At 39.5% G+C, this 72,089-nt stretch overlaps 1 pseudogene; it reads left to right on the top strand.

Annotated features, from left to right (window-relative positions):
* The first annotated feature begins 32,801 nt into the window (after positions 1–32,801).
* Positions 32,802–43,717, top strand: LOC119002047 (developmental pluripotency-associated protein 2-like; annotated as a pseudogene).
* The last annotated feature ends 28,372 nt before the right edge of the window (positions 43,718–72,089 follow it).

Raw genomic sequence — 72,089 nt, 5'->3', positions numbered from 1 at the left:
TGGTGCTTGAGTTTCATTTTTTTTTTTGCATGTAGCTGTCCAGTTTTCCCAACACCATTTGTTGAAGAGGCTATTTTTACTCCATTTTATGTTACTACCCACTTTGCTGAATATTAATTCGCCATAGAGATTTGAGTTTATTTCTGGGCTCTCTGTTCTTTTCCATTGGTCTATGTGCCTGTTTTTGTGCCAGTACCAGGCTGTTTTGATTACAGTGGCCTTGTAACACAGTTTGATATCAGGTATTGTGATCTCTCCTACTTGTTCATCTTTCTCAAAATTGCAGCTGCTATTTTGGGTTGTGTATGGTTCCACATAAATTTTTGAAGTGTTTTTTTTTTATGTCTGTGAACTATGTTATTGGTACTTTAATACGTATTGCATTGAATCTGTAAATTGCTTTGGGTAGTATGGACATTTTGATGATGTTAATTCTTGCAATCCATGAACATGGTATATGTTTCCATTTGTTTGTGTCTTCCTTGATTGTTTTCTTCAGTATTGTGTAGTTTTCTGCATACAGGTATTTTACCTCCTTGCTTAAGTTTATTCCTAGGTATTTTATTTTTCTTTTTGCTATATTGAATGGAATTTTTTTCTTGATGTATGCTTCTGCTTTTTCATTGTTGGTATACAAAAATGCCTTTGATTTCTGGATATTGACTTTGTACCCTGCTGTTTTGCCAAATTCATATATTAGGTTGAGCAGTTTTGGGGTAGAGTCTATAGGATTTTCCACGTACACTATCATGTCATCTGCAAACAATGCCAGTTTTGTTTCTTCCTTTCCAATTTGGATGTCATTTATTTCCTTTTCTTGTCTGATTGTTGTGGCTAAAACTTCCAATACTATATTGAATAGAAGTGGTGAAAGTGGACAACCTTGTCTTGTTCCTGATCTTAGTGGAAAAGATTTTAGTTTTTGCCCATTGAGTATGATGTTGGCTGTAGGTCTCTCATATACGGCCTTTATTATATTGAGGAATTCTCCCTCTATTCTTACTTTGCTGAGTGTTTTTATCATAAATGGGTGTTATACCTTATTAAAAGCTTATTTCCCATCTATTAATATGATCATGTGATTTTTGTCTTTGCTTTTGTTTACACGTTGTATTACATTTACTGATTTGTGAATATTGAACCATCCTTGCATCCCTGGGATGAATCCCACTTGGTCATGGTGTATGATCTTTTTAATGTATTGTTGGATGTGATTTGCCAATATTTTGTTGAATATTTTAGCATCTATGTTCATCAGCGATATTGGCTTGAAGTTTTTTTCTTTGTTGTATCTTTACCTGGTTTCGGAATTAGGATGATGCTGGATTCATAAAAAGAGTTTGGGAGTATTCCATCATTTTGGATTTTTTTGAATAGCCTGTGAGGAATAGGAGTTAGCTCTTCCCTAAATGCTTTGTAGAATTCTCCTTTGAAAGCACCTGGTCCAGGGCTTTTGCACTTCGGGAGATTTTTGATTATTGCTTCAATTTCATTTGGTGTTATTGGTCTGTTCAAATTTTCTGCTTCTTCTTCATTGAGTTTTGAAAGATTATATTTTTCTAGAAATGAGTCCATTTCACCTAAGTTTTCAAATTTCTTGGCATACAGGACTTCATAGTAATTTCTTATAATTCTTTGTATTTCTGTGGGGTCAGTGTAATCTCTACTCTTTCATTCTGATTGTGTTTATTTTGGTCTTCTCCCTTTTTTCTTGATGAGCCTGCTTACAGGCTTGTCTATTTTGCTTATCTTTAAAAAAACCAGCTCCTAGATTCATTGGTTTTTAGAATTGTCCTTTGGTCTCTATGTCATTTAATTCTGCTCTGATTTTGGTTATTTTTTCCTTCTACTTGCTCTATGCTGTCTTTGTTGTTGTTCCTCAAGTTCTTGCAGGCGTAGGGTTAGTTTGTTTGTTTAAAATGTTTCTATCTTCTTTAGGTAAGCCTGTATTGCTATGAACTTCTCTCTCAGGACTGTCTTCACTGTGTCCCATAAGTTTGGGGTTGTTGTGAGTTCATTTTTGTTTGTTTCCAGAAACTTTTTGATTTCTTCCCTAATTTCATTGTTGATCCATTCGCTGTTTAATAGCATGCTATTCAATCTCCATGATTTTGAGGGTTTTTGGTCTTTTCTCTTGGGGTTGGTTTCCAGTTTCAGTCCCTTGTGATCAGAGAAGATGTTTGGGATAATTTCAATTTTCTTCAATTTTTTGAGGCTTGTTTTGTGCCTTATCATGTGGTCTATCTTTGAAAATGTTCCATGCACATTTGAAAAGAATGTGTATTTAGCTTCTTTGGGATGAGGGCTCTCTATATATCTTTAAGTCCATTTCATCTAGGACGTTGTTGAATCCCCCAATATCTTTGTTGATATTTTGTTTGGAAGATCTGTCCATTTTTGCCAGTGGGGTATTAAAATCTCCTACTATAATTGGGTTGCTGTTAGTATCTTTCTTGATGTCCTCTAAGATTTTTTTTATATATTTGTGTGTTCCTACATTGTGTGTATTTATATTTACGATGTTAATGTCTTCTTGGTGGATTCTTTCCTTGAGTATTATGAAGTGAGCTTCTGGGTCTCTTTTTATGGCCCTTGTTTTTTGAAGTCTATTTTGTCTGATATGAGTATTGTTACCCCAGCTTTTTTTTCCAGGCCGTTTGCTTGGGAAATTTGTTTCCAGCCCCTCACTTTTAGTCTGTGTAGGTCTTTTGTCCTGAGGTGGTTTTCTTGTAGGCAGCAAATGTGTGGCTCCTGCTTTCTTATCCATTCAGCTATTCTATGTCTTTTGATTGGACCATTTAATCCATTTATGTTTAAGGTTATTATTGAGAGGTACTTATTCGTTGTCATTTTTATACCTGTGCTACTAATTGTCTCTCTTTTTTCCTTCTTTCCTTAAAGCAGAATTTTTAGTATTTCTTGCAGAGCTGGTTTGGTGGAGGCATGTTCTTTCAGACTTCTTTTGTCTTAGAAGCTCTTTATTTGGCCTCCTATCTTGATTGAGAGCCTTGCTGGATAAAGTAACCTTGGTTGAAGGCCTCTGGTTCTCATTACTTGAAATATTTCTTGCCATTCTCTTTTTGCTTGGAGTGTTCGTTCCATCAAGAAGTCAGAAGCTAACCTTATTGGGGCTCCCTTGTATGTTACTTCCTTTTCCTCCCTTGCTGCCTTTAAGATTCTCTCTTTGTCTTGATATTTTTCCATTTTAATGATAATGTTTCTTGAAGTGGGCCTCCCTGGGTTCCTCTTGATTGGGACTCTCTGTGACTCCTGGATTTGTGTGACTTTTTCTCTAATCAAATTAGGGAAATTTTCCCTCATTACTTTTTCAAATAGGTTTTCTATCCCTTGTTCTTCTTCTTCTCCCTCTGGTATTCCTACTATTTGGATATTATTACGTTTCATATTGTCTTGCATTTCTTTTAATCCATCCTCATTCTTTCTGAGCCTCTTTTCTTTTTCTTGCTCTTTCTGTGAGTTTTTTTCTACTTTGTCCTCCAACTCACTGATCTGATCTTCTGCTTCATCCATCCTGCTTTTCATTCCTTCCACTGTGTTCTTCAGTTCAGAAATTGTATTCTTCATTTCCTCTTGGCCCTTGCTGATAGTTCCTATTTCCTTTTCATGTTGATATAGTTTGTAGTGAGTTCATTGTAACTCCCCTGAAGATTCTGGTAGCTTATTGTGAGCTCTTTAAATTTCCTGATAACCAGTGCTTTGAATTCAATATCTGATAGCTGACTTGCCTCTATTTCATCTAGCATTCTTTCTGAGGTTTCCTCCTTTCCTTTCATTGGGTCTTTTTTCTTTGTCTTCCCATTGTTTGTGAGGCTCTTGTTGTTGGCTTCAGCTTTTTTAATTGATTTGTTCTGTCTTAATGGATTTATGGTGTGAACTTCTGTGGTACAATGCCTGTGAGATTCAGTGGTGTAGTCTCCTTGATTTCCCCAGCTGGCTGGTCTTGGGCTGTCCTTTACATTCGCTCTGAGTTTGTCTTTGTGTTTTTGTTTTTTCTGTTTTTTTTTGTGGGTCCTTCCCACCAGCTGAAGAACTGATGGTCCCTCTATCCACTTCTCATTTTAATTTGCTGTGCTGATGAGGGTGGGCTGCATAGAAGCTAGTTCTTTTGGGTGTACAGGGTTTTGAGAATTCTCTTTTGCTCTTGTTCAGTGGTTTGCCCTCAGTAGTTTCTCTGCTGTTTAGTTTTGTTTCCAGATAGGTCTTGGGTTGAGGTTTGTGTGGTTTCTATTCCCTCCTTCACATTCCTCTGTTGTTATCTGTTGGTGGTTTCTTTGTTGTTGGGTTTCCTCTTCTTTTGGGTATCCTGGTGTTCACCATTTCCACCTACTCTTTTGTGTGTGTGTGTGTGTGTGTGTGTGTGTGTGATCAGTTGGTGGGGAAGGCAAAGTCGTTTATGACAGCAGGAGAGTATTCTGTGATATTTACAGTAGCAGCCATTAGAGAAGATATAGGTGATCCCCTGACTATGTACAGGGATAACCATAATCTTCAACCCAACTAGCCACTTTTTAGAAAGGATGGAAGGAATATAAGGCTCTTGTTGGGGATGGAAGGTTTGTGATTTGGATCTAGAATGGAGTGAGGTTGAGGGAGGTCAGATTCTGAGGTAAGGTGAGAATAAAGGATGGTAAATAGGTGTAGTGTGAGAGAGAATAGAGTTAACCACTACCGTATTATAGTTCAGGCAACAACGAAGTGGGCTAAGATCCGGGGGGGGGGGGGGTGTTGTGTAGTATTTACAATAGTATGTAACAACTATTATTTACAATAATGTTAGAGCAACAATCATATGACAGAATCTATGATATACCAAGATTGGGAAGTACTGGACCTTCAATAGTGTGCTAACTGGGCAAGGGGAAGTAAAGGACAGTAAATTAGTAATATACTATGATTGAGGGGACAGAGGAAACCTGTCAAGTGATATGATATATCCAGGCAAGGTAAAAAAAATACTATACAGATAGAGGAGGAATACAGAGATAGTATTAAAATAAAAGATGTAAGAATAATGACAAAATAATGAAAAAATACAAATATGCAGTAACTTGTTGTTTTTCTGTTATAGCAAAGTGAATTTTGTCTCTCTGTCTCTACTGTTGGGATTCCCCCTTTTTGGGTCTAACTCTTGTCTTTTCGCTGTTCCAAGGTTTTTGTCTTACTTGCAGGGGAGGAGGGCAAAAAAAAAAAAGAAGCAGCAGATAGGAGAAAAAAGCGGTAGGTTTGGAAAGAAAGGAAGGAATAAAACAAGAAAGAAGAAGAGAGCGGGTTAAAGTATTGAAAGATATAACAATAATAAAGTTAAAGAAATAAAAGATTATTTAAAAAAAAAAAACACCTCTTGTTGGTTTCCAGCCGGTCGAACCTTTTCTTCTGATCACACTAGCTGCAGCAGTCTGAGAGGCAATTAGTGTGGCCTTCCTCCCTTCTCAGTTAACTCAGCCGGTCTCACCAGTGCCCTCTCAAGATCCAGACTGGTGCCTCTCCCCAGCGCCCCACTGAGAGCAGATTTTCCCCAGGATTTATAGTCCTGGCCTAGGGTGTGGGCAGGCGTTCCCGGCCAGGCTTCCCTGGTCTTGCAGGCTTGAGCAGGAACCTTTCTCAGTGCTATGGTGGAATGCACGGATGATTCTCAATTCTCCCCAGGTGACCACCGACTGATTCCATGGGTGATCAGAGCTCTCTGGTGTGCTTCCTAATGCCCACTCCTCTCTCTGACACTTCACGCAAACTGATCTCTCCTGGCGTTTTTCAGTCTGCACCCGGCCTGGCTCTCTCCCAAAGACCTTGCTGCCAGCCCTTGGCTCCCTGAGTCTGTGGCAGAGCCAGCATACCCAGTCCAGGCCCAGGCCCAGTGCAACGGGGAACACAGGGGCGTCTCTCAATTCTCCCAAGCGGGTCAGTGCAGACTGATTCCACAGGTGATCAGAGCTCTCTGGTTTGCTTCCTAATGCCCACTCCTCTGTCTGACTCTCCAAGCAAACAGATCTCTCCACCGGCCGGGTAGGGAGGAAGGTGGCGACTGGCTCTCTCCCAAGGTCCTTGCTTGCCAGTCCTTGGCTCCCAGAGACCAAGGCGGAGTGCCCAGCCCCTGGCATAGCCTGGTGGAGGGCCTGCATCTTCTGCGCTGTTCCCTCGGACCTTGTTGACCTGCAGTTGTCTCCTCTCCTCACCCTCTGGTCATTCAGTGTCCGCTACACTTTCTGGAGTCCTGCCTTCCTATATGCTGGGTCCCTGCTGGCTATCCTCTGTGCTCCTCTGCATATCAGTCCAGTTTTTCTCTGGCGTGTGGGGGGAAGTGAAATCCTTTGTCTTACTCTGCTGCCATCTTCTCCGCTCTTTTTGGTCTACATTTTATATTACTTATTCTGTGCCCCTTAATGGCACTTTGTTTCCAGTTGCTTTTGTTTTTATTATAAAAACAATGCAATGAATAACCTTGTGACAATGGCCAGTGCTGTCCTGGAGCACAGCAGAGATATGTCAGTAGAGGCTGAAAGAAGCACATACCAAATTTGTATACCTAGAAGTTACTCTCAATCTCTGAATGTGTAACCTGTGTGCCCAATGACACTGAGTGGGAGTTCATGAAACATTGAGCTTTAGTTGTTGATACTGTGGTGGACTGACCCACAACTGCTTCATGCATGGAATATGAAATAGGTCCCTGGTGGGGCCCTAATGACTATGCTGCTGCTGTTAATTAAGCCATCACAGCTTCCATTGTTGGGCAGGGTGAATCTCTCTGTGCTAGGTCTTAGCTAGGCAGACTTTTTTCAACTCCTCTAGGCAAAAGCCATACTCTCTTCTCCTTTTTTTTTTCTTCTAAGCCTGTAGTAGTTTACAAGCTAAGGTTCCTCTTTGGTGACCAGTAAGGAATATATAAGAGATACTAAGAAAAGCCAAAAGACACAGTGCACAGTGGTATCTTTCCTCACGTTTTCAGTCTCCTTGCCTGTTAATTTCTCCCTTCCACTTTCATATTCATTTTATAAGTGTCTGTTAAATCATTCCTATGGTATTTAGATAGGAGAAAAGAAAGTTAGTCTATGACATTTTATTCTATAACTGGAAAGCAGTTTATCTACTCTGGAATCATTTTTTCATACTGTTATTTTTTATTTTTACTTTTATTACTTATGCTGTTATAGTTTCTACTTTTTCTTTCTTTCCCCATGGATTACAATATGGCATAGTACTATTTTTATAAATAATTGTTGAAAAATTTACAGTGTCCTTAGCCCAAGCAGCTCCTCAGTGGCTGGTTTCCCTAATAGCGTATGTGAAAGGTTAATATTTACTACATTTTTCTCCCTATGTTGTTCCAAAAGTACCAAAAATTCTTGTATGACTTCAATATACTCCTGGGGACTGCTGTATCTGCATTATCAATAAGGATCTATGTGGAGAAAAAATCTTATTCTCACATATTGCTGAGGTTCTGCTTCCTCATTAGAATCACTTTGTTGTCCAGATTCAAACATTTTCTGCTCTGCTTCATCCATCCATTCATTGTAATTTTATTATTGTGAGTAGTAAGTGAACCACTGACCTGTCATGCAAGGCTATGATTTTTATGATAAAGTTATGGTGCAGTAAAAACAATGTGGTGTTCTTATAAACTAGGTCATTTATGCTGTTGAGTGTTTACACCATATTTGAAGCTATGTGGATTTTGAAACCCCTTTCAGCACAAGTAGCTGCTATTTCAGCTTTTAAAATGTACTTAAACAGACACTGAAACCATATTTGCTGTGTCTAACAGAAAACCCAGTATAGCTATCCATTCTTTTCTTCCATGTTAACATATTGCCTTAAAAAACTTTTTATTTTACTACAATGGTAAATTTAGGAAGAATTACTGAAATAAATAATATTTTATTCATTTATTCATTATTTTTATTGATTCTGATGAATTTGTCCTTGGCAGTTTCTTTGGAAAGCCATTCTGAAGCCGTTATGCTGATATTTTGGTTTCTATGACAATTGGAATATGCTGTCTAATGGTCAGTCATACAAACAGCTAGCAATGATATTAATGAGAAAAAAATGGCATACATGCATCTATAATAGGTTTAGCAGGGAGTCTACTATTGCTATGACACTTTTATGAATTTGAGTATTTCAAATATCTCATGTAAGTGGAATCATGCACCATTTATTCGTTTTCCTGTAAATGGCCTTGTTCATTTAGGATAATGTCTTCAAAGTTCATCTGTGTTGTACCACATGTCAGATTTCCTTTGTATTTTAGAAGCAGAATAATATTCCATTGTATGTATTTATCACATTTGTTCTATTCATTCATTTGTTGATGGACATTTAGGTTAATTCTATTCTACATCTTGGCTATTGTGAACAGTGCTGCAATGAATATGGAAGTGCTAACATCTCTTCAAGATATTGCTTGAATTATTTTGGATAAATACCCCAAATAAAATGACTGGAACTTATGGTATTTCTACACATATTTTTTGAGGCATATCACACTGTTTTCCATAGTGGCTGCACCATTTTGCATTCCCACAAAAAATGTGAAAGAGTTCCAGTGTCTCCTCATCTTCAACAATTGGTATCCTTTTACTAATTGCCAAGCTTACAGTTGTAAAATAATTGTGGTTTTTAATTTACATATCACTAAAGATTAAGAAAATTGAACATATTTTCTATATTTCTTATCATGCATGTCTTCTCTGGAGAAAAATTCTCATCCCATTTTTAAGTGTGTTATTAGGTTTTCATTGTTTTTTTTTCTATTGAGTTATAAGATATCCTCTCTGTTTTCCTCTAGGATTTTTACAGTTTCAGGCCTCATGTTTAAGACTTTAATCCATCTGAGTTGATTTTTTGTATATGCTGTAATATAGTGTCCAATTTATTCTTTTTTATGTGAGTATCCAGTTTTCAAATTATGATTTGTTGAAGAGACGATCCTGTCCTGATTGTGTATTCTTAGCAACATTGTCAGTTTATTTTTTAAATTTTATTTATTATTCTTCAAGTATAGTTGTTTACACTTTCATCCCTTTGCTCCATCCTGCCCCACCCTGCCCAGCCATCCACACCTCCCACCCTCAAACCTACTCTAATTGTCTTTGTAGGACCTACCTAGCTACATGTTTGCTTTACACATTTTTCTTGATGGCCCTTCCCTTATTTCTCCAAATTATCCCTTTCCCCCCACCTCTCTGGTTACTATTAGTTTGTTCTTTATTTCAATGTCTCTGGTTACATTTTGCTTGTTTGTTTGTTTTGTTGATTAGGTTCCACATATAGGTGAGATCATATGGTATTTGTCTTTCACTGCCAGGCTTATTTCACTTGGCATATGCTTTCCAGTTCCATCCATGCTGTCACCAGGGTAGGAGCTCCTTCTTTGATTCTGCTGTGTAGCATTCCATTGTGTAAATGTACGACAGTTTTTTTAATCCATGTATTTACTGATAGACACTTAGGTTGCTTCCAGCACTTGGCTATTATAAATTGTGCTGTTGTGATCATTGAGGCACATAGGTTATTTGAGTTGGTGTTTCAAGATTTTTTGGATATAATCACAACAGTGGTATTTCTGGGTAAAGAGGCAGTTCCATTTTTAGTTTCCTGAAGAAATTCCACATTGTTTTGCACACTGCCTGCACCAGTCAGCATTCCCATCAACAGTGCACTAGTGTTCCCATTTCTCCACAACCTCTTTAACACTTGGTGTTTCTTGATTTGTTTATAATGACCAGTCTCACTGGCATGAAGTAGAATGTCACTGTGGTTTTAATTTGCATCTCCATGATTGCTAGTGATGCTGAGTATTTTTTTCATGTCTCTGGGTTCTCTGTATTCCCCCCTTGGAGGACATATAGGTCCTGTTCATGTCCTTTGCCCATATTTTACTTCATGTTGTTTGTCACTATGGAGTGTAGTCCTGTGACTTCTTTATATAATTTAGGCATAAGAACATGCACACAGACCAATGGAAAAGAATAGAGAGCCCCGAAATAAACCTAAGTCTCTATGGTATTCAACAAAGGAGGAAGAAGCATAAGATGAAGTAAAAAGAGCATCTTCAAAAAATGGTGTTGGGAGAGCTGGATGGCTACATGCAAAAAAAATGAAACTCAGTCACCAACTTACACCACACACAAAAGTAAGTTCAAGGTGGATGAAATACTTAAATATAAGTAGTGACACCATAAAAGTCTTAGAGGAGAACATAGGCAGGAAAATCTCAGATACTTCATGCAACAGTATTTTCACCAATATGTCACCTAGAGCAAAGACATAAAGGAAGAATCAGCAAATGAGGCCTCATCAAAATAAAAAGCTTCTGCCTGGCTAAAGAAAACAACATTAAAATGAAAAAAAGAAGCAAATGTGTGGGAAAAGAAATTTGCAGATGATGCCTCAGACAAGGGTTTGATCTCCAAAATACATAAAGAGCTCACACAACTCCACTCTAGGAAGACAAATAACCCAATTAAAAATGAGAAAAGGACTTGAACAGATATACAAGTAAGACATACAGAGGGCCCAGAGACATATGAAAAGATGCTCAGCATCCCTAGTCATCAGAGAGATAGGTGCAAATTAAAACCACAGTGAGATACCACTTCACATCTGTCAGAATGGTCATCATGAACAAATCAACAAACAACAAGTGTTGAAGAGGTTGTGGAGAAAAAGGAACCCTAGTGTACTGTTGGTGGAAATGCTGACTGGTGCAGCCACAGTGCAAAACAATATGGAATTTTTTTAGAAAACTAAAAATAGAACTGCCTTTGACCTAGCAATACTACTTTTGGTATTATATGATGCAGACCCTGGCTCATAGGGTCCACAGCATTGTGGCTGAGATATGAGACATTCACATGGACTACCAAGTCCTGTGGAGAAAAAGAGATGGCACTGCCACTCTCTTAAGAGGAGATAATCCCTCAGAGTTTCTTGGCCACTCTCTCAAGAGGAGAGCATGCTGACCCTTGCCTTGACAAGCTCTTATTACTTCTCTGGGCACATTACATTGAGGGCAGTCCTCACTTACTATGCACAGGTTCACTTTAGGTGGTTACCACTTCACAGAGAACAAAGGAGAGGATGTTGCTAACCACACCACAGAAGAAGGATATTTGCAAATGCAAAGGGAAAAGTGGTTGAACTGGTTACACTCATCTCCCTGGAAGGTCTAGCACAGACTTCAGGAAGTTACTCCAAAGATACACAGTAAACATGTACTGCCTCAATTTAAGGTGAGAGGGATTTAGCAAAAAGCAAGTCTCAAAGTGGCCTAGGGACAATGTAGGCCTGATTCCCTACAGGAGAACGTATCCATGGGTGTGGGTCCTATGCATTGGACCTCACTTTCCACCAACCCCTTTGAGTGAGAGCTGGGCCCACACCATGCAGAATGGTCCCCTATATTTCCTTCCTTGTTTCTAGTTAGGATCACTATAGGTCTGACAAAGCTTGCTACTTGGTAGTCTCTCACATGACCCTCGGAAAATAATTTGCAAATGCATCAAAGTACACAAAGCATTATTATAATCAGTAAGCAGCCAGTGGCTCCAAAGACAAATGTTCTCAGACTAGGCCCATCAATTATTGTCAGGAAGTGATGATCAAATAATAGGTAACATTCAAAGAACTATGAGGACTTATTTAGAGTCAGGGTAAGATAGATAAGGACCATAAAATTTTGGAGAAACAAACTCATTTCAGGCTTAGACCCTTATCCTTTAAATTGAGGGTGTTAGCAAAGCAGGTTTCACAGGATTTTATGCATTCTTTCTTCGGCCTGACCACCCTGGGGGACCCACCCTTTCCAACACAGGGCTGCACCCACCTCTAGCATTGTTTCAGGCTTAAATCTAGCAGGGGAAGTAAGGCAGCTAAGAGATTAGGAGACTTCTTGCAGACAGAATGAGGATGCAGGTTATGTCAAAGACCAGGTGTGAGGGTCCATTACCCTCTTTTTTCTATAGTCCCCAAGGTCCTTCCCTGAGGGCTCCTCATGACTGTGTCCGTCTTAGGTCATCTCTCCCTTGAGGATTCTTACCCATCATTGGCAAACCAGTCATGCACTGGGGGCCAAGCTGGGTGAAGAGAAAGTGGGCATAAGCAATGTTCCTGCCAGAGAGATAAGCTTGATCTCCTCAGTGGCTTAGGGTCTAAAGGTCTCTCATTCAGACTTAGCCATGAGGGATTACAGCTTCTTTATTTGTTATTTTTTAATTAATTTATTTAATTGTAGTTCAAGTACAGTTTTCTGTCACTTACTCCCTTCCCAGCCCCCCTCCCAGTGCTCCCCACCTCCCTCCCATTTACACCCCCCTTAGTTTTTGTCCAAGTGTCTTTATATTAGTTCCTGTAAATCCTTCCCTATTTCCTCTGAAATTCCCTCCCCTCTCCCCTATGGTCACTGTCAGCCTGTTCTCTATTTCAGTGTCTTTGGTTATATTTTTGCTTCTTTGTTTGTTTTGTTGCTTAGGTTCCTGTTAAAGGTGAGATCATATAGTATATGTCTTTCACTGCCTGGTTTCTTTCACTCAGCATAATGCTTTCCAGTTTCATCCAGGCTGTTGCAAATGGTAGGAGCTTCTTTCTTTCTGCTGCATAGAATTCCATTGTGTAAATGTACCACAGTTTTTTATCCATTCATTTACTGATGGGCACCCAGGTTGCTTCCAAATTTAGGCTATTGTAAATTGTGCTTCTATGAACATTGGGGTGCAGAGGTTCTTTTGAATTAGTGTTTCAGGGCTCTTAGGATATAATCCTAGCAGTGGAATTGCTAGGTCAAAAGGCATATTTATTTTTAATTTTCATAGAAAATTCCATACTGTTTTCCATAGTGGTTGTACTAGTCTGCAGTCCCATCAACAGTGAACTAGGGTGACCTTTTCTCCACAACCTCTCCAACATTTGTTGTTCGTTGCTTTGTTTATGATGGCCATTCTGACTGGTGTGAAGTGGTATCTCATTGTGGTTTTAATTTTAATCTCTCTAATAGCTAGCGATATTGAGCATCTTTTCATGTGTCTCTGGATCCTCAGTACATCCTCCTTGGAAAAATGTGGTTCCAAGTCCTTTGCCCATTTTTTAATTGGGTTGCTTGTCTTCTTAGAGTAGAGTTGTGTGAGTTCTTTGTATATTTTGGAGATTAAATCCTTGTCAGGGTTATCATTGGCAACTATGTTTTCCCATACAGTTGGTTCTCTTTTTATTTTAATACTATTTTCTTTAGCCGTGCAGAAGCTTTTTATTTCAATGAGATCCAATTTGTTTATTCTTTCCTTTATATTCCTTGCTTTAGGGGGCATATCAGTAAAAATGTTGCTGTGTGAAATATCTGAGATTTTCTTGCCAGTATCCTCCTCTAGGATTTTAATAGTGTCATGGGTTATATGTAAGTCTTTTATCCACCTTGAATTTATTTTGGTGTATGGTGTAAGTTGGTGTTCAAGTTTCTTATTTTTTGCATGTAGCTGTCCAGTTCTCACAACACCATTTGTTGAAGAAGCTATTTTCACTCCATTTTATGTTACTGCCCCCTTTCTTGAATATTAATTGACTGTAGAGAGTTGGGTTTATATCTGGGCTCTCTGTTCTGTTCCATTGGTCTATGTGCCTGTTTTTGTGCCAGTACCAGGCTGTTTTGATTACAGTGGCCTTGTAATACAGTTTGATATCAGGTATTGTGATCCCTCCTACTTTGTTCTTCTTTCTCAAAATTGCAGCTGCTATTCGGGTCTTTTATGGTTCCATATAAATTTTTGAAGTGTTTGTTCTATGTCTGTGAAATATGCCATTGGTACTTTAATAGGTATTGCACTGAATCAGTAAATTGCTTTGGGTAGTATAGACATTTTGGTGATTTTTTAAAAGATTTTATTTATTTATCTTTAGAGAGGAAGGGAAGGAGAGAAGGAGAGAAATATCAATGTATGGTTGCCTCTCGTGAGTTCCCTGCTGGAAATTGGCCTGCAACCCAGGCATGTGCCCTGACTGGTAATCAAACAGCGATTGTGTGGTTCGCAGGCCTGTGCTCAGTCCAATGAGCTACACCAGCCAGGGCTGGTGATATTAATTATTCCAATCCATGAACTCAGTATATGCTTTCATCTGTTTGTGTATTCCATGATTTCTTTTTTCAGTGTTGTCCAATTTTCTGCATATAGGTCTTTTACCTCCTTGGTTAGGTTTATTCCTAGGTATTTTATTTTTCTTTTTGCTATATCGAATGATATTTTTCTTCTTGATTTCTGCTTCTGCTGCTTTACTGTTGCTATTCAAAAATGCCTTTGATTACTGGATATTAATTTTGTATCCCAGTTTCACCAAATTTATTTACTAGGTCGAGCAGTTTGGGGTAGAGTCTATAGGATTTTCCATGTACACTATCTTGTCATCTGCAAACAGTGACAGTTTTGTTTCCTCCTTTCCAATTTGGATGCCTCTTATTTCCTTTTCTTGTCTGATCATTGTGGCTAAAACTTCCAATACTATATTAAATAGAAGTGGTAAAAGTGGATAACCTTGTCTTGTTCCTCATCTTAGTGAAAAGTTTTTAGTTTTTGCCCATTGAGTATGATGTTGGCTGTAGGTCTCTCATATACAACCTTTATTATATTGAGAAATGTTTCCTCTACTCCTACTTTGCTGAGTGTTTTTATCATAAATGGATGCTGTACCTTACAAAATGCTTTTTCCACATCTACAGATATCATCATGTGATTTTGTCTTTGCTTTTGTTTATGTGATGTATTATATTTACTGATTTGTGAATATTGAACCATCCTTGCATCCCTGGGATGAATCCCACTTGGTCATGGTGGATGATCTTTTCAATGTATTGTTGGATGCGGTTTGCCAATGTTTTGTTGAGGATTTTATCATCTATGTTCATCAGCAATATTGGCCTGACATTCTCTTTCTTTGTTATATCTTTATCTGGTTTTGGGATTAGGCTGATGCTGGCTTCATAAAAAGAGTTTGGGACTGTTCCAACATTTTGGATTTTTTGAAATAGTCTGTGCAGAATAGGGGTTATCTTCTCCTTAAATGCTTCATAGAATTCTCCTGTGAAACCATCTGGTCCAGGGCTTTTGTGTGTCAGGAGTTTTTTGATTACTGCTTCAATTTCATCTACTGTTATTGGTCTGTTCAGACTTTCTCCTCCTTCTTCATTGAGTTTTGGGATATTATATTTTTCTAGAAATTTGTCCATTTCACCCAGGTTTTCAAATTTCTTGGCATATAGTTCTTCATACTAATTTCATACAATCCTTTGTATTTCTGTGAGGTCAGCTGTAATCTCTTCTATTTCATTTCTGATTGTGTTTATTTGGGTCTTCTCTCTTTTTTTTCTGGATGAGTCTTCTTAAAGGCTTATTGATTTTGTTTATCTTTTCAAAGAATCAGCTCCTGGATTCATTGATCCTTAGAATTGTGCTTTTAGAGTTTATGTCATTTAATTCTACCCTGATCTTGGTTATTTCCTTCCTTCCACTTGCTCTGGGCTATCTTTGTTGTTATTCCACTAGTTTTTATAGGCATAGGGATAGATTATTTGTTTGAAATGTGTTTTTTTAATCTTTTTTAGGTAGGCCTGTATTACTATGAACTTCCTTCTCAGGACTGCCTTTACTGTGTCCCATAAGTTTTCGGTTGTTTTGAGTTCATTTTCATTTGTTTCCAGAAACTTTTTGATTTCTTCCCTAATTTCATTCTTTATCCATTCCTTGTTTAACAGCATGCTATTCAATCTCCATGATTTTGAGTGTTTGGGTTTTTTTCCCCCTTAGGGTTGGTTTCTAGTTTTAGTCTCTTGTGGTTGGAGAAAATATTTGGTATAATTTCAATTTTCTTGAATTTGTTGAGGTTTGTTTTGTGTCCTATTGTTACAGAAAACAACTCAGACACTTTTGGGTGCACGGAGTGGAATTTTATTTATGCATGCGGACCCAGAAGAGGCAGTATCCAAATTCTGGGTCCCAAACTCGGGCAGGGGCTTGTTTATATAGTGTGGCATGTGGAATTGATTTACTAAGCCTACGTACGTGGCATAAGCAGGTTTACAGAAGCAAGAAAGCAGGGCTGCTGAGAAAGCAGGGCTGCTGAGAAAGCAGGGCTGCTGATAGGGTCATACAATGTTCTTTTGTTCTTACTTCTTAGTTACTTAGTTGCTCACCCCTTCTTATCTTAGTGGCTCAGAAATGGATAGTGTCCTTCTGACTTGTCTGGGCTTGTCTAAGCAGGTCTCCTGCTAAATCCCCCCCTTTGATGCTTGACAGTACCGTTAATTGGTCTAGCATCACTACAAGGCTGGCCTATGTATCTTGGGGTATCTTCTGATAATGATGGCACTGGAGGGACAGGATCTTGGCGGTTGTTCTGCAAGTTACTGTAGCTTCTAGATTCTGGACTATAGTCCATAGTACACAGGGGCCAAACCTGAAACTGAGGAAAAGTATGATTAGGGGTCAAAGGAAGGGTAGTATCTACTGGAGCCAGGCCTGGGGATTTAGTTGCTAATTTCTCTAATTCTAACTTTCTGTTTCTGATGCAGCGGTTTATATCCTCTCCTAGGAATGTACAAGTCCCCCCTTTCTCTGGATTCATAGCACTAATGAGGTTTCTTTCCTCATCATTTTTATCCTCCTGTGACTTGCTATCACGGAGGGGTTCTGAGACTCCTTTCTCCTTCTGGAATCATATAAAGGACAATGGATGAAGGTCTCATCTTCTTGTAACTACTTCCAGCTGGACATGGACATTGTCCTACCTACCCTTGCGGTCAGGGGTACCCTGAAATAGGAGGGGGGTGCAGCATGGAGGGAGTCCTTCCTGCAAGGGCAAGGACCTTACAGGGTCCTGGTCAGTTAGCTGTCACCAGGAAGTAGCAGGCTTGGTGTCCAAAGGCTGGCATTACTGGACCATTGGCCTTCTGGTCAGGTCATATGCTGGAGATGACAGAATGGGCAAGAAATCAGAAGCACAGTTAAATCATAACTATTAAATGACAAAGGCAGGGACTTTAGTAAAGAATTGCTTATCTAGTGAAAGGTGTATAAGGCATGCTACACCTATCCAAGACTCTTGTGGCCTGCTATGAGTCATTCAGGCTGAGGGGAATACATTAGGATTTCCCTCCTTTCAGATTTCTGAGCCCTTTCTGTCCAAGCTATCAAGACAGCAAAGGGAAAATCAGTTCTAAAGTGAAGCTCACAGACCACCCCAACCCTTTGTCAACCTAACTACTTAGTTCAATCAAATTGTTGAGTCTCAGGGGTGGGGGGAACGATGATGAAGATGGGCTCCTTAAGTGAGGCCTATATTGCAACCAATCACTCATAGGCATAGGCAGGTCATAGGCATATGCCCTATGAAAACAAAACACACAGATTAATTCACAGAACAATCCCCAAACCAGTCTCTGCGCCTGTGAGACTGTCTTTTGGGAAGACATTCCATTGCAAGGTCCTTCCTGCAACGACATTTAACAGTGGCAATTTGACAGGTCCTTTGCACCTGTAAATTGTGCATCTTCAGTGACATCACAAACCTGGTTTCAACTCTTAAATGAAAATAAACTTTCAAGACAGTTAGCTGCACCATTCTGATGTCCAATACTGAGCACTGTGATTTTCCTTGAACCACAATTTTTCTCCTTAAATCACTCCTACTGTTATTACAGGGACTACTTTGGGTCCCGCTTTTGATTTTGACTGTTCATTTGCATAAACACACCAAGAGCAGCCTGGATCACTTACAATCCTTAAGTCTGCTTTGCTGGAACTCACACAGGGAACCCTTAGATTGACTTCTCAGTCCATCCCTTGGGGCACAGAAACAGAGCCACACACTTGCCATCTGGCTTCCTCTGTACCAGTCATTTCACTCAAATCCTTGAGCCTCTATTGTGCCTACAGGTTCCTTTTTAGCCATCTTTCAGGAAAGCAACCTTTGTTCCTTCCCTGGAAAGACTGGCTCAAACCGCACAACCAACCAAAGTATCAGGCTTTTCTTATGGGCTTTCGCTAGCTTCACAGGTCAATCCCAGTTCCTCTGAGCTCTCTGGTAATGACCAGAATCCATACATGCCTCCTTCAGGCGTGACATTCCAGTCAAAGTCCTGGTTAACAAAACCACTATTAATGACTGCTCTTATTGGTTTCATGCAAAGAAACCTTACACCATCATTCATTCCTCCAGAATGCCAAATTCTGGAGGGATCAGGTAGGGAGAAAAACACAAAGCTTGAAGGAAAGTTTTTCTCCTTCTAATACCCATCAAGATGCATCTCCATGCCTTATACCTTCTATTACTAACACCACATAATTTCTTTCCAAAACTTTCACATTTCCATTTATTTATAAACATAAATAAAGCTTCCCACAGATTTTCTGCAATATTTACAAACCTTCTATAGCCTTTTTACCTGTCCAGATTTATCCATAATTCACTTTTAATCCCTGTTCCTTTCCCACACTGGGAAGGACTGCACTTGAACTCATTACCTGGCAGCTAAAAGTCCCTAGCACTACAGGCATCTTCTACTAAAAGTCCCTAGATTCACAGGGACATTTTGCACCTTTCTGAAGCTTAGACCTTGCAAACACCCTATAAATCAGATGGTCAGCCTTGGACCTCAGTTCATGACCTTCAAAACCAGAGCCGTTCCTATCAGAACTAGTTACACAGAGAACCTGACTGCTGCAGTGTCCACACAGCAGCAGCATACAGCTCATAATCTGAAGAGAAGCCTTATCCAATTCCAAGATGGCGATGCCCATGAATGCTCTGTCCTCCATGGTGGAGCACTCACATGGCTCATCCATTTTACACAAAATGGCAGCACCCTGACTCTGGTTCCGCCCACCTGTGTTGGCAGCCCCGAGGCTCTGGCTCCAGTCTCCAGAGCTAAGGAGGCCCCAGAGGCCCTCAAGGCCCCTGGTGCAGCAGGTGAGCAGAGCCCACTCGCAGAGGCTGCAAATCCATGGTGGAGACTTCTCCCACTTGCAGGGCAGGAGAAGCCATAGTGGGCCTCACCTCCCCAGAAGGCAGCATCACCACTGGAGTTCCTGCTCTCTGGGGTCCCCTTTATCTATTCTGAGGATGGGAGGAAGTCCCCCAAAGACTAACTCATATAGCCTGAAGGGTTAGGGCCATTCCTAACCCTAAATAGTGCCAGCAGTAGCAAATCAGTCCAAGGTAGTCCAGTCTCCTGGTGGAACTTAGCTAGAGTTTCCTTGAAAGTCCAGTTCATGCACTCTACTTCTCCTGAGCTCTGGGGTCAGTATGCAATGTGCAATTTCCATGTGATATGGAGGAGCCTTGTTACCTCCTGTATGATGTTTGAGACAAAAGCCGGATCATTGTCACTCCTAATAGTCAGGGGAAATTCGTACCTTGGGATGATTTCCCTCATCAGGGCTCGGGTGACTTCTCGGCTTTTCTGTCCTGGTGGGGAAGGCTTCTATCCACTCAGAAAAGGTGTAGACGAAGACTAAGAGGTAGTTATACCCTTGGCTGGGTCTGACTTCAGTGAAGTCCACTTGCAAGTCCTTAAACGGCTGCCTCCCTGAGTGCTGTATTCCTGGCTTTATCCCTGGGTGACCTGCTGCATTGTTCCCGGCACATGTAACATACTGTACTGCTGCAGAGCTGCAGAGAGCAGCCAGGTTGGGGAAGTAAAGGTACGTTTTTAACAGGTTTTCTAGGGATGTCTTGCCCGTGTGAGTGAGACTGTGACGCTGCCTAACTAGATTGCTGGCTCGCCCCTGGGGGACATATATTTTCCCATCTGGAAACTTGCAATTCTCCTCAGCAGTTTCCTGTCCTCATGGCAAACATAGCAGTTTGCCATGCCCACTCTGTTTTGATTTGTGCCCCTTCTTTAAGGTCAACCTGTACCCTGTCTTGGTTAGCAGTTCGAACAGCTGGCAAGGGCCCTCCCAGCACTGGTCTCAGGTTGGTGCGGCTGAAAGGAGGTCATCTACACACTGTAGTAACACTGAATCAGTCTCCTTCTCGGTAAATGATTTTAGATCTCTGGCCAGAGCCTCTCTGAGGGGAGTGGGAGAGTTTCTGAAGTCCTGTTGCAGTCTGGTCTGGGTCTAAGTCAGCTAGGCTGAGGACTGTAGGTGCCTGTAACCCTTTGTCGCCTGCCAGTGAGCTTTTTTTTTCTTGTTTACTTTCCTACAGAGTATGAAGTTTCAACTTTTTCTGGAATCCTCAATTTTCTTCTCAGAGCAGATACAGAGCAAAATCTGAAACATAGAGTTCTGAAACAATACACAAGTAGAGGCATAATCTTGCACCAATGTGTCCACTGGTGCTTTGCAGAGACATACTCCTTCAGGCCCAGTCTCATGGCAGAGACATGCTGCTTTGCCTCAGGCTGAAACACTCATCAGCCCCAATTTACCCTTCCTGGGTCCCAGGTGGCAAAGGCATCCTCCCCAACCGGCTACAGGCGACCTTTCCTAGGTCTTACAATACAGGTTTCTGATCAGAAACAGAACCACATGTGAGAAATTTGCTCTTTTCCCACGAGACCAGGAAATAAGTAGTTGAGGTTTCCTTTACTCCAGGTTTAAAACTTTTAGATCCTTTATACAGTCACTCACACACAAACACAAAGCAAACATCCGAGAGTTTATACAGTCTCACCCGAGTAGGACTGCCCAGGTGGGGATACATTTCCCCTTGCTGATGGCCAGTTGGCCTCCAGAGGACTTATGGCTAATTGCCTGCCTGAGAGGTGATCAGTCTCCCCTTCCACCACAAGGGGTGGGCCTGGTCTCGGGCTCTGTTCCCCCGGGCACTTACCAATTGGCACCTTCCCAGTTCCGGGTAGTTCCAGTCTTCACACCACTTGCCCAGGTCGAAGAGCAGTCTCTGGGACCCAAAATCACCAGGGTGCACACTTCCCTTCAGCCACTGGGCTCCCTCTAGGTTACTCCCCCTGCTGCCTTCACCGGAAGCAAAAAAAAGGCCTGCTTGCGTGAGTGGTTCCCAGTTAGGGAACCAAAATGTTACAGAAAACAACTCAGCCGCTTTCGGGTGTACAGAATGGAACTTTATTTACCCATGCGGACCCAGAAGAGGCAGTATCCAAATTCTGGGCCCCGAACTTGGGCAGAGGCCTGTTTATATAGTGTGGCATGTGGAAGTGATTTTACTAAGCCTACTTGGCAGAAGCAGGTTTATAGAAGCAAGAAAGTGAGGCTGTTGACAAAGCAGGGCTGCTGAGAAAGCAGGGCTGCTGATAGGGTCATACAATGTTCTTTTGTTCTTACTTCTTAGTTACTTAGTTGCTCACCTCTCCTTATCTTAGTGGCTCAGCAAATGGACAGTGTCCTTCTGACTTGTCTGGGCTTACCTAAGCAGGTCTCCTGCTACACTATCATATGGTTTATCTTTAAAAGTGATCTATGTGCATTTGAAAAAATACCTATTTAGCTTCTTTGAGATGAAGGGCTCTCTCTCTATATATATCAGTTAAGTCCATTTTATCTAGGGCATTGTTCAATACCACAATATCTTTGTTGATATTTTGTTTAGAAGACCTATTCATTTTGAAAAGTGGGGTGTTAAAATCCCCTACTGTAATTATGTTGTTGTCAATATCTTTCTTGGAGTCCTGTAAGATTTTCTTTATATATTTGGGTGCTGCTATGTTGGGTGCATATATATTTACAATGTTTATGTCTTCTTGGTGGATTCTTCCCTTGAATACTATGAAGTGACCTTCTGGGTCTCTTTTTATGGCCCTTGTTTTTTGAAGTCTATTTTGTCTGATATGAGTATTGCTACCCCAGCTTTTTTTCCCAGGCCGTTTGCTTGGAAAACTTGTTTCCAGCCCTTTACTTTTAGTCTGTGAAGGTCTTTTGTCCTGAGGTGGATTTCTTGTAGGCAGCATATGTTTGGGTCATGCTTTCTTATCCATTCAGGTATTCTATGTCTTTTGATTGGAAGCATTTAATTTATTAATATTTAAGGTTATTGCTGATAGGTACTTATTTATTGCTATTTTTGTACCTGTGTTCCTCTCTGTCTCTTTTTCTTTCTTTCCTTACTGCAGTCCCTTTAGCATCTCTTGCAGACCTGGTTTGGTGGAGGTGTATTCTTTTAGACTTCTTTTGTCTTGGAAGCTCTTTGTTTAGACTTCTACTTTGATTGACAGCCTTGCTGGGTAAAGTAGCCTTGATTGCAGGCTTCTGGTTGTCATTACTTGGAATATGTCTTGCCATTCTCTTCTTGCTTGGAGCATTTCCATTGAGAAGTCAGCAGCTAACCTTATTGGGGCTCCCTTTTATGTTACTTTCTTTTTCTCCCTTGTTGCTCTTAAGATTCTCTCCTTGTCTTGGAATTTTGCCATTTCAATGATGATGTGTCTTGAAGTGGGCCTCTTTGGGTTCCTCTTCATTGGCACTCCTTGTCTGTCCTAGATTGTGTGACTTTTACCTCATCAAATTTGGAAAGTTTTTTCTCATTACTTTTTCAAACAGGTTTTGTATTCCTCACTCTTCTTCCTCTCCTACTGGTATTACTATTATACAGATGTTATTACGTTTCATGTTGTCGTGCATTTGTCTTAATGCCTCTTCATTCTTTCTGAGCCTTTTTTCCTTTTCTTGCTCTTTCTGGATGTTTTTTCTTACCTTTTTCTCCAGCTCACTGATCCAATCTTCCATTTTATCTAGCCTTCTTTTGATTCCTTCCACTGTGTTCTTCAGTTCAGAAATTATATTCTTCATTTTTTATTGGCCCTTGCTGATAGTTTCTATTTCCTTTTTCATGTTGATATAGTTTGTAGTGAGTTCTTTGTAGTTTCCCTGTAGTTTCCGGTAGCTCATTGTGAGCTCTTTGAACTTCCTGATAACCAGTGCTTTGAATTCAATATCTGATAGCTGACTTGTCTATTTCATCCAGCATTCTTTCTGAGGCTTTCTTCTTTTGTTCACTTGGGGATTGTTTCTTTTTCTTCCCATTTTTTTGTGAGACTCTTCTTGTTAGCATTAGCTTCTTAAATTGGTTTGTTTTGTCTTCCTGGTTTTATGGTGTGAACTTTTGTGGTAGTATACCTGTGATATTCGGTGGTGTAGTCTCCTTGCTCTCCCAAGCTCACTTGTCTTGGTCTGTTCTTTAAGTTGTCTCTGTGTTTGTCTTTGGGTTTTGATTGTATTTGGGTCTTTGTTTTGTGGGTCCTTCCCACCAGCTGGTTAACTGATGGTCCCTCTCTCCACAACTTATTTTAATTTTTCGTGCTGGTGAGGGCAGTTTGTGTTGAAGCTAGTTCTTCTGTGTGTACAAGGTTTTGAGGATTGTCTTTTGCTCTTATTCAGTTGTTTGCACTGGGTAGTTCCTCCACTGTCTAGTTGTGTTTCCAGGTTTGTGGTTTGTGTGGTTTCCACTCCCTCCTTCACCTTCTTCTGTTTTTATCTCTTGGTGGTTCCTTTGTTGTTGGGTTTCCTTTCCTCTTTTTGTTGGCGATGCTGGTGTTCACTGCTTGCACCTACTCTTTTTTGTGTGATCAGTGGGAGGGAAAGGCAAAATGGGTTATGACAGTAGGAGAGTATTCTATGATATTTACAGTAGCAGTCAGTAGACAAGAGATAGCAGATCCTTTCGCTATGTGTAGTGTTAAACGTGATCTTCAATATATCGAGCCACTTTTTAGAAAGGATGGAAAGAAGATAAGATATTTTGGGGGAGAAATTGTGAGTTTGATCTAGAAAGCAGTGAGGTTGTGGGAGGTCAGATTCTGAGGTAAGGTGAGAGTAAAGGATAGTAAATAGGTGTAGTATGAGAGAGAATAAAGTTAAGCACTATAGTAATAGAGTTCAGGGAACCGTGAAGTAGGCTAAGATCTGGGAGGGGTGTTGTGAAACATTTACAATTGCATGGAACAGCTATAATATTGGAGCAACAATCATATGACAGAATCTATTTGATCTGGATAGCATAAATAGGGGGTGTAGAACCTTGAGTAGTGTGCTAAAGGAACACAAATGATGCGAAGGCTAGTAAATTAGCAATACCCTGTGGAAGAGAGAACAAGGAAAACCTGTCAAATGATACAATATAACCAGCCAAGGCAAAGAAGCCTATACAGAAAAAGGAGGAATACAATGATACTATTAAAATAAAAGATGTAAGAAATGTGAAAAAATAATAATATGAATATGCAGTAGCTTGTAGTTTCTCTGCTATAGCAAAGTGAGATTTGTCTCTCTGTCTTTACTGTTGGGATGCCCCCTCTTTGGGTCCAACTCCGGTCCTTTCACAGTACCAATTTCTTTATCTCACTTTTGGGTAAGAAAATGTAGCAGGAGGGAGAAAGAAGAGATAAGTTTAGAAAGAAAGGATAAAGGAATAAAACAAGAAGGAAGGAAAGAGAAGAAAAAGATATTGAAAAACAAAATAATAATAAAATTAAAAAAATAAAAGATTACTTAAACACACACACACACACACACACACACACACACACACAGACACACACACCTCTTGTTGGTTTTAAATGGTCCAGACCGGTTTTTCTGGTCTTGCTGGCTTCAGCAGGCTGAGGGTTGATTAGTGTGGCCTTTCTCCCTTCCTGATGCATACTCAGCCAGTTTTGCCAACACTCTCCCAAGAGCTAGTCTGGCACCTCTCCCCCGGGACCCACACAGGGGATGCAGGTCTTCTTCAGACCACTCTTTCCCTGGGAGTCATTGCCATAGGCCGGGGTGCAGGGGCATGCCCCAAGCCAGGCTGCCTGAGTCCCTAGGGTTTGGGCTGAAACCCTTCCCAGTGCTATGGGGGAATGCAGGGCTTTTTGCCTGGCTGGGTGGGGAGTACACCAAGCGGCTGTCGCAGGAGAATCCTCCAAACAGTTTTATTTTTTGAGAAATTCCACCTCCTCAAGTCTGATGCTCAATACAGCACAATTTTCCAGCCAGTCCAGTGACTACTGGGGTTAGAGGTCCACACTGCAACTCTCAACCTTCCCAAGCCAGTGACCACAGACTCCGAGGGTGATCAGGGCCCTTGTGTGTTTGCCTCTTTGTCCTTATATCCCTCTCTGCAACTTCAAGCAACAAAGTCTCTCCTGGTGCCACTCAAACCTTGCTTGTCTGGCAAGGGAGGGAGCAGTTGACTCGGCTATCTCCCAAGGATTCTTTGGCAGGTCCACTGCTCCCAAGGAGTCTGTGGCAGACCCAGCACTGGGGGCCAGGATCAGTGCCCAGGTTGTTACCATTCCCGACTCTGTGCTCGTCCCTGGGACCTTATTGTCCTGGAGCCATCTCCTTACCGTCTGGTTTTTCCGTGTCTACTACAACTTCTGGTCTCATATTTTCATATATGCTAGGGTACCATTGGCTGTTTGCTCTGTTCCTCCATAGATTGGTCAGGTTTTTCTTCCATGTGGAATGGAAATAGGGGGAAGTGGAATCTGCTCCATTCTACTCCATCCCCATCTTCCCAATGTGGATTACAGCTTCTGAAAACAGGAAGGCAATTGCCAACATCATCTCTCCCCTGTCGGGGCCTAAAGACGGTAGTAATCGTTAAGGCAATCCCCGACCCGATTCCATATTCGAGAGTCAATCGTGCCTCCCTGGGGGAACCATGGACACGTTTTAAAAATAAAAGCAAAAAAATGAATGTAAATCTTTTTTTCCGAACCCGAATTCTACGCACCTTGAGGTATTCTTTTAATTGGCTAATAAATATATCATTCTGTGAACATGCTTGTCCCATGATTGGGCCTTACCTGGCCAATGCCGCCGTCGTGGGGGGGGGGGGAGGGGGGCGGGTCACAATCCAGAAGTCGTCTCGCGGTCGGGCAGTCGCGGCGCTTCGAGCGGGTTTCTAACTGGGACGGCGGTCCACTCAAGCAGTCTCCGGGGGCCCCACGTTGGGCGCCAGTTGTTCCCTCCCGCGGAACAGTCAACTGGGGTCCCGAGTCTACCTGAAACGGATGTATAGGGATGGAAACAAGAGGTGCGGAGAAAGGCAGCAAGACAAAGGATTCTGATCAAGCTGCAAATTTTATTTTGGGCGGGGCTGTTATATATATAGGGGGCAGGGGAAAAGGGAGGTGGTCCTGATAGGTTGTCCTGTGCATGCTCACTGCATGCTCTTGGCGACGGTTGGTGGGTGGGCGCGTGATCAGCATCTTAATTGGTAGGTAGTACTCGTGATCAAGAGATGCCTACAAGGGTGGGGGCTACCTGGCTCGGCTGCAGCATCCTGTTTGGGGCTGCCTCAGACAAGCCCTCCTGGTGCGATTTTCTTGATGGATTGCATTCACCGTCTTTAGGCCCCGACACTCCCCATTTTTTGTTTGTGAACACAGTTGTAGTTGTTAAGCATGTGAAACCTACTATTTGCTGTTCCTGAATGTGATCTCAAGAAAACAACTTCTACATATATCATGAAGCACAAATAAGGATTAAGACAAACTGGGGGGCTTGTCTTAAGACAAAGAGGCATCCAAGGGCTTCCTTGACCCAAACTCACAAATTCATTCCATTGAACCAGTTTTTAGGGTTCAGCTATTGTAGATGATTGGGTTGGGTCTGGAACACTTTCTGTTCAGTAAGGCCTTTGCTCGAGCATTAAGAGCCTTGATATCCCCCCATGCAGTGGGGACATGCCTAAAGGGAACATTATGGAGCAATGAGGGGTTGTTGCCCTCTGCAGAAGGCGCTTGTGCTCCAACCCCTGTCATTGGGGCAGGCCCCACTCTTCTCTGTTGGTGGACCCAGATTCTTGTGTGACACTGGGTGTCTGTGTTCCTTCTGGTTGTTCAGTGTCAGCTGGGCCATCTGGCTTGCTAGTTGATCAGTTCTTGCCTCTAGATAGCAGAGCTTGACATCTATCCTGCTCATGATAAGGCTTAACTTGGCATTTATCCCACTTATGGTAAGGCTTTACTCTCTTCGCTGGCAGACAGACAGGACCTCTAGGGATAGAAACACATGCATACCCTCTTCCCCAAGTTAAGAGATCTACAGAGCCCTACCAAGAGCCATATTCCAGTGGATCTCTATATGAAACCTGAGGATAAGATGACTTTGGCTCTTTCTTCTGATAATGTTTCTCAGTTGGAGTACAAAATGATCCATCACAATTTAGAAAATTACATGTAAACGTGGTTAACATAATCAAATTTTGGGGGGAGGACTCATGACTCCACTTTTTTTGTTTTTTAAGAAGATTTTTAAAAGTGCGATGAGTCCATTCAACAATTGCCTGACTGGCTGGGTTGCAAGGCATTCCTGTTTTATGTTGGATATTCCAATGCTGAAGGAAGACGTGAGTAGAATATGTAAGGTATCCAGGGCCACTGTTAGTTTTAATTTACTGAGGCCATCCTAAATGACTAAAGGCCTTAAGCCAATGGGCTTGTATATTTTTAGCAGATTCTCCTTTTAAAGCAGATGCATGTAAGGCACCAGAGTAAGTATCAATAGGAATATGAACATATTTGAATTTTCCAAAGGGAGAAGAATGAGAGATAACTGTTTGCCAAATTATTTGAGAACTTAGACCTCAAGGATTAACTTCTGTAGATGGGGGTGACTTGCTTGTCAAGGGGGAACTGTAGGGTTAAGTTAAGAAAATAGGTTAAATAGATTGGGGCCAATAGAAGTCTTAATTAATGCCTGATCTAGATGCAGAATAGTATAAACAGTATATCCTGAGTCACAGACTACATTAAAATGTTCCTGGGGCCATTGCCACAGGACCATGATTGCAGTGAAAAGCTTGGCCCTTTGAGTAGAGGAATGTGCTGAGGATGCAAAATTTCTCCAGTTTTTGCCCTCTTGCCAGATAATAGCAACTCGTCCATTTTTTCCAGATCCGTCAAGAAAAACAGTTCTCGCCCCAGTTGGTTGCTCCCAGGAGTTGTTGGAGGCGATTAAGAGTTAAATCCTTAGCTCAGTGGATTGAGCGTAGACCTGCGAACCAGAATATCATGGTTCCATTCCCAGTCAGGGCACATGCCTGGGTTGCAGGCCAGTTCCCAGCAGGGGACGCACAAGAGGCAACCACACACTGATGTCTCTCTCCCTCTCTCCTTCCCTTCCCCTCTAAAGATAAATAAATAAAATATTTTAAAAAAGAGTTAAATCCTTGGGTGGATTAATTTGAAGGACTTAAGGCCAGAGTGTCCTATTAAAAAGAATATAGCCTATATATTTCCAAGGTTCTAAATGCTGGATTTTTTTCTGGAGCAATTATTAGCCCAGCAGAGACTACAGAATTTTTAAGAAAGGAAGCAGTTTTTGCTAAAATATCTTGTGAAGGAGCTGCAATCAGGATGTCATCCATGTAACAATAAATAACACTTTGGAGAAATAAGATTCTTGCTGGCTGAACAGCCTGATGAACAAAAATGTTGACAAATAGTTGGACTATTTAACAAACCTTGAGGTAAAACCTTCCGATGAAATCTCTCTAAAGGTTGTGAATTATTAAACAAAGGGACTGAAAAAGCAAATCTCTCAAGGTCCATGTTAGCTAAGAGAATGATAAACAGTCCTTTAACTTTTTCCTATTACTTTCACTGTTTAGCCCCAGGGGTCTGATTTTTGCCCTCCTGGGAGGGCTCCTCTTGGGTTTACGCCCTTAAACCTTGACTTCCGGGCTAGCAATGGGCAGGGAATATTGCAAATGAGGCTCCAAGTGGTGGCTGAAAAACAGCTTCAGTTTTAAAAATGCCATTTTTTCCCTGCTTGGAAAGACAGACTCCCTGCTGTTTCTGCAAGCTGCAATGAGTTTAGGCAGCAAGTTAATTTCCCTGTTGTTCTCAGGACCTGGTAGCTCCTAGGTTCAGAGTTTTCAAGGAAAGTGGGAAAGATGGGGGGTACTGTGCCAAAATATGTTTTAAACAAAACAGGTTATGTGCCAAAGGGCATTTTGTGACTTGATTGACTAACTTTTCTCTTCAGGAGAATAGCCAGTTCTTCCCCAATGAAGCAATCAGTGTGTAGAGGTACTGAGTTAAAAAAAAAATGATGCTTAATCTTCTGTGGAGAAGCGCTAGTTCTCCCTGGGAGACAGTACACCTATATTTCATTTTTACAATAAAAGGTCATGGCTCCAGCATAAACAATGAGGATTCTTAATATTTCTTTAACATGTCACATGACCCCATTGCACCTATCGCATGCTTTAGATTGACAAATTTATGAACACATTCATAACTTTCAGAAACAGTTTTTTCTCCACTGGCAAATACATATACTTTTTAAAAAATTCTTATTGATTACTGCATTCCTCAAGTGTGCTCAAAAGTGAGCTGTCTCATTATTTAGTGCCCTCGACAACTTTAGGGAGGCTGGAGAAGAGGGAGGGAGAATACTCATCTTGGCACAGCTTGTTACCAGAACTGAAGCAATACCTGGGCCTTCAGAAGGAGGATTCAGAGTGGTTAAAAGACACATTTTCTCACTGTTTTTCTTCCTGTGCCTTTTACTATCTGAGGGAAGTGAGATCTTTTTCCTTTCTTTAAACAATCAATTTAAATTCTTTCTGAGTAGAATTCTTATGATGTAATAGCATTAGAGATCTTATTCTATTTACCAGAGGTTTAGCAAAATATTTTGAGACTGAGCCATTCCTTTCAAAACAAAAACAGAACTTAAGCAAACCATTATTTTCAAATTAAATCGTTTAAAGGAGGGAGTGAGACATTCGCCTTAGAGTCTTTTTTTACAGTTCTTAAAAAATATATTTTATTGATTATACCATTACAGTTGTTCTATTCCCCCCCTTCATTCCTCTCCACCCGCACACTCCCTCCCCCACCATTCTCCCCCCTTAGTTTATAACCACGTGTCTCAAGTTCTTTAGATTCTATATTTCCCCCACTATTCTTGCCCTCCCCCCTATCTATTTTCTACCTACTGTCTATGCTATTTTCTGTACCTTCTCCCCCCTTCTCCTCCTCCCACTCCCCTGTTGCTAACCCTGAATGTGATCTTCATTTCTATGGTTCCACTCCGGATCTAGCTGTCCTCTTGGTTTGCTTTTGTTTTAGGTGTGGTTGTTAATAACTGTGAGTTTGCTGTCCTTTCACTGTTCATATTTTTTATCTTCTTCTTCTTAGATAAGTCCCTTTAGCATTTCATATAATAAGGGCTTGGTGATGATGAACTCCTTGAACTTGACCTTATCTGAGAAGCACTTTATCTGCCCTTCCATTCTAAATGAAAGCTTTGCTGGATAAAGCAATCTTGGCTGTAGGTCTTTGGATTTCATGACTTGGGGAATACTTCTTTCCAGCCCCTTCTTGCCTGTAAGGTATCTTTTGAGAAATCCGCTGACCCATCAGGAGTCTTACCCATCAGGAGTCTGATGGGTACTCCTTTGTAGGTAACTGTCCCCTTATCTCTTGCTGCTTCTAGGATTCTCTCCTTCATTTTCATCTTGGCTAATGTAATGATGATGTGCCTTGGTGTGTTCCTTCTTGGGTCCAACTTCTTTGGGACTCTCTGAGCTTCCTGGATTTCCTGGAAGTCTATTTCCTTTGCCAGAATGGGGAAGTTCTCCTTTACTATTTGTTCAAATAAGGTTTCCACTCATGGCTGTTTCTTTCCCCCTTCTGGTGCACCTATAATCCGGATGTTGGAACGTTTAAAGATGTCCTGGAGGTTCCTAAGCCTCTCCTTATTTTTTTGAATTCTCATTTCTTCATTCCATTCTCGTGGGATGTTTTGTTCTTCCTTCTGGTCCATTCCATTGATTTGAGTCCCATTTTCCTTTCCATCACTATTGGTATCCTGTGCATCTCCCTTCATTTCAATTAGTTTAGCCTTCATATGTTCCTCTAATTTGTGACTATGTTCCCCTAATTTGTGACTATAATCAACCAGTTCTGTGAGCATCCTGATAAACTGTGTCTTGAATTGTGCTTCTGAGAGGCTGGCAATTTCTCGGTCACTGAGAGTTATTGGCTCTGGGACTTTGAGTTCTTGCACCATCTTTTGGGCTGTTCGTGCCTGTTCCATAGCAGGATCGGAGCCCTAAGGTGTTCACTAGAACAGGGCAACTAAGTCGCTGGGTTGTGACGCTGTATGTGGGGGCGGGGTCAAAGAGGGACTATGGCGTCCCGTCTGCCGCCTGCCGCCTCAGCCCTCACTGGTGCCACAGCTGCTGCTGTCACCGGGCCCACGCGTTTCATCCCACGGCACGCGAGTGTGCCACCGCCGTCAGCCCTCGCCCCCTGGGGCCTGTGCAGTCCGTCTCACTGTGCGCAAATGTGCGACCGCGGTCAGTCTGCCCTGCACCACAACTGGTTCCGGTCTGTCTGCGCGCCTAGGTCAGGGGACCTGTCCTGCCCGACCCTGCTCGCTGCTGGCTCTGCCCCTCTTACCGTCCCCGTTGAACGGTTAGATGTAGTCCGACTTCCGTATAATTCAATTTTCTGTCCTTTGGCTGTATCTTTGTTTCTCCAAACCTTTGTTGTATTCAAACTTGGTTGTGGGAGAAGGCACAGTGTTTCCACCTATGCCTCCATCTTGGTGGAAGTCCCGGTGTTCTAGCCTTAGAATCTTATCTCACACCACCTGGTGTTATTTCAACTTCTGCCCAACTTTTCCCTAAATAACTAAATTGAAAGATACCTTATCAGGGAGACATTCAGCAGCCTTAAAAAATGGTGATGAGCTTAAAACATTGCTCTTGTTCCTTAGAGAGCCCATTCCCCATGGTTAAGGATTAGCAGAAACTTTTAAAGACATTTTTTAATGAACGAGAGAACCTTTTTCTGAAATTCCTTCTACCGCAAGCACAGCAATTACAAAACCAGTCTCAATTTTGCTTTTTCTCCGCCTGTACCTTTAAATCCTTATGCAGGCAGATGGAGAGCAAAGGCAAAATCAAAAGGACAAAAAGAGGCACCTTAAAAGAAAGAATTTGTTTAGATGCTTGTAAATTGTCCTATAACTAGTTGATATTTTTAAAACTGGTTAAAGGGGAAGTCTTTACTCTCTCTTTCTCCCAAGCCTAGACCTATTTAGGGGTTATGCTGCAGGGATAGGCTCATGAGTGTTTTTACAGTGTTTTGGTGAGCACCACCCTTGTGGCTCTTAACTGCTTGACCCGTGCCTGCGAAATTGTGGCAAATACTTGGGAGAGAAAACAAGGCTCCTGCTTACTAAAGAAGGTTCAGTTGCAAAGCAGTCACAAGAGAGGGCGACCAAAAGAAGAAAACCCTTTTCTTCTGAAATCCAACACACCCTGTGACCTAACTGAAAAGCACTGGGTGCTGTCAGCCCTTACTTGGGCCGATGCATTCATACTCCAACCAAGTTGGTGTGTTGTCCACAACGATGGTTTGTAGCCCTGGGTCCCTGTCCCTGGGCAACAGTTGATACAGAGCCCAGCTCATGGGGTCCACAGCATTGTGGTTGAGATATGAGACATTCACACGGACTGCTGAGTCCTGTGGAGGAAAAGGGATGGCACAGCCACTCTCTCAAGAGGACAGAGTGCCTCAGAGTTTCTCTGGCACTCTCTCAAGTGGAGAACATTCCAACTCTTGCCTTGACAAGCTCTTACTGCTTCTCTGGGCACATTACATTGAGGACAGTCCTCATTTACTATGCACAGGTTCACTTTAGGTGGTTGCCCCTTCACAGAAAACAAAGGAGAGGATGTTGCTAACCACATCACAGAAGAAGGATATTTGCAAATGCAAAGGGAAAAGTGGTTGAACTGGTTATACTCATCTCCCTGGAAGGTCTAGCACAGACTTCAGGAAGTTACTCCAAAGATACACAGTAAACATGTGCTGCCTCAATTCAAGGTGAGAAGGTTTTAGCAAAAAAGCAAGTCTTAAAGCAGCCTGGGTACAATGCAGGCCTGATTCCCCACAGGAGAACTTATCTGTGGGCATGGGTCCTGTGCATCAGACCTCACTTTCTACCAGCCCCTTTGAGTGGGAGGTGGGCCCACACCATGCAGAATGGTCTCCTATAATTATGCTCTAAGGATACTAAAACACCAATCCAAAAGAACCTATGGACCCCAATGTTTACAACAGCACAGTTTACAATAGCCAAGTGCTAGAAGCAACCTAAGTGTCCATCAGTAAATGAGTGGATTAAAAAACTGCGGTACATTTACACAATGGAATGCTACACAGCAGAATCAAAGAAGGAGCTCCTACCCTGGTGACAGTGTGGATGAAACTAGAGAGCATTATACCAAGTGAAATAAGCTAGGAAGTGAAAGACAAATAGCGCACGATCTCACCTGTACGTGGAACCTAATCAAGAAAATGAACAAGCAAGCAAAATACAACCAGAAACACTGAAATAAAGAACAAATTGACAGTAACAAGACAGGAATGGGGAGAAGGATAATAGGGGAGGGAATTGGAGAAGGGTCATCACAGAACATGTATAAAGGAAACATGGTCAAAGTCAAATGGGGTAGGTTTGAGGGTGGGAGGTAGGGATAGGTGGGGTGGGGAGTAGGAATATGAAAATGGAGAAAACTATACTTGATCAACAATAGATAAATAAATAAATAAATAAATAAGAGTTTCTGCATGGCTAAAGAAAATTGCATTAAAATTAAAAAGGTACCAGGCATACGGGAAAACATATTGGGACATGAGACCTCAGACAAGGGTTTGATCTTCAAACTATATAAAGTATTTACACGGCTACACTAGGCAGTTTCTTTTAACTGATAAGTTCAATTACATACCCAACCCTACTCTTAAACTGCCCCCATACTTCATGTTATTGCTGTCACAATTTACGTGTATTTATTTTGTGTATATATTTTATATTATACTCATTTTAATGCTCTGTCATCTACCCTTAAAAATTACAAGTAGTTTATCCAATATTACAATAATACATATTCTCTATTTGTGTATGTATTTACCTTTCTGTACAAATTTTATACTTTCTTATGCTATTGTATTCTCATGTAGGGTCCTTGTGCTTCAACTTGAGCATCTATCTAGCATTTCTTATGAGGCAAAACAAGTAGAGATAGAATCCCTCAGCTCTTGTTTTGTTTGATGGGAGTAGTCTTTATCTCTCCTTAATTTTTATTATTTTTTCATTTAATTATTGTTCAAGTACAGCTTTCTGTCTTTTACTCCCAACCCAGCCCACCCCCCCCAGTGCTCCCCACCTCCCTCCCATTTCCACCCCTGTTAGTTTTTGTCCATGTGTCCTTTATACTTGTTCCTGTGAATGCTTCCCCTTTTCCCCTGAAATTCCCTCTCCTTTCCCCTTTGGTCCCTGTCTGCCTGTTCTGTATTTCAGTGTCTTTGGTTATATTTTGCTTGCTTGTTTGTTTTGTTGTTTAGGTTCCTGTTAAAGGTGATATCCTATGGTATTTGTTTTTCACTGCCTGGCTTATTTCACTCAGCATGATGAAAAACTGTGGTACATTCACACAATGGAATTCTATGCAGCAGAAAGAAAGAAGGAGCCACTACCCTTTGCAATGGCATGGATGGAACTGGAAAGCATTATCCCCTTAATTTTTAAAGAAGTGTTATTGCCAATGATAGTATTCTTCATTGGCATTTTTTTTCTTTCAGCACTTCGAGTACATCATCTCACTCCCTTTTAACTTGCAAGATTTCTGCTGAAAAATCTGCTTATAATGTTATGGAGCTTCCCTTGAATGTAAAAAGTCAATTCTCTTGCTATTTTCAAATGTTTTCTTTGAATTTTGACAATTTGATTAGAATGTGACTTACCGTGGATTTATTTGGTTTCATTTATTTGAGATATTTTTAATCTTCTTCAATAGGATGCCCATCAATTTCCCCAAAGTTGGGAAGTTTTCAGCCATTATTTCTTTGGATAAACTTTCTGGTGCACTCTCTCTCTTTCTCTCTCTCTCTCCTCCAGCTGGGACTCACACAATGAATAGTCTGTGTGACAGAATCCCAAAGCTTTCTCACTCATTTTTTAAACCTTGAAGAGGTTTTATTTTAAATTGTGTCAAAAGAAGCATAAAACTTACTATCCTAAACCTTTTTTAAATATATGAAATATGTTCACATTGTTGTGTAACCATTGCTACCATCCATCCCCATAACTGTTTCCATCTTATAAAACTGAAACTTTGTCCCCATTAAACATTAACTCTCCACCCTCTCCCCCAACCCACAACACCCACCATTGTGCTTTCTGTCTGTATGATTTTGACTACTCTAAGTGACTCTTACAAGTAAATCATGCAGGACTTGTCTTTCTGTGTCTGGCTTATTTTACTCAGTGTAATGTCCTCAAGGTTCATCCATGTAGCATATTGCAGAATTTCTTTCCTTTAAAGGTAAAATCCCATTGCATGTATAGTCCACATTTTGCTTATCTGTTCACCTATTGATGGACACTTGGGTTGTGTCCAAATTTTAGGTATTGTGAATAATGTTGCTATGAACATGGCATACAATCTGGAAGGTTCTGACGGGGAGTGACACAGCCTGATTTCCTTATTTTTTGTTTGTACTTTTATTATTGTTTATGCTGTACAGTTGTCTTAACTCACTCTTTTAATTTTTTTCTTATTGCCCCTCTGACTAATAATTTCCAATCTCTTAGTATTCGTTGATCCTTTATTCCGCTTGATGTAGCCTTTTGTTGACTCCTCTATTAATTTTTATGTTCATTGATTGTGTTCTTTAGCTCAATGAATTCTGTTTTGTACTATTTAATATTTTCTAGTACTTTGTTGAACTTTTCACTTTGATCATGCATTGTTCTTTCAGCTTTGTTGAGCAACGTTGATAGTGAAACTGAATTCTTTGTCAATCACTGTAAATCATGTATCTCAATTTCATTAAGGTTAGTTTCTGGAGATTTATTACATTCCTTTGTAACATCTTTACCTGATAATTAATTTTCTTTGACTCTGTGTTGATGTTAAATAAAGCAGGCACCTCTCTCAGTCTTCATGGACTAGCCTTGAACAATAAGATTTCCACTCATCAGCCTGGAAAGAGATTCAAGCCTCTTGAGCAACTATCTCTCTCTGTGAGATACAGGCAACTGTGTTTTTGTCTGCTCACTTGGTGCTCAGCAGGAAGAGGATCTGTGGCCTATACCAATACAAATTGTTGTTCTGCCACAGAAAGATAGACTGTGCTGGACACATCAAAGCTCTAAGACTGGAAAGTCAGATGTTATTTCTTTGGGCACCCCTGGAATTGAAGCTGAGAACTGGGAGTTTTCATCTGCTTACTCTGCTGAGAAGGGGAAAAGACCTTTGGTATCTAACAGTCCAAACCATAATTTCTCCCTTGCCCAGGTAGGTAGACTATATCAGATCCATTAGAGCTCCAAGTCTGAAAAGACAAAGATCAATCTCTGGGGAGCCCTTAAGGAAGAGTTGGAGTGCTGAACACATAAACCAACCTCTTTCTTTCCCTGGTAGAAGCGAAGAGTTAGGTGGTCTCTACCTGATCATATAGTACTACTATGCCAGAGGCAGAGACTGAAATGTGGTATCTTAAGCTGCCTGCTTCCTTTGGTGAGTCCAATGTGCAGCAACAGTTAATTTAGTGACTGGATTTATCATAAAAATGTAATTTTTCCATGAACTGTGACTGAATTGTAATGTTTGTGAAGGGAAGGAGAGTCCAAAGGCTTCCTACACCAACACTTGTTCGTGTAACTCCTGGATACATTATTTCTTGATGATCATTTAAAAACTATGAGTGTATGTTTCATAGGGGGGACAAGATAAATATGTGCTATTTATATTAATTTGATTTTTATTAATTCACATTTAAATATTATACCAAGTTTTAGAAGATCTGGGGCAAAGTAAATATTTTGATATTTGTAAAAGATGAAAAATTGTGAGATTCTGAAGATATTTTAACTGGTTAGTTTTTCTACAGTGCATGTACTAATGGTCAGAGAGAACGTAGGAAGTGAGAAAGACAGTAAAAAAAAGAAAGAGAGAGAGAGAGAGAGAGAGAGAAATAGATTTCTTAAAAAAAAAGATTTTATTTGAGTGATCCAAGATGGTGGGGTAGTGAGTGGAAGTTACACTAACCTTCTCCCAGAACCAATCTGGAATTACAACTAAATTGTTAGGAAATCATCCAAAATAAACAACTGAAAAATAACAGGAAAGAAGTCTTAACACAGACAGAGGAAAAAGCTTCAACACACATGACTGGTAGGGAGTACAGAGGAGACTCAAGAGGGCTGACTGGGCTCCCATGGGTGCAGCTGAAGTGCCAAAGGGATATTTCCATGGCTGGGGGTATCTGCCTGAGAAGTGTGGGATATAAACCCCAAGCTTGGCTTCCCAGCCTACAGCAGTAAAGCCCCCAAAATACATAGATAACACCCAGCTGCGAAAAGTGGAAGGGTTTTGCTATACCAGAGAGAGATGACTAAAGACACTAAAGTCCATTTAAAAGGCCAATGTATAATTTTTTTTTCATATGCAGCCACTTAACCTGTACTCTGGCAAAGGAGGGGGCAGAATGGACTAGACACACTTGAGGAGAGACCTGGGATGGTGGTTTTGAGGAGATAACTGAGAGAGCAGCCACCAAGATCCTGGGGCTGAGTCATTCCCCATACTGCAGGAGACATATTGCTTAGGCAGACCACACCCTCCCTCCAAGTGGCATAAGCCTGAAGGGAAGCAATAGCTCCACCCCCAGGAGATACTCTGTCCAACCTTGTGGTTCTTAAGTCTGACTGAATACAGAGTGACTAGATTAACAACTGAAGGAGTCAGCCACAGATAGTAGATCTCTGGTAGTCTTCAACACGCTGCCTAAGGCCCGACTGGGACACCATCTGACATCAAGAGAGGAGGATCCAAAAAGAAAAAAAAATGTAGTAAATCCTACATTCTACTGAGATGAAACCCACTGTGGTCTTCTCCATGACCTGCAATATTTTCTTTCCTGCATAGATTTTAATATTCAAAACTTGTCCTTAATTTTCATGCATATTAAGTCACTAGATTTTGTATTATTTCTCCCCTTTTGACACTCTCAAAACCAATTTTATTGTCAATGATCATCCCACATTCATTTTCCTGCTCTTAAAATACCCGCATTCTCTCTCCACCTTCAGCAATCTTTGCTCGTTGGTTGTGGATAGGGTAGTTGTTGTTGCATTTTTAAAAAATTTATCTCTCTATCTTCACTATTTCTGTATTTAAAATCTCAAATTTTATCACTCCCCTCTCCTACTCTACTCTGCCTTTATCCTACCCATTCCTTTTTCAATCTCATATTTTAACTTTTCCCTATCTTAGCCTGTTCTTTTCCTTTCTATTTTTATCCTTGTCTTTCTTTTTTTTTCACTTTAAATTTTAATTGTTCCCTGTCTTAGCCTGGTTTTTGTTCCCTGTGTGTAGTGTCCCCTCTACCTCTATCATCTCAAAATCATTTCCCTTTTCTCTAGACACCTCTTAAGCTTTTCTTTCTTTTTTTTCTCTCTTACTCCCATCCCACCTATATTACTCTTAGCTCATTTGTTGATGACAGTGTTGTGGTGGATCTTTTTCTCCAACTTGGTTCTTACTTTTTAATTATCTATTTACTTTTTATTCTTTTGCTTTCTCCATCTCACTTTAATGTTTTTAATTTTTGCTTAAACCTAATAGTATGTGCCTCCCTTATCTTATCCCATTCTCCATTCTTCATTTCTTTCTCATTTATAATGTACACTTTACTGTATCTCTTTGCATTGCTCCAGTTCCCTACTCTAACTGGTGCTCCTCGCGCTATACTCTCAAAATCATTTTTCTCTCAGATAGTCATCTCATATCCACTTCTCCTTTACTATAATAGTTTTAATGTCTTCACACCCTTATTAATACTGGTTCGTTTTCTGTTTATAGTGGGATTGTGGGTGCCAGTTATTTGGTTGGTTTGGCTTTGTTTCCTGGGCTGTGTGGTTTTGTTCTGGCAACACCTTTAAACAATATACATGATGTGGGGGGTGGAGTCAGCTGGAGGGAATGACCAACCAAAGAAGGACCTCAAAACAATCAAAACCCAGTTACATAACAAAAGCAGCATAAAGAGCACTCCAGGTGCATCAAGATCACTACATCAAGGAGGTTGTACCACTGCAACCACAGGTCTCCTACCACAGAAGTTCACACCACAAAGACAGGGAGTCAAAGTAGATCAATTTAAGAACCAGAAAAAAGGAGAGTCTCTCCTAGAGTGAGGACACAAAGAAACAAACCCCAATTGAAAGGAAAGAAGGAATCCCCAGAAAGAGTGCTAATAAAATAGAGGTAAGTAAACTCTAAGACATTGAGTTCAAAACAATGGTTATAAGGAAGCTCAATGAGCTTAGTGAGAATTACGGAGAACTACAGGGAAGCTACAAGGAACTTACTGCAAACTATGTAAGCATGAAAATGGACATAAAACTATCAATAAGAACCAAGAGGAAATAAAGTATACAATTTCTGAATTGAAGAACACAGTAGAAGTTATTAAAATCAGACTAGGTGAAGCAGAAGATTGAAAGGGGAATGAAGTAGAGGACAAAGGAGAAAAAAATTCCCAGAAAAAGCTAAGAAAAATAAAGAGTGAAGAAGACTTAAGGGAGCTGTATGACAACATAAAACATAATGCAATCAATATAGTAGGAATGACAGAAGTCGAAGAGGAGGAGCAAGGGATAGAAACTTGTTTGAAAAAGTAATGATAGAAAACTTCCTTAATTTGATGAGAGAAAAAGTCACACAATTCCAGGAAGCACCTAAGGTCACAAACAAAATTAACCCAAGAAGCTCACTTCAAGACACATCATAATTAAAATGAGAAAATTGAAAGACAAAGGGAGAATATTAAAGGAAGCAAAGGAGAAACAGAAAGTAATACACAAGGGAGCTCCAATAAGGTTAGCAGCTGATTTCTTAACAGAAACACTACAAGCCAAAGGGAATGACGATAGATATTCCAAATAATGAAAATCAAAGGCCTGAAACTAAGACTACTCTACCCAGCAAGGCTCTCAATAAAAACAGAAGGCAGACTAAGACATTCCCAACATACAAAAAAGGCTGAAAGAATATACCACCAAAACAGCACTGCAAGACACGCTAAAGGAACTGCTTTAAGAAGATGAAGGAATAGAGTGAGAGATAGAGGAATAGAAGTATAAAGGGGGAAAATGCCAATGAAGTACCTATTAATAATAATATAAATGTAAATGGTTAAATGCTCCAATAAAAAAAACAGGGGGACAGTGGCTGGTGTGGCTCAGTGGATTGAGTGCCAGCCTTGGAACCAAAGTGTTGCTGGTTTGAATCCTGATTTAGGGCGCATGATAGGGTTGCAGGCCAGGTCTTCAGTAGGGGGCAAATGAGAAACAACCACACATTGATGATTCTCTCCCTCTCTTTCTCCCTCCCTTCCCTTCTCTAAAAATAAATAAATAAAATCTTCAAAAAGAAAAAAAGAAAAAGACATAGGGCAGCTGAATTGACAAGAAAACATGACCAGCACATACACTGCCTAAAAGAGACCCCACCGAGAACAAAAGACTTACACAGAATGAAAATACAAGGTAGGAAAAATATTCCAAGCAAATGGAGAGAAAAAATGGGGATAGCAATACTTATATCAGGGAAACAAATTTCAAAACAATTGGCCATAAAAAGAAAAACAGAACATGTCACAATACTCAAGGGGAGAATCCATGAAGAAGACATGAACATTGTAAACATATATGCACCCAACATAGGAGCACCGGAATATATAAAGAAAATCTTGGAGGAACTTAAGGAAATAATAGATAGCAATACAATTATAATAGGGGTTTTTTAACAACCCACTGTAAACAATAGATAGATCTTCCAAACAAAGAATCAAGAAGGATATTGTGGCACTGAACGATGCTCTAGATCAAATGGACATAACTGAGATATACAGAACTTTTCACCCCAATAGCAAGATACATTCTGTTCTAATACACGTGGAACATTTTCAAAGATAGATCACATGATAGAATACAAAAAGCCTCAATAAATTTAAGAAAATTAAAATCATACCAACCATTTTCTTAGACTACAACGCCTTAAAACCAGAAAACAATCTCAAGGAAAAAAACTCAAAAAACACTCAAGTTGATGGATACTGAATAGTATGGTATTAAACAATGAATGGGTTAATAATGGCATCAATGAAGAGATCAAAGTTTCTGGAAACAAATGAAAAGGAACACAAAACACCCAAAACCAATGGGACACAGTGAAGGAAGTCCTAAGGGGGAAATTCATAATACAAGTCTACCTAAATAAGACAGAAAAATTTCAAATAATCAACCTAACCCTATATCTATAAGAACTGGTGGGTAAAAAAAATGCCAACAAACAAAACAAAACAAAAAACAGACTGAGTAGGAGGAAGGAAATAATTATGATCAGAGCATAATTAAATTATATAGATATTAAAAGAATGATTCAAAGGATTGCTAAATTCAGAAGCTGGTTCTTCAGAAAGAAAAACAAAATCTTTATATATTTTGGAGATCAAACCCTTGTCTGAGGTATCATTTGCAAATATATTTTCCCATGCATTTCGTTCCCTTTTCATTTTAATACTCTTTTCTTTAGCCATACAGAAGCTTTTTATTTTGATAAGATACCATTTGTTTATTTTTTCCTTTATGCCCCTTGCCTTAGGGGACATATCGGTGAAGATGTTGCTGCAGGAGATGTCTGAGATTCTCCTGCCAATGACTTCCTATTATGAATTTTATGGTGTGGTGACATATTTAAAATGAGTGGTTAAAAAAACTGGTACATTTATACAATGGAATAGTACACAGCAGAAGGAAACAATGAGTTCCTATCATTCACAACAGCATGAATGGAACTGGAGAGTAATATGGTAAGTGAAATAAGCCAGGCAGTGAAAGACAAATAGCATATTATCTCACCTATAAGTGGAACCTGATCAACAAAACAAATAAGCAAGCAACATATAACCAGAAACATTGAAATAAAGAGCAAGCTGAAAGTAACCAGAGAAGAGCAGAGAGAGGGTTAATGCAAGAAAGGATAAGGTCCCTCAAGGAACATGTATAAAGGACATATGGACAAAGCCAAAGGGGGTAGGTTCAAGAGTAGAAGGCAGGAATGGGTGGGGCAGGGGGCTATGGTGTGGTGTAGGTGGAGAGAACTGTGTTGAAATGACAATAATAAAATAATTGACAAGCCTTTAACCAGACTCATCAGGAAATAGAGAGAGATGGCCCAAAGGAATAAAATCAGAAATAAAAGAGGAGGCATTACACCTGAAACTACAGAAATACAAAGAATTGAAAGAAATTACTATAAATAACTATATGCCAAGAAATTTGAAAACTTGGGTGAAATAAAAACATTTCTCAAAACATATAATCTTCCAAATCTAAGTCAAGAAGAAGCAGAAAGCCTGAATATACTAATAACTGCTAGTAAAATTAAAACAGTAATCATAACCTCCCAGCAAATGAAAGCCCTGAAATGGACAGTTTCACAAAGGAATTTTACAAATATTTAAGGAAGAACGAACCTCTACCCTTCTCAAACTATTCCAAAACATCCAAGAAGAGGGAAGACTCCGCAACTCTTTTTATGAGGCCAGTATCATTCTAATCCCAAAACCAGATAAAGACACCACAAAGAAAGAAAACTACAGGCCAGTATCACTGACGAACATAGATGCTAAAATCCTCAGCAAAAAAGCTAGAAGGAATAATCTGCAAGTGTGCTCATGCCCTCAATACTGCTCGTTTTGCCTTCCTCTTAGATTCCTGGGAGTGACAAATTAAAGTTTGAATAGCAATGAAGAGGATATATTTGAAGAATAATTAGGTGAAGAAAGTATGATTTTCACATTAATTCCAGTTAATGAGGAATGTAATGAAGAACATGAAATGGAGCCAAGCATTTCTTCAACCTCAGGAGCTAACATAAGGATGCCTAGAACAAACAATACAGTTTATCTTCCCAGATGAATGAACATTCAAAGATTGCCCCAAACCAATTCTTCCCTTGCCAACCATTTTGCCTTTAATTAATAAAGTATATCATGATACTTTATAGAACTGGTGCCAACAAAATAATTGGTGTACCAAAGGCAAGAAAACGGAGATTTATATGAAGCTGAGGGAACATACTTACTCTGAAGAAAAACAAGTGAGTGAAGAATATGGAAACAGCATAAAGAGCTCCTGAAACACCACAGGAGGACACATTGCAGTCCTGTTTGAGGATATGCAAGGTGGTGACCAAGAAAGCAAGGAGTGATAAAAGTTGTAAGATGAGTAAGAGAGAGAAAGGGGCCCATACATTTGAAGTGACAACTTCAGCTCAGGAGGCCATGTTGGCAACATGTACAAGAATTGCTGCAACAGCCATACAACCTAAGACTGTGAATTCATGTTCTATTCCTGTACATACTGAGAACTTTCTGCTTCAAACATGTGGTGTCAGGTGGTATGTTGTCCATGGCAGACCTCTTATGGCAGACAAAGAAAGGTAGGTTAATTTGCAGTTCCATGCTGGTCAGGCTTGGGTGTCTGTTATTCCCAAAATGATCATCCTGGTAATGGCCTGCAATTTTCCACTCTAAGACCTAGGACGTAATATGCTTTGTCATGAATGTGTTACAATGAATGAAAGGATGATGGAGAGATTAAATAAAATGAAGAAGAAACCTCATTTGGACACAAGCACATAATTAATTTTGGATATGTCATTACTCAGTAAAGAATAACTGGTGGAATGTTCACAGTTGAAAAATCCTCAGACAAAATATTGGCAAGCTGCATTCATCAATACATTGAAAAGATCATACACTGTGGACAAGTTTGGATTCATCCCAGGGATGCAAAGATGGTACAATATGGAAGACAATAAACATAATACATCACATAACCAAAGGAAAGACAAAAGCCATATGTTCATATCAATAGATACTCAAAATGTGTTTGATAAAGTACAGTACCCAATTATGATAAAAACCCTCAGCAAAGTGGGAATACAGAGAACATACCAAAATATAATAAAGGCCATATATGAGAAATCTACAGCCAATTTGATACTCAATGAACAAAATCTAAAAGCTTTCCCATTAAGATAAGGAACAAGACAAAGGTGTCCACTTTCACCACTTCTATTCAACACAATATGAAAAATTTTAGCTACAGAAATAAGACAGGAAAAAAGAAATAAAAGGCATCCAAATTGAAAAGGAGAAAGCAAAACTGTCACTGTTTTCCAGATGACATGACAGTGTACATGGAAAATCCTATAGACTCCACCAAAAGAAAACTACTTGACCAAATAAATGAATTTAGCAAAAGAGCAGGATCCAAAGTCAGTACTCAGAAATCAAAGGCATTTTTGTACACCAACAATGAAGTTTCAGAAACAGAAATTAGGGGAAAAATTCCCAATTGATATAGCAACAAGAAAATCAAGTACCTAGGATTAAACCTAACCAAGGAGGTAAAAGATCTGTACTCAGAAAACTAAAAAAAAAAAGAAACATTGAAGAAATTATAGAAGATACAAATAAATGGAAGCATATACCCTGTTCATGCATTGGAAGAATTAATATAATTAAAATGCCCATACTACCAAAAACAATTTATAGATTCAACTCAATCCCTACTAAAGTACCAATGAAATATTTCACAGATACAGAACTAACATTTCAAAACTTTATATAAAACCATAAATGACCCCAAATAGCTACAGAAATTCTGAGAAAGAAGAACAAAAGGATGGATCACAATACCTGATGTCAAACTGTATTACAAGGCCACTATAATCAAAACAGCCCGATATTGGCATAAGAACAGACACATAAACCAATGGAACAGATTAGAAAGCCCAGAAATAAACCCAAGTCTCTATGGTCAATTAATATTCAATACAGGTGGCAGAAGCATAAAATGCAGTAAAAACAACCTCTTCAACAAATGGTGTAAAATAATGAAACTTGATTACCTATTTACACCATAAACAAAAGTAAATTCAAGTTGGATAAAGGACTTAAATATCAGTCTTGACACCATAAAAGTTTTAGAGGAAAACATAGGAAAGAAAATCTCAGATATTCCATCCTGCAATATTTTCACCAATATGCCCCCTAGATCAAGGGACATAAAGGAAAGAATAAAAAAATAGATCTCATCAAAATAAAAAGCTCCTGCATGGCTAAAGAAAACAGCATTAAAATGAAAAGAGAATCAACTGTATGTGAAAACATATTTGCAAATGGTACCTTGGACAGGGGTTTGATCTCCAAAATACATAAACAGCTCACAGGATTCCCTCCAGGAAGACAAAAAAAATCAAACAATTAAAAAATGGGCAAAGGACTTGAACAGACAGTTCTACAAGGAGGGCATACAGAAGGCCCAGAGACACATGAAAAGATGCTCAGCATCAATAACCGTCAGAGATGCAAATTAACACCACAATGAGATACCACTTAAACACCTGTCAGAATGGCCATCATAAACAAAGCAGCAAACAACAAGTGTTGGAGAGGTTGTGAAGTGAAGGGAACCCTAATGCACTGTTTGTGGCAATGCAGACTGGAGCAGCCACTGCGGAAAACAGTATGAAATTTCCTCAGACAACTAAAAATGAAACTGTCACCCTGGCTGGCATAGCTCAGTGGATTGAGTGCGGGCCTGCAAACCACATGACTGTGGTTTGATTCCCAGTTAGAGCACATGCCTGGGTTGCAGGTCAGTTCCCAGCAGGGAACTCACGAGAGGCAACCATACATTGATGTTTCTCTCCTTCCCTTCCCCTCTAAAGACAAATAAATAAAATCTTTAAAAAAATTTAAAAAAAAGAAACTGTGTTTTGACCCAGCAATTACTGCTGGGATTATACCCTGAGAACACCGAAACAACAATTCAAAACAATCTGTCCACCCTAATGTTCATAGCAGCAAAATTCACAATAGTTAAACACTGGAATCAAGTTAAGGGCCCATTAGTAAATGAATGGATTAAAAAACTATGGTACATATATGATGGAATACTATGCAGCAGAGAGAAAGAAGGAGCTCCTACCCTTTGTGACAGCATGGATGGAATTGGAGAGCATTATGCTAAGTGAAATAAGCCAGGCGGTGAGAGAAAAATACCATATGTTCTCACATGTGGAACCTAATCAACAAAACAAACAAGTGAGCAAAATAGAACCAGAGACATTAAAATAAAGAACAAACTGGCAGTGACCTGAGGGGAAGAAGGAGGAGTATGATGAAAGGGAGAAGTGGAAGTGTCAAGTTAAGGAATATCTATAAATGACCTGTGGACATGGACAATGGGGGAGGATATAATGTGGAAAAGAATGGGTGAGTAGGGCAGGGGAGAGCAATGGGTTGAAAATGGGAACACTTGTAATTGAAAGAAAGTAAAAATTATTTTAAAGATTTTATTTGTTTATTTTTAGAGATATTGGACGGGAGGTAGAAAGGGGGATAGAGAAATATCATTGTGAGAGAGCAACATTGATTGGTTGCCTCTCACACACCCCAACTTGGGGCCAAACCTACAATACAATCATATGCCTTGACCAGGTATTTAACAGGTGACTCTGCTTTCCCGGAAGATGCTCAACCAAATGAGGCACAATTCTCAGGGCAAAGGTGAGATTGCTATGTATAGAGAAAGTGAAATGAAGGAACTGAAAACTTATATACAAACATGGTAGAAAAGGATATATTGAGAAGGGGCCAGTGGATGATGTGCCAGTTCATTTAGACATTTATTATGCAAGAGGCTTTACTCTTATTTTCTATAAGGAAAAAGCTGACATTTATATTTTAGGGTATCTGGAAAATATAATGTGGATATGATTCATAGTTACTAAGTGATATACAAATATAAATAATAAAGTACTTTGAAAACTATTGCAGAAAAAGAATAGACTTTTACTTGCAGAAAGAAAAACACAAAGAGAAAAAAGTCTCAAATGTTAACATTTTACATTATTATTATTTTTTCATTTTCCTTTTTATTAAGTATATTTTATTGATTGTGCTATTACATTTGTCCCACTTTTTTCCCATTGTCCCCCTCTGCCGGTTGTACATATCAGTTCTTTGGCTTCTCCATTTCCTATACTATTTTTTGTAGATATTTATTTATTTATTAATATATTTTATTGACTATGATATTACAGTTGTCCCATCCTTCCCCTTTATTTCCCTCCACCCTGCACACAACCTTCCATCCTCATTCCATCACCCCCACCTTAGTCCATGGGTCATACATATAAGTTCCTTGGCTTCTACTTTTCCTATACTATTCTTAATCTCCCCTTTCTATTTTGTATCTATTCTTTTCAAAGTATATTTTATTGACTATGTTATTACAGTTTTACCAAATTTTCCCCTCTATCCCCCCTTCACCCTGCATCCACAACCCTCCAGCATTCCGCGTCCCCTTTAGTTCACATCTATGGGTTGTACTTATAAGTTCTTTGAATTATCCGTTTCTTATACCATTATTGATCTCTTCCTATCTATTTTAGATCTACCAATTATACTTCTTTTTCCCTGTGTTTTCTCCCTCCTATTCGTTTCCTCCCCTGAAAACCCTCCATGTGATGTCCATTTCTCTGATTCTGTTTCTGTTCTATTTGCTTAGTTTTTGTTTTCATTGCTTCTCTCTCTCTCTCTCACTTTTTTTTAGGTTCACTTGTTGATAGTTGTGAGTTTGTTGTCATTTTACTGTTCATAGTTTTTGATCTTCTTTAATTTCTTACATAAGTCCTTTTAACATTTCATATAAGGGCTTGGTGATGATAAACTCCTTTAACTTGACCTTATCTGGGAAGCACTTTATCTGCTCTTCCATTCTAAATGATAGCTTTACTGGATAGAGTATTCTTGGATGACGGTCTTTGCCTTCATGACTTCAAATACTCCTTTCCAGCTCCTTTTTGCCTGCAAAGTTTCTTTTGAGAAATCAGTTGATAGTCTTATGGGTACTCCTTTGTAGGTAACTCTTTTCTTTCCTCTTGCTGCTTTTAAGAATCTCCCCTTATCTTTAATTTTTGGTAACTTAATGATGATGTGCCTTGGTGTGTTCTTTTTTGGGTCCAACTTCTTTGGGACTCTTTGGACTTCCTGGAAGTTTATTTCCTTGGCCAGACTGGGGAAGTTTTCCTTCATTATTTTTTCAAATAAGTTTTCAATTTCTTGCTGTTGTTCTCCTTCTAACACCCCTATAATTTGGATATTGGAACATTAAAAGTTGTCCCAGAGGTTCCTAAGCTTCTCTTCATTTTTTTTGAATTCCTATTTCTTCATTCTTTTCTGGTTGGATGATAATTTTTTCCTTTTGTTCCATATCATGGATTTCAGCCCTGTTTTGTTCCTGTCACCATTGTTTCCCTGAATATTTTGCTTTATTTAACTTTGGGTATGTTTTATTTGCTCTTTAATTTTGTGACCAAGCTCAATCAGTTCTGTGAGCATTTTAATTAACAAGGCTTTGAACTCTCCATCAGATAGGTTGACTATCTCTTCATTGCTTAGTCCTCTTTCTGGAGTTTTGCACTGTTCTTTCATTTGGGCCATATTTCTTTGTCTTGGCATACCTGTTAAGTTGTAAGGGGGCAAGGCTTTATGTATTCACCAGGGCAGGTCAACCCTCCTTGCTGTGCTGCGGCATGGCCTGTGGGGTAGGGGCCGGAGAGGAAGCAATGCAACTCACCTGCTCAGATTTAGCCCACTTTCCAGTGAACACTCATGTGAGACTGGGAGTTTCCCCCACTTAGGCAATCCCTGCCATAGTCCATAGTCAGCTCTGAGTCTCATTTTCCCATCAGCTGGCCCTGCCCATGTGGTCTGCCACCTCAGTGCAGGTTCTCTCTGTCCAAACATCTATGAGTCTTTTTGGTTTGGTTGTTTCTTTAATTCCTTGGTTGTCAGAGTTCCATGCAGGTTGATTTTCTGGTACTTCTGGCTGTTTATTGATTTTAGATTGGTTGTTATCCTTCTTTTGGTTGTGCAAGGAAGCAAAGGGTTTCTCCCTACACCTCCATCTTGGCTGGCTTCCTATACTACTCTTAACACCCCTTTGTCTATTTTGTATCTTCAATTTATTTTTTTGGTTTTTAAAAAAATAATAAATGTGTGTTCTGAGCCTGGAGCACACACTCCGCACTGTCAGCACTAACCGCCAGGGAGAAGGGGCTGTGCCTTCAATTTATACTTAGTATTCCCTGTACCTTTCCTCCCATTCTCCCCTTTCTTTCTACCCACAGATAATCCACCATGTGACCTTTATTTATGTGATTTGTTTCTGTTCTATCTGTTTGCTTAGTTTGTTTTTGTTTTTGTTTTTGGTGCAGTTGTTGATAGTTGTGAGTTTGTTGTTATTTTACTGTTCATAGTTTTGATCTTCTTCTTTTTCTTAAGTAAGTCCCTTTAACATTTTATATATATGATGGCCTACTGATGATGAACTCCTTTAGATTTACCTTATCTAGGAAGCACTCTATCTGTCCTTCAATTCAAAATGGTAGCTTTTCTGGATACAGTAAGTTTTGGTGTAGGTCCTTGCCTTTTATCTCTCTGAATATTTCTTGCCAGTCCCTCCTTGTTTGCATGGTTTCTTTTGAGAAATCAGCTGATAGTCTTATGGGAACTCCTTTGCACATAACTGTCCCCTTTTCTGTTGCTGCTTTTAACATTTTCTCCTCCTCTTTAATCTTGGGAAATGTAATTATGATGTGTGTTGGTGTGTTACTCCTTGGGTCTAACTTCTTTGGGATTCTCTGAGTTTCCAGACTTGTATGTCTATTTCCTTCATCAAACTGGGAAAATTTCCTTTCATTATTTTTTCAAATAAATTTTCAACTTCTTGCTCTTTCTCTTTCTCCTTCTGGCACCCCGATGATGTGGATATTGGTACATTTAAAGTTTTCCCAGATGCTCACCTTGCTTTTTTGAATTCTTTTTTCTTCTTTCTCTTCCAGGTGAATGTTTATCACTTCCTTTTGTTCCAATTCATTGATTTCCATCTGGCTTCCTTCCCTTCACTGTTGATTCCCTGTATTTTTTAATTTCACTTTGTATAAACTGAAATAGCCTTCATTTCTTCCTTTATTTTGTGGCCATTCTCAATCATTTCTCTGAGCATCCTGATCACCAGTGTTTCAAACTCTGCATCTCAGAAGTTGGCTATCTCTATGTTGTTTAATTTTTTTTTGGGGGGGGGGGTTGTCTGTTCTTTCATTTGGGCCACATTTTTGTCTCCTCAATTTGGCAGCTTTTCTGTGTTTCTGTGTATTTGGTAGAAGCTGCCTCAACTTCCTGTGTGAGTTCACTTGTTATGTTGTAAGGGGTGAAGCCTTACATGTTTGTCAGGGTAGTGCAACTTGCTTTGCCACTTTGTGGCTTTGTATGTGGAGGTGCTGTCAGAGAGGGAAGAATGCAATTGGTTCTGGTCTCACCCTGTTTCCAGTCACTTCCCTCACTTCCCATAAGTGACTGCTGTCTTTCTTGCAGCTTCCCTGGTGCTGATTCCCAGAGTGGATGGGTTTGTGTATATTCTAGGACCCTGTTGGTCCATTAAAAGTCTTTCCTGAAAAACTGGCTGTTTCTTCTGCCACCCTAAGCCTGACTGTTTTTTAAAGCCAGAAGCTGTGCGGCTTCATTCCCCTGCCCTGGAACCCTAGGCTGCACTGGACTGGGGCTGGGATCACTTGCTCCCCAGTTGTCCCTCCCAGTTTTTATTCATCACACGTGAATGTGGGACTGCCAATTCTGCCCATTGCCCCCGCTGCCTGGCCATGCCACACCACATCCTCTCTGCCCCTGCTACCATCTAGATGTATGTTTCTTCTTTAAATATTGGTTGTTGGACTTCCACACAATTCAATCTTCTTGCAGCTCTGGTTGTCTTTAAAAATTTGATGTTGTCCTTCTTATGGTTGTGCAAGGAGGCAAAGTAAGTCTACCTATGCCTCCTTCTTGACCAGAAGTTTTTCTTATTTTTAATCAGCATTTATATGGTGAAGAACATTGGGGAGAGATACCTGCCACTGTTGGTGGTTCATAAATGGATTTCTGATTTGGGTGCTCCACATCTGCCTGTGTGATCTTGGGAAAGAGCAACTCTCCCTCTCTTCCTTGCTGGTTCCTGTTTCTTTAGACCTCAGAAAATCTCCATATTTGCCATATGTCTTTTTTTTTTTTTTAGTAATCAAGAGCTGAAATATGTGGGCTTCTTTTGTACTTGCATTGCTTTATTATTGAAGAAGGTAACTTTTATTACTCACTGCTCATTGTCTTTTTAATGTTTGCTTATTATGGAATCAATGGTGTATAATAACTCCCATTTTGCATCTCCAGCAGCATGTGAGAAAATTTAAGTAAATATCTAAATATTTACCTGCTGGCAACTTGAATACTGAAAACTGGAGTCCAGTATTTCTAGACTCAAATCAAATGTTTCCATGTACTGTGTTTACCTCTATAATACCAGAAATCATCTTGGACTAATTATACTTTTACCCATCCATGATATTCCAGTGCATGTATGTGATCTCTAATCCATCCTTGCATTAAGAAAATCTTGACATTGGTCTATTCATCAGAAAAAGGAGACTAAGAAACAGAGTAGCTAAGGGAAATGCTTACAGCCATATATTGCTTAAGTGGTAAAGACACATGCCTCAGCTAACTTAATGAATGATTCTCTGGTTGAAAATAGTAGAAAAACCACACTGTTTTCCATCCATGGAAAAATATATAGCAACTGGAATGTGGATCCTAATATCTGTCTTGGTTTATTCCTTAAAGAAAAACATAAAAAATTTCCTTCACTTATGTACCAGCATGACTCTGTCTCACCTGGCCTTACTCTTATGTATTCCAGGAAGAGTGTGATAGTTTCATGAATAAAATGGCATCCTGACTCCAGGATTAATGACAAACAGAATTTTCTTTTTTGTTTCTCATTTTGAGATGAAGTACATTAAGAAGCAGTTGTGTTTCTCAAAGCAGAATTGTTATGTGTGACAGTAACTGTCTATATTTGTGAACACTGATAAACTTGTGTGCTCCTTGTCAACCCCCCATCAAATTTCTCTTTAAAATTCTTAATCTATCATCTTATGAGTAATATATATAAACATCTTTATCCACTGGCAGTGTGTAACATTCCAGCATAGAATGAAGAAAGAAAATTCAGAAATATCACAGGTTCAAATTCATTTCTCATTAACTGCCAACATAAGGCAGTCTGTATGAGTTCAATCTTCCATGAGGACTCTTTTCTTTCTTGAAGTTACCTTATATATATTTTTCATATATCGATCTGTCTGTTTTGGGTCAGACATTAACTCCATATGAGTCTTGTTTTCCTCTGTACCTGGAGAGTTTTATATATCTGCTTTCACCTACCATGATGTTTATTCAAAGTATCCTGAGGGTTCATGGGCATTCCACCCACAGACTTACCCTCATGACATCTTGTTACAACAAGAGTGTCTCTGATCACAACTTACTATTAATCAAAGGGTAAAAAACTTTTTTCCTAATGTTGCGTTGGTCCTGTGTTCTGAAGAGAGATGTCACAATATTGGGTTCTGACACTTTGTATTCTACTTCACTCAGTTGTAGCAATATGAGTCACATCTGAGACTTTGAATTCTGGTATGATGCTGAATATTTAATGATAAAATAAATGCGTCATGTAAAATATATATTAATCTTGTGACTCAAATGCCAAAGAAGTTCCTTGTTGACTGGGATTGTATTGATTTATTCCCAGAGGATGAGATAATAAAGCTGTGTTAGGAACTGATAGGAGCTTATGTGCATAGGGTCTACTACAAAAAATACTGTGACACAAGTTTTGTAGCACTGAGTCTGTTTCCATTGGCTAATGGATGCAAATATTGAAAGCCTTCTTGGCACAGCAGTCTGTCCTAAGGCACTCAGTGTGGTTTATTTCTGATAACTCCTCCCCGTCCTTGATTGCAGTAGCCGCATGCAGGAACTGATTTTTTGGGGAAATTTTGGAGGCTTGTGAATTTTGGCATCCCTTTGGGATCACAGATACGATATTGTTCATTATCAGTTAATCCTGAAAGTGGTTCTGATGGGAAATTTGAGCCTATAAAAAATCCAAAAAGTTCTCCATTACCATTGTTTGAAAGCTTTGTTTCATGAAATACCGGTTCTTTATAAGTTGCTGGTATGTTCCCTAAAGTGATTTTATGTGTTCATTAGTTGGAGAAGTATAGGTTGGAGTGGCTCATCTCTCAGCTACGAACCTGACTCTGATAGTGAATGTACATATTGCATTTTTTGATACAATGTGGCACTAATGCAGGAAATATGGTAACATTTTGGGTTTATGACAACTCTTTATGCTATTGTTTCCTGGTAGAGAGGTCTAATAGAATTATCAGCAGAAAAGGTGAGGAATCTGTACCAGTTACAGGCCTATTGGAATTCTATCATCACAGTGTATTTGTGTGTGTCTATGTTTGGGGTTGAAGTATTTATTGGGATATGGGGGTGTGTTGATCTTTCCTGGGAGACACACTGGCAGGACTTTCTCAGAAGAGCCTGAAGAGGCTGAGTTCCAGCCAGTGTTTTTCCTTCCTTGACTGTGAACTAAGATGATAAGACCCCTATGCTAGCTGTGCAATTGGATTCCAAGTTAATAAAGCAGAGGTCTCTGTCCTTTTCTAAGCAAGCATTCTTGTTTAAGGAAGGTTTTGTCCAGTACTTTAAAGATGTGTCATATGCCATCATATATCCACATATAATAACAACTATTTTCACACTTTAGGAAATACACACAAGCTTGATGCTATAAAGAAGGAGTTGGTAAATTTTCTAAGTGAAATACCAGATAGATATTAGATAAGCTATGTTTTGGGGCCAATTACTGAACTCTGCCTTTATAACAAGCAAGCAGCCATAAACATGATAAAAATGAGGATAGTTAAGATGCAATAATATTGATTTTTTAAAGTACCAGGATAAATGCCACCATAAGGCCTTAGTTTGCTGACTTCTGTTATAAAGGATTATATTTATGGAAGGACTACCCCACCCTAAGATATATGAGCATGTTAACAGAAACTCACTAACTCCCTGTCCTGAGGCCAGCAATAAACAAGACTTCCCATTGAGCATGTTTAACCACCATGAGAATGTATTTTTTTTCTTATGGCAAGTCATTCTAAAAAGGTTTATTATTCAAGTTTAAATGTACTTCTTCAGGTGTCAAGGCTATGATGCTACAATTTTGTACCTGTGAATTTCTTTATAACAATAAAGAAATTGTCTATATCTCCCATAAAATAATAAAAGATCATATTTTAAATTCTTGGGAAGTCTAATGTTTTCTTTGTGGGCTCCAATACATCGTCATATTTTTTAACACCTACATAGTTGTTCATCACTTTGGAAACCAGTTCCTTACAAGAATACTTGTATCCTTTCCCACCAGTGATTTAAATCTCCATGTGACTTCCCTTTATCTGTAGCATAAAGCACAATGCCTTTAACACAGACTGGTTTATATCAGTTTGGCTGACTGCTAGTAGATGCTGTTGAAGATGCAGTTAATGTTTCATTCTATCAATTGTGCTTGGAAGGGATGCACAGTCTCTTCAGTAGTTATTGCTGCCTTCCTTGTATGAGATATACTTTAAGAAGAAACAGATATTAGAGAGGGTTATATGAATCTCCCAATCAACATTCCTTAGAGTGTGCAGTGGTGTAGTGTCCAGGACACTGAGAAACTTGTTTCATCTTTCCAACTGTTTGGGTTGATCACTGATAATGCCAACCAGCCAGGAAATCAAGACAAAAGAGAAGCAGGTTGTATTTCATTTCTGATTTGTTTTGTTACCTGTGTTGCCCCAATAAAGGCTATGTATACTGCAGTGTCATGTGGTTTTTACAGGGACAAGGGGGAACATTTGCAAATTTTCTTTTTATTCCACAGACATTGGACATCGTAAGCCCTCATAAAATATGCCTAAGGTCACTAATCTTTAGGGAAACGCAATTTAAATCTACAGCACTGTAATACTTTACATCTATTAGAATAGCTACTATCCAAAAATAAAACAAAACAGAAAATATCAACCATTGGCAAGAATATGGATAAATTAGCTCCTTTGTGTACTGCTGGTGGGAACACAAACTGGGGCTGCCCTTATGGAAAATAGTATGGTGGAACATCAAAATATTTAAAATGTAGCTCAAGTAAGGGTCTTGGACAGATATTTGTATACCTATGTTAACAGAAGCATTATTCATAATAACCAAAATGTGAAAATAACCCATGTCAATTGTGAGAATAATTAACAAACAGAATGTGGTATATGCAGGCAATGTGAAATTATCCAACCTATAAAAGGAGGAAGATTCTGACATATATTACAACAATGCTGGATCTTGTAGGCATTATCCTAAGTGAAACGAGACAGGCATGAAACAACCAATAATGTATGATTCCGATTTTATGTGTACTAAAGTACCTTAAATTCATAGAGTAGTCAAATTCAGTGACAGATAGTAAAATGGTAGTTTCCAGGAGCTGAGTGGTGGATGGAATTGGGAGTTATTATTTAATGGGTACAGAGTTTCACTTTTAAAACAAGAAACAAAATCTGGAGATGATTGGTAGTGGTGTTTGTAAAACTATATGAATGTACTTAATTCTACTAAACCATACACTTAAAATGGTTATAGTAAATTTTATACATGAAAATGACAAAATCACAATAAAAAATAAAAGATTGTTTGAGGCACAAGCCTTCAGCTGAGACCTGCATATCTTCATTCTTGTATTGTGATTTAAAATATTTTGTTGTTTCCCAACACCAGATCCATGGCTGTTATTGTGGAAAGAAGTAACTGTAGAGCAAAGAGAAAATCAAATATACTATAATATCCCAACATAAAATGGTTAGAAAACCACATTTACTAAAACATGAACAGTCTCACACAACATGATGCGGATGACTGTAGGTCTTGATTCTCATTCCAACTACTGTCCAGCAGAGTCTTTACCCTGCTAAGCACTTCTGAAGTGAATACTCTTCCAGGGCTCAAATAGCATCAAAGTAGTAATAGGGATATTGTGTATATCTAATGTCAATCCATAAAATACAAAGTGGGGAAAAAAATCAACCCAATCAAATGGGCTGGATTAATAATTTTCCTGACTATAATGTATGCTACTCTGAAAGAGAAATACTAATTTCACCCATATTGTAGATGTGTTTATTTTCAAAATATTTTTATGTTACTGCAACTACATTTACATAACGACTATGGAAAAGAGTATGGAGAAACTTCTGGCCAAGATGGAGGCGTAGGTGTAAACACTGTGCCTCCTCACACAACCAAGTTTAAAGACAACAAAGTTTTAATTAAAAAAATGCAGCCAAAACACAGAAAATTGAACTGTACAGAAGTCTGACAAGAATGAATCATTCAGCCAGACCAGTAAGAGGGATGGAGCCAGCAGCGGAGCAAGGTCAGGCAGGAAAGATCAGCAGACCCAGAAGTGCAAGCAGCGGTTGGTGGATCCCAGGCATGGGGTGGCAACGGGCAGACCCAGTGAGGGCGCAGGGCCGCTGGTTGACCGTGGTCACACATTCATGCGCAGATAAACCAAGCAAAGGACCGCTTAGGCTAGGGCCCCAGCTACAGGAATTAGAGCCCGAAAACACCAATTGGAAAGACTTTCAGGGGCAAGGTGCCAGTAGAGTTTGTTGGAGAGAACCACAGGGTCCCAGAACACACACAAGCCCACACACCTGGGAACCAGCACCAGAAGGGCCCAATTTGCTTGTGGGAAGCAGCAGAGGGGACCAAAATCTGAGAGAGAGCATAGAACTAGAGCCATTGCCCCTCTCTGACCCTGCCCTCCCATACAACGCCACAACCCAGCCACCTGGGTTGCCCCACCCAGGTGAACACCAAAGGCCCTGCCCCTCATACATAACAGGTGCAAACAGACCAAAATGTTATGGCTCAAGAACAGCTCAAAGCCCCAGAGCCAATACTTTTAAGCGACCAAGAGACAGCCAAACTTTCAGATGCACAGTTCAAAACACTGGTGATCAGGATGCTCATAGAACTGGTTGATTTTAGTCACAAATTAGAGGAACAAATGAAGACTAAACTAATTGAAATGAAGAGAAATGCACAGGAAACCAATAGTGATGAAAAGGAAACTGGGACTCATATCAAGGGAGTGGACCAGAAGAAAGAAAAAAATGACCAGACAGAAAAGAATGAAGAAACAAGAATTCAAAAAAATGAGAGGCTTAGGAATCTCCAGGACATCTTTAAATGTTCCAACATCTGAGTCATAGGGGTACCAGAAGGGGAAGAGGAACAGCCACAAGTGGAACACTTATTTGAACAAATAAAAAAGGAGAACATCCTCAATCTGGCAAAGGAAATAGACTTCCAGGAAATCCAGGAAGCTCAGAGAGTCCCAAAGAAGTTGGACCCAAGAAGGAACACACCAAGGCACATCATCATTACATTAGCCAAGATGACAATGAAGGAGAGAATCCTAGAAGCAGCAAGAGATAAGGGGACAGTCACCTACAAAGGAGTTCCCATCAGACTGTCAGCTGATTTCTCAAAAGAGACCTTCCAGGCAAGAAGGGGCTGGAAAGAAATATTCCAAGTCATGGAGTCCAAAGACCTACATCCAAGATTGCTCTGTCCAGCAAAGCTTTCACTTAGGGTGGAAGGGCAGATAAAGTGCTTCTCAGATAAGGTCAAGTTCAAGGAGTTCATCATCACCAAGCCCTTATTATATTAAATGCTAACGGGACTTGTCTAAGAAAAAGAAGATAAAAATATAAACAGTGAAAGGACAGCAAACTCACAGTTATTAACAAGCACACCTGAAACAAAAGCAAACTAAGTGGACAGCTAGATCAGGAGCAGAATCACAGAAATGGAGATCCCATAGAGGGTTAGCAACAGGGGAATGGGAGGAGGAGAAGGGGGGAGAAGGTACAGAGTATAAGCAGCATAGACAATAGGTAGAAAATAGACAGGGGGAGGGCAAGAATAGTATGGGAAATATAGAATCTAAAGAACTTGTGACTCATGGACATAAACGAAAGAGGGAGAATGGTGGGGGAGGGGTGTGCTGGGTGGAGGAGAATGAAGGGGGGAATAGGACAACTGTAATGACATAATCAATAAAATATATTTTTTAAATAAGAGTATGGAGATTCCTGAGAAAAACAAATTAGTTCCACCATACAGACTCAGCAATCTTACTTCTGGGTATTATCTGAAAAAAAAAAAACAACCACTGATTTAAAAATCTATATGCAGCCTTATGGTCATTGAGGCACTATTAAAAGTACCTAAGATATGGAAGCAAACTATGTGTCAACTGAAAATTAATAAAAAAAGAAGGTGCAGTACCTGTATGATGGAATATTACTCAGCAATAAAAAAGAATGAAATCTTGCCATTTGTGACAACATGGATTTCAGTAGACAGTATTCTGTTGAGTGAAATAAGTTAGGTAAAGAGACAAATACTGCATTATTTCACTTACATGTGAACTTAAAAAACACAAAATAAATAAACAAAACAAACAGAAAAAGACTCGTAGAAACTGAGATCACACTGATGGTTATCAGATGGATGTTGAATGGGAGATGTATAAATAATGTAAAGAGAGAGATCCAAGATGGCAGAGGAGTACGTGAAAGCTATACTAACCTCCTCCCAGGACCAGTCAGGAATTACAACTAAATTGTAGAAAAATCATCTTGAATAACCAATTGAACACTAGTTGGAGAGAAGTCTTACAACCATAGACAGAAAGAAGAAAACACTTTAGCACTTTGTGACTGGTAGGAAGTGTGGAGGACATGCAAGAAGACTAGCTGGGCTCTCTCCCATAGGTGGCAGCTGAAGTTCTGGAGGGATATGTCAGTAGCTGGGACATTCTCCTTGAGAAGTGTGGAGTCTAAACTGCAAGCTAGTCTCCCAAGTCTACAGCACTAGAACCTAAAGGAACCCAGATAACATCCAGTTGTGAAAAGCATCAGGGGTTCTGTTGCCCAGGGAGAGACAGCTGGAGATGCAGAGAAACTTTCAAAGGGTCAAAGCACAAATTTTGATTTGCAGCCACATGCCTTGAGTGCTGGCAAAGGGAGAGCAGTGTAGTCTAGAGGTACTTGAGGAGAGTCTGGGGTTAGTGGTTCTGGGGAGAAAACTAAGGGAACAGCCTCCAGCATCCATGTGCTGAGTCATCTTTCATACAGCAGAATCCGTCTCTCTCAGGCAGAGGACTGCTCTCTGAATGGCATCAGCATAAGCAGAAGTGATAGCCCAATCCACAGACATTACTCCACCCCACCCTGTGGTGCTTAAACCAGGCTGCAGATTACATACTGATTACATTAACAGCTGCTCAGTTTAAGGGCTGATTAGTTTAACATCTAAGGCAGAAAATACAAAGAAGCCAAAATGGGAAGAGCCCTAGGAACGCCAAAATGGGAAGAGCCCTAGGAACCCCTGGGACAACTTTCAATGATCCAACATCTGAATCACAGGGGTGCCAGAAGGAGAAGATGAAGAGCAAGATATTGAAAACCTATTTGAAAAAAATAATGAAGGAAAAATTCTCCAGTCTGGGGAAGGAAAGACTTCCAGGAAGTCCAGGAAGCCCAGAGAGTCCCAAAGAATTTGGACCCAAGGAAGCACATACTAAGGTACATCCTAACTACATTACCCAAGATTAAAGATAAGGAGAGAATCTCAAAGCAGCAAGAGGAAAGAAGAGAGTTACCTACAAAAGAATGTCCCAAAAAGTATCCGCCGATTTCTCAAAATAAACCTTTCAAGCGAGAAGGGGATGGAAAGCAGTATTCAAAGTAATGAAAGGTAAGGACCTACATCCAAGATTACTCTGCCCAGTAAAGCTATCATTTAGAATGGAAGGACAGATAAAGCGCTTCTCAGATAAGGTCAAATTAAAGGAGTTCATCATCCTCAAGCTGTTATTATATGAAATGTTAAAGGGACTAATCTAAGAAAAAGAAGATCAAAATTATGAACAGTAAAATGACAATAAACAACCATCAATAACTGAACCCAAACAACTATAACAAAAACAAACTAGAACAGGAACAGAATCAGACATCATCAGGTGCATTTGGGGTGGTATGGCTGTAGACTGAATAGGAAGAGAATCACAGAAATGGAGATCACAGGAAAGGTTACCAGTGGGGAAAGGGAGGGGGAAATTGGGGAAAAGGTACAGGAAATGAGAAGCATAAATAGTAGGTACAAAATAGAGAGGGAGAGCTTAAGGGTAATACAGAAAATGGAGAAGCCAAAGAACTTATAAGTATGACCCTTAGACATGAACTAAGGTGGGGGAATGCTGGTGGGAGGGGAAGTGCAGGGCAGTGCAGAGGGGAATAAAGGGAAGAAGAAATGCAACAACTGTAAGAGCATAATGAATAAAGTATATTTTTAAAAAGGAAAAGAAAAAAAAGAGAAAGGATCCATATAAATCAAGTCAGAAATGAAAGAGGAAAAATAATGATTGACACCAAAGAAATACAAAGGATTGTAAGAAAAAACTATGACCAATTATATGCCAAGAATTTGTACAAACTAAACATAATGGATAAATTCCTAGAAATAGAGAACTGACCAAAAATAAATCAGGAAGAATTAGTTGTCTGAATAGACAGACTACAGCCAGTAAAATTGAAATAGTAATTTAAAAAACTCCCAACAAACAAAAGTCCTAGACCAGATGACTTCAAAGATGAATGTTACCAAACTTTCCAAGAAGAAAAACACCTCTCCTCAAACTATTTCATAAAATTCAAGAGAAGTGAAGACTCCCAAACTCAATTTAGGAGGCCACTGTTAAGCTAATTCCAAATCCAGACAAGGAAACTACAAAGAAAGAAAATTATAGGTCAATATCACTGATGAATAAAGTTGATAAAATTCTCAAGGAATTATTAGCAAACCAATTACAGCAATGCATCAAAAAGATCATACATCATGATCAAGTGGTATTTATTCTGGGTTTGAAAGGGTGTTACAACATTCACACATCAATAAATGTGATTCACAGTGGATTGAGCGCGGGCCTGCGAACCAGATGATCGCGGTTCGATTCCCAGTCAGGGCACATGCCTGGGTTGCAAGCCAGTTCCCAGCAGGGTCCAGTTCCCAGCAGGGGATGCAGGAGAAGCAACCATACATTGAAGTTTCTCTTCCTCTCTCCTTTCCTTCCCCTCTAAAGATAAATAAATAAAATATAAAAAAAATAAATGTGATTCACTACATTAAAAAGGAAGAATAAAAACCACATGATTATATCAATAGATGCAGAAAAAATATAAAATCTAGCAACTATTTATGATAAAAACTCACAGCAAAGCAGGATTAGAGGTAATATATCTAAACATAATGAAGGCCATATATGACAAGCCCACTGCTAGCATCATACTCAGTGTGCAAAAACTATAACTGTTCCCCTTGAGACAGGGAACAAGACAGGAATGTCTGCTTTCACCTCTCTTATTACACATAGTAGTGGAAGTGTTAGCCACAGCTATCAGACAAGAAGAAGAAACAAGACCTGAGGAAGCATACACTAAGACACATCCTAATTACATTACAAGATTAAAGATAAGAAGAGAATCTTAAAAGCAGCAAGAGTAAAGGAGAGTTACTTACAAAGGAGTTCCCATAAGACAATCGGCTGATTTCTCAAAAGAAATGGAAGGAGGGAGTAAGTAAGGAAGAAGTAAAACCGTCTTTATTTGGAGGTACATGACACTGTACATACAGAATCATAAAGATTCCATCAAGAAACTACTGGAAATGATAAATGAATTCAGCAAAGTAGCAAGATTCAAAATTAATATTCAGAAATCAGTTGCATGTTTATATGCCAATAGTGAACTGACGAAGGAAAATTAAGGAAACAATCCCACTCATAATTTCTTCAAAATGAATAAAATTCTTAGGACTAAACTTAATGAAGGAGGTAAAAGACCTGTACTAGGCAAATTATAACACACTGAAGAAATTGAAGAAAATACAAATAAGTGACAGTATATACCATATTCTTGGATAGGATGAATTAACATCATTAATATACGCATACTACCCAAAGCAATCTATAGATTTGATAAATTCCTATCAATATTCCAATGACATATTTCTCAGAGCTAGAACAAATATTTCAAAAATTTATATAGAACCACAAAAGGCTCCACACAGCATCAGAGATCCTGAGAAAGAACAACAAAGTTGGAGGAATCACCCTACTTAACATCAAATTATACTACAGGGCCATAAAAATCAAACCAGATTGCTATTGCCATAAATACACACACATAGATCAATGGAACAGGATAGAGAACCCAGAAATAAACCCATACCTTCATTGTCAATTAGTATACAACAGAAGAAGCAAGCCCATACAATGGGCTGAAGATAGTATTTAATAAATGGGGTTGGGAAAATTGGACTGATACATGCAAAAAATGAAACTAAATCACTTTGTTACACCAAACATAAGAATAAATGAAAATGGATCAAAAACTTAAATGTTAAACCATAAACCATAAAAATCCTAGAAGAAAATATCAGCAGCAAATTCTCCAACATTGCTCCTAGAAATTTTTTATCAGATATATCTCTCTAGGTAAGGAAATCAAAAGAAAGAAAATAAACTAATGGGACTTCATCAAAATAAAAGTTTTTGCCCAGCAAAGGAAATTTTCAACAAAATAAAAAGACAACACACAGAATGGGAGAGCATACTCACTAATACATCTGATAAGGGGTTAATATCCAAAATTTATAAACTACTTATGAAACTCAACACCAATAACCCAATTGAAAAACGGGCAAAGGACCTGAGTAGACACTTCCTGAAAGATGTCATAAAGATGGCCAATAGACAAATGAAAGGATGCTGAATGTCACTAATCATCAGAGAAAAGCAAATAAAAATCTCAATGAGATACCATCTCACACCTGTCAGAATGGCTATCATCAATAAATCAACAAACAAACTCCAGTGAGGATGTGGGGAAAGGGGAATCCTTTTGCACTGTTGGTGGGAATGCAGACTGGTGAAGCCACTGTGGAAAGCAGTATGGAGATACCTCCAAAAATTAAAAAATGGATCTGCCTTTTGACCCAAGGATCCCACTTCTTGGAATATATCTGAAGGAACCAAAAACACTAATTCAAAAGAACATAAGCACCCCTATGTTCATTGCAGCATTCATTGCAATCACCAAGATATGGAAGCAGCCCAAGTGTCCATCAATAAATGAGTGGATAAAACAACTATGGGATATTTACACAATGGAGTACTACTCGGCTATAAAAGAGAAGAAAATTGTACCCTTTGTGACAGCACGGATTGACCTGGAGAATATTATGCTAGGTGAAACAAGATAGTCAGAGAAAGACTATCTTGAAACCATATGATTTCACATGTGGAATATAACAAAGAAACTGAACTAACAAGGAAAATGTGGACAGACTGAAAGATGGAGAGCAGGATAACAGATGGAGAGCAGCTAGTTGGAGGAGAGGGGAGGGGTTGGAGGGATTGACCAAAAAGGAAAAAAAGACTCATGGACATGGACTACAGGGTGGTGATTGTTGGGGTGAGGGAGGTACAAGAGGATTTAATGATAATGTAAAAATACAATAAAAATTATATATTAAAAATAAAGGGGAATACAGTCAATAATATTGTGATGTTTTCACAATGACAGATAATTACTAGACTTAGTGAGGTGATCACAATGTAAGGTATATAAATATTGAACCACTATATTACACACCTGAAACTAATATAATATTATATACTGACTATACTTAAATTTCAAAATAATCCCATGTTAATTTACTTAATTTATGCTAGTCCATCCCTATTTCAGAACAATGTGAACTACTGCTTTCATGATAGCATCCTTTTTAGAAACAGATTTCATAGTTCTGTGTGTGCTGTGTGTGTGACTATGTGCTTGTGTTTATGTCACCAAACTGGGGTCTTTGATGTTAAGGTATTTTTATTTTTTAAGATTTTATTTACTTTTAGAGAAAGGGGGAGAGAGAGAGGGAAACATCAATGTGTGGTTGCCTCTTCTACACCCCAAACTGGGGGTCTGGCCTGCAACATAGTCATGTTCCCTGACTGGGAATCAAACTAGTGACCCTTTGGTTCACAGACTGGCATTCAATCAACTGAGCCACGCCAGCCATGGTGGATGTTAATGTATTTTTATTTTTATCTATTATTTTTTCTATTTATTTAATTATTGTTCAAGTACAGTTTTCTGTCTTTTATTCCCATCCCAGCCCACACCCCCAGTGCTCCTCATCTCCTTCCCACTTCCACCCCTGTTAGTTTTTGTCCATGTGTCCTTTTTACTCGTTCCTGTGAATCCTTCGCCTTTTCTCCTAAAATTCCCTTCCCTCTCCCCTCTGGTCCCTGTCAGCCTGTTTTCTATTTCAGTGTCTTTGGTTATATCTTGCTTGCTTGTTTGTTTTGTTGTTTAGGTTCCTATTAAAGGTGAGATCATATGGTATTTGTCTTTCACTGCCTGGCTTATTTCACTCAGCATAATGCTTTCCAGTTCCATACAGGCTGTTGCAAAGGGTAGGAACTCTCTTTCTTTCTGCTGCATAGAATTCCACTGTGTAAATGTACCAAATTTTTTTGATCCATTTATTTACTGATGGGCACCTAGGTTGCTTCCATCTCTTGGCTATTGTAAATTGTGCTGCTATGAACATCGGGGTGAATAGGTTCTTTTGGATTGGTGTTTTAGGGTTCTTAGGATATACTCCCAGCAGTGGAATTGCTGGGTCAAAAGGCACGTTCATTTTTAGTTTTCTTAGAAAATTCCATACTGTTTTATTTTTTTCCCCAATTTTTTATTTAATTATTTTTCAAGTACAGTTTTCTGTCTATTACTCCCAACCCATCCCACCCACCGTGCTCCCCCCTCCCTCCCATTTCCACCCTTCTCAGTTGTTGTCCATGTATCCTCTATATATGTTCCTCTAAATCCCTCCCCTGTTTCCCCTGAAATTCCCTCCCCTCTTCCCTCTGGTCACTGTCAGCCTGTTCTCTATTTCAGTGCCTTTGGTTATATTTTGCTTGCTTGTTTGTTTCGTTGTTTAGCTTCCTGTTAAAGGTGAGATCATATGGTATTTTCCCTTCAACAACTGGCTTATTTCACTCAGCATAATGCTTTGCAGTTCCATCCATGATGTTGCAAAAGGTAGGAGCTCCTTCTTTCTTTCTGCAGCATAGAATTCCATTGTGTATATGTACCATAGTTTTTTGATCCATTCATTTACTGACGGGCACCTAGGTTGCTTCCAACTCTTGGCTATTGTAAATCGTGCTGCTATGAAGATTGGGATGCATAGGTTCTTTGGGATTGGTGTTTCAGAGTTCTTAAGATACAATCTCAGCAGTGGAATTGCTGGGTCAAAAGGCAGGTCCATTTTTAGTTTTCTTAGAAAATTCCATACTGTTTTCCATAATGGTTGTACCAGTCTGCAATCCCACCAACAGTGGGATTGAGAGTCCCCTTTTCCCCACACCCTCTCCAACATTTGTTGTTTATTGCTTTGTTTATGATAGCTATTCTCACTAGTGTGAAGTGGTATCTCATTGTGGTTTTAATTTGCATCTCTCTCATAGCAAGCGATATTGAGCATCTCTTCATGTGTCTCTGAATCCTCTGTATGTCCTCCTTGGAGAAGTATCTGTTCAAGTCCTTTCCCCATTTTTTAATTGGGTTAGTTGTCTTCTTAGAGTGAAGTTGTGTGAGTTCTTTGTATATTTTGGAGATTAAACCTTTGTCTGAGGTATCATTGGCAAATATGTTTTCCCATACAGTTGGTGGTCTTTTTATTTTAATACTGTTTTCTTTAGCCACACAGAAGCTTTTTTTTTGATGAGATCTCATTTGTTTATTCTTTCCTTTATATTTCTTGTCCTAGGGGACATATCAGTAAAAATGTTGCTGCGTGAAATATCTGATATTTTCCTGCCAATGTTCTCCTCTAGGATTTTAATGGTGTCATGGCTTATATTTAAGTCTTTTATCCACCTTGACAGCTACATGCAAAAAAATGAAACATTTGTACTTCTTCATAATTCATTAAAAATAATTATTTTACCTTTATTGGAGTGAAATTGAGAGGAACAAATACAGACACAAAAGCATAATGTGATTCTTCTTCCTTTAGATTTCCAGTCTTCCTGAGGAAATTTTTATTGAAAGGGCTTAAGAGAGAAGCAGTTGGAAATGCAAAAGTAAAGTTGGCAGAGTCCTAGTAACATAGAGCAAAGCAAAAAATTTTGAGCACAGAATTTAGGCAACTGTTACCTAGCACCTACTCGTCCTATAGCACATATCCTGACAAAGAATGCAATAGTAGGTCTTTTGAAACAATATCAACACAGAAATAATTATAACATCAGCAATACCCACTTACAAAAATACAAGAACAAAAATCATGACATTTGTTAGAAACTTGTACTTTGTGTTTATATAATAGAGAAGCATTTATATATTTTAATTAGCATTGTTGTGACAGCCAATTTATTATAGCTGGCTATTTGTAGAAAAAAATATATGTATACAGAATTACTTTTCTCCTTTCTTATATGGCCATGTAGGAAACTAAAAGTTTTGGTAAAAAGCTACATTCTTTATGTATTTGGATAATATTCCAGCCTCAGACACACTCAGAACCTTTGTCTGAGTCCTGAATGGAACATGTCTCTCAAACAAGGCAGTTTTTCTATCTGAAAGATTTCAAAATACCCTCAATAATTTGCAAAAATTGGGTGACCTAGAGGTATAAATTTTGTACAGGTAAGAACCTTCCATCATTCAGAAATATATTTTTAGTTATATAATATTTAGTTATTTATTTTTAAAGATTTTATTTATTTAGCTTTAGAGGGGAAGGGAAAGAGAGAAGGAGAGAAATATCAATGGATGGTTGCCTCTCATGTGTCCCCTGCTGGGAACTGGCCTGTAACCCAGGCATGTGCCCTGACTTGGAATCGAATCACAATCCTTTGATTCACAGGCCCACACTCAATTCGCTAAGCTACACCAGCCAGGGCTAATAATATTTATTTTTTAGTTGTTCAGTTACAGTTGTCCTGCCCTTTCCCCATTGCTCTCCCCTACCCCACCCCCACAGTCAACCCCAGTTGTCTGTACCCATGAGTCCTCTATTCACGTTCCGTGGCTTATCCCTTCCCCTTTCATTCCTGTTGTTCCCTCCTCCTCCCAACAAAACAAACAAAAATTTATTTAGAATGGCATGGGGAGGGGTGTGTGTGTGTGTGTGTGTGTGTGTGTGTGTGTGTGAAGGCTATTTTGATTAACTTTAGGCAAACCATAAATACAAACTTCACACAAAGGGCTTTTCAGTCCTGGCCAGGTGGTTCAGTTAATTGAAACATCATTCTGTATACCAAAAAACATTGCAGGTTTGATCCTCAGTTGGGGCACATGGAGGCAACTGATCAATGTTTTTCTTTCACATCGAGGTTTCTCTGTCTATCTCCCTTCTTTTCTCTCTAAAAATCAATGAACATGTCTTTGGGTAAGTATTTTTTTTTATAAAATACTACTTTCCAATCTTCCCTGTCTTTGAAATCATTGTGTGAGCTGCCCTGAAGAGGAAGGACCTGGTGTCTTTTGGGAGGTGCAGCAGTTAGGAGTGTGAGCTATCAAGCCAGAGATCCTGGGTAAAAATCCCAGCTCACAGAATATGAGATATTTGGCTCAGCACCTATCTCAAATCCTAACTCATATAATAATTCTAAATTTCTCCATCAATAAATGAGATGAATATTAGTTCCTACCTCATAGGCTTGCTGTACAGATTTAATGAGCCAATACTTATAAAGGACCTGCTTGGCACAAAGTAAATGCAAATTGATCTCTGTATACATCACAAAGTGAACTCATTCCATGCTCATTGCTGTAGCAGCACAAATATTTCAATCCTTCAAATGTACCATCTTTTCTCTCCTCCTATGAACCTTCATCCATTTTCATCCCCCTGACCAGGCCTTATCCAACACTCTGACCCCTATTGCCTTTCAAACCTCTAATTATTCTTTGTGTCCCAAGTTAGGTATTTTCTCCAAGAAACTTTTTCCTTATTAAGACTACTTTATGTTTCTTTTTTATTAAAGCAAAAATAAAATATCACAAAACTAATGATTTTAATCACTTTACAATGTAGAAATCTGCACTTTTAGTGCATTCATTATGTTGTACAACCATCACTTCTGTCTAGTTTTGGAACATTTTTATCATCTCAGAAAATCCTATCTATATCCTATAAGCAGTCATACCCCATTTCTTCTTATCCCCAAACCCAGGTAACAACTAATCTCTTTTCAATCATTATGGATTTGCCTAATAAGAACATTGTGGAAGTAAAGGTTTTTTAAAGTATTCTATTTCTTTATTTTAGAGAGAGGAAAAAGAAGGGATACAAAGAGGGAGAGAAGCATAAGTGTGTGAGAGAAACATCAGTTGGCTGTCTCTCACATGCCCCCAATTGGAGACCTGGCACACAACCCAGGCATGTGTCCTGACTGAGAATCAAACAAGCAACTTTTTGGTTTCCATGCCAGTGCTCAATCCACTGATCCACACCAGCTGGGGCTAGAACATTTTATGTAAATAGACTTATCCAATATGTGGCATTTTGTTTGGATATAATATTTTGTAATACCTATTTGTAGTAGTAGTTTTCATCACAAATTTTCTTTTTTTAAAAGATTTTATTTATTTACTTTTAGAGAGGGGAAGGGAGGGGGAAAGAGAGGGAGAGAAACATTAATATGTGGTTGCCTCTCACATACCTGCACTGGAGACCTGGCCCACAACCCAGGCATATGCCCTGACTGGAAATTGAACCAGTGACCCTCTGATTCACAGACTCGCACTCAGTCCACTGAGCCACATTAGCCATGGTGAATTTTCTTCGCATTCTAATATTCACTTGATGAATGATCTTCTAAAAATATCAAAGTGTCTCTTTGTGGGGGCGACTTTTCCCACAAGTTCCCCCATCTGCCACGGATGAAAGTAAACACTACCAAGACATGATCTGCTTGGGGAGGAGAGGTGGCTGATCCCTCAAAAGGGAAGGGCCCTGAACCCCTTCCTCCAGGGGCTTTTGTTGGGTTGTAATACACAGGAATACAGGGTGGCAAGAATAAAACAGTAGGTAACATTTCAAAGAAATCTGAGGGCTTAGTCTGAGTCAGTCTGTTAGGAAGGGGATTTTGCAGAAATTTTAGGGCTTCCTGCTCGGATCCTTAACATATGAATGAAAGCACTCTTAGCAGAGCAGGTTTCACAGATTTTTGAGGAATTCTTTGTGATGCCAGATTTTTCCCCTAGGATCTGCTCTGGCAAGGCAAGGAGCTACATCCCTCCCCATCAGGTATTCAGGCTTAAGTGGATTAGAGCCAGGAAGCACTTCTCCCAGAGGACATGGGGACTCAGGCTATGTCACAAAGCTGGGAGGCACAGGTCTATTGCTCACTCTTTGTTGCAGCCCCCCGAGTCCTTCCATGATGGCCTGCCAAGTGATCATGTCTGGCTTAGGTTGCTCCCCACTGTGAGACTTACCCATCATCAACATAGACCATGCTTTGGGGACAGGGAGAGGAAACTAAGGCAGCATTTGCTACTAGAGACAAGCTTTGTCTCCTGTGGCTCACATTCCAGAGGTTGCTCGCTCATCCTTAGCCATGGCGATTAGAGTTACAATTCCTGAAACCAGGTAGAGCAGTCCACAACATCTCTTCCAAATCGTATGGGCTTCTTGCCTGACAGAAGCTGTTTTGGACTTTGCTTAAAAGAGACCAAGACACCTTGGGCATACTGTCTACACCAATCCAGAATTATACCTGAAAATTTTTCACCATGACAAAAGGAGTTTTATTCCAGGAATATAATGTTGCTTTAACACATAAACATCCCAGTGTAATGCATCATATTAATGGAATAACAAATAAAACCTAATAATCATTTAAAGAGATGCAGGAAAAGCCTTTAACATAATCTAATACTCTTTAACGATAAAAACTGTCAACAAACTAGAATTAGAAAAATTTCTTCTTCAACGTAATAAAGGGCATCTTTGAAAAACCCACAGTTAACATAATATTTAATAGAGCTATATTGAATTCTTCAAAAGACAACTCAGAATTGGTAGATAGTACAGTACAGTAATTATTTCTCAGTAACTTGTTTTACAAATAGCATTGAGACAAAAAATGAGCTATTTAATGCCAATGAATTTTACAATTTCTGTAAATCTGTAAATCTAAGAAAAATGCAACTAACTCAAATTAATAAAAGCTGAAATAGGCCTGGCTTTCTCTATTGGATTGGATCAGTGGCTTGAGCACTGGCCTGATAAGCAAAAGGATGCCAGTTCAATTCCCAGTCAAGGCACATGCCTGGGTTGCAGGCCAGGTCCCCAGTACGGGACACTCAACAGGCAACCACACATTGATGTTTCTCTCAAACTCCTTCTCCCTCCCTCAACCACAGTCTAAAAATAAATAAATAAATTAATTCTTTTTTATAGATGCTGAAATAAAAATTGAATAGCCTAATTTTTGTTAAAATATTAAACAACTCTCCACAAACCTTATAAAAACAACTTGTTTCACATAGTTACTCAGGTGAATTATATCACATGTTCAAGAAAGAAATAACATTCATTCTTCAGAAATTTTCAAACCATTAAGGAGGATGGATTATTACCCAAATTGTTTTATGAAGCTCGCATGTCCCTTTTATCAAAACCTAAAAAGGACATTTTTTAAACTTGAAAGTTAGAGTTGAATATTATTCTTTAATATAGTCCAAGAAACATTAAATAACATATAAAAAGATGTTATATTTGGACAAAGCAAAGATTATTATGAGAACACAAGATTGGTTTTATCTTGAAAAAATAAAGCAGTGGTTGATTTCCAGTTCCATAGGAGATTAGAAAATGCTACTCCATCCTAACAACAAAAAAGCTGAACAAACTGAAAAGCCAACAACTTTTCTAAGATTCAGACAAAAGTGAGGTCACAGGGAAAACAGCTACCCAAAAACTGGGGAGACAGAGCTCTTGACCTAGAGACTTCCGGACAAGATAGAGGCATAGGTGGACAAACTGTGCCTCCTTGGACAGCCAAAAGAAGGACAACAACAAATTTAAAAACAAAACAAACCAGAGCTGACAGAAAATTGAACTGTATGGAAGTCTGACAACCAAGGAGTTAAAAAAAAATCATCCAGACCAGCAAGAGAGGCAGAGATGGGCAACCAGGCAGAGAGGATGCGCAGCAAGGTGGTGGCTGGAGGACTGGAGTGGGCAAGGTGGCGGCTGGCAGGCCAGGTGATCCCCCATTTGTCTGCATATAGCAAGGAGGAACAAGTCGGGAGCGACATGCACAGTGCAACCCCGGATTCCATTGCTAGGAAATAGAGCTTCAAAGTCTCCAACTGAAAAAAACGTGTAAGGATGGAGCCTGTAGGAGAAACTCCCAACCTCACAGGGGAGTTCATCGGAGAAAATCACAGAGTCCTAGATGTTCACAAAACCACCCACTTGAGAATCAGCATCAGGAGAGCCCAATTTGCTTGTGGGCAGCAGCGGAGAAGACTGGAAGCTGACAGAGACCTGAGTGGGCCTCATTGTTCCCTCTTGGAACTCTCCCCCACATACAGTGCCACAGCCCAGCCATGTGGGTTGTCCACCCCTGGTGAATACCAAGGCTCCTCTCCTTCCCTTACTACATAACAGGGGTGCCAAGACCAAAGAAACGGCCCAAATGAAAGAATAGATCAAAGCTCTGGAGTAGCTACTGCTAAGTGATGAAGATATACCTAACCTATCAGATGCACAGTTCAAAACACATGTAATCAGGATGCTCACAGAATTTGTTGAGTATGGTTGCAAAATAAAAGAA

This window comes from Sturnira hondurensis, unplaced genomic scaffold (assembly GCF_014824575.4).
Source record: "Sturnira hondurensis isolate 20B ecotype Veracruz unplaced genomic scaffold, ASM1482457v3 Scaffold0017394, whole genome shotgun sequence".
Taxonomy (NCBI): Eukaryota; Metazoa; Chordata; class Mammalia; order Chiroptera; family Phyllostomidae; genus Sturnira; species Sturnira hondurensis.
This window is presented reverse-complemented; position numbering and strand designations above follow the sequence as displayed.